Source organism: Polypterus senegalus, chromosome 10 (genome assembly GCF_016835505.1).
Source record: "Polypterus senegalus isolate Bchr_013 chromosome 10, ASM1683550v1, whole genome shotgun sequence".
Taxonomy (NCBI): domain Eukaryota; kingdom Metazoa; phylum Chordata; class Cladistia; order Polypteriformes; family Polypteridae; genus Polypterus; species Polypterus senegalus.
Window position 1 is genome coordinate 436,890 of NC_053163.1, and position 60,948 is coordinate 497,837.

At 45.3% G+C, this 60,948-nt stretch overlaps 1 protein-coding gene across 2 annotated transcripts; it reads left to right on the forward strand.

Annotated features, from left to right (window-relative positions):
* Window positions 1-12,442: 12,442 nt before the first annotated feature.
* On the forward strand, window positions 12,443-59,115 carry LOC120536420. Of its 2 annotated transcripts, XM_039764758.1 has the most exons (15): window positions 12,444-12,752; window positions 13,974-14,312; window positions 14,436-14,714; window positions 15,540-15,632; window positions 16,868-17,233; window positions 17,323-17,631; window positions 31,055-31,417; window positions 31,685-32,035; window positions 32,127-32,462; window positions 44,360-44,719; window positions 46,695-47,024; window positions 47,101-47,451; window positions 53,646-53,735; window positions 55,041-55,126; window positions 58,057-59,115. In XM_039764758.1, exons 1-14 carry the CDS (start codon window positions 12,698-12,700, stop codon window positions 55,091-55,093), a joined length of 3,675 nt encoding a protein of 1,224 aa, XP_039620692.1. In that variant the 5' UTR covers window positions 12,444-12,697; the 3' UTR covers window positions 55,094-55,126; window positions 58,057-59,115. The 2 variants fall into 2 exon arrangements, with proteins under 2 accessions (XP_039620693.1, XP_039620692.1); XM_039764759.1 differs by lacking the exon at window positions 44,360-44,719 and having other exon boundaries at window positions 12,443-12,752.
* Window positions 59,116-60,948: the final 1,833 nt, after the last annotated feature.

A 60,948-nucleotide genomic window follows, 5' to 3' on the forward strand; every position in this document is an offset into this window, starting at 1 on the left:
TCAAACCCTTTGATTCCAACTCAGGGTGGACTGCTGGGACAGGCACAGACTCCTTGTGTGGGATTGTAACTTATGCAAGAGAAGGTCATGCAGATGAGGGGTCCTTTAATTATCAAATTGAAGGTCATGTGGACAAGTGGTCAGTGGTGCCAAGAGGTTTTAATGATCTCTCCTTTTTGATGGTAACACCATTTGTAACTGGTCTTCTAAAGTCCACGGCCTTATCCACCATGGTCAAAGTACTGAGGTCTGATCTGATCCACCAGCGTCTCATCCTCATGTGTGATCAGGCTGGCCACAGTGGTGTCTTCAGAAACTCGAGCAGAGTGTCAACCAGAGGAGAGGAGAGTTGGCAGAACACGGCCCTCAGGGAATGCCATGCTCAAGGTCAGGGGTCAGGACTGGTCACAGTCACACAAGCATGCGGCACAACACAAGTTCATATCAAGGAGTCGCAGGTGGAGAAGCTCTGATTGTCTAATTGTGTGAAATTGAAAAGTAAAATCCACACGTGAGTTTCTGACATAAGGACCTGCTGTGAGGAGGAGTGGAGAGCCCAGTTAATGACATCTTCCACTGGCGTGAGGGCACAGCAAGCACACTGGAGGAGGTCACCATGAGCATCTGTGACAGATGTGCCACTGGTCTAAAATTAGGAAGACTGGAAATGTTAGCTGACTGGGATCATTGAGGAGACTTGGAAAATGACAAGGACTGTGAACACGAGGGACAAACGTCTAGCACAGTGTGTGGTACAGAGGGAGAGACGTCATCAGGGCCTGCTGCTTGACCACAGTCCTATGTCCAGAAGAGCAAATGGACATCAAGGTCAGAGATAAATCAAAAGAGAAATAAGTCAAGCGGAGCAGAGCCATGAACTGGTCAGCTGATTGGGCAGAGAGTGGTCAGTTGGTGACCCTATGGGTTGGTGTTTGGAGGTGGTCATCATGTGTAGTCCAAATGAGGATCAACCAGAGGTGTAAATGTGCCGCTCAGGCCTGACCTCATGCCCAACACCAGCTGATATTCTGTTTTCGACCCTTTTCTAAAACTCTGTGCCCATCCCCAGCAGGTCTTTATTCAATTTATTTATTAACGTGTACTGTTGGCATTCAGACCCTGATGTACTGTAAGATGTCGCTGGGTCCGTATCCTCGTGTGAAGCACCACAGGCTCCTCCAGGCAGGAGCACCAGTGACCTCACAAAGTTCAGAACATCAGTCCGTTTAGAAAAGACTGAGAAGAGAGAGGCGGCCATGATGGGCTGAAGCCACTGAAGTGACAGACAAGTCAGTCCTGAGCTGACAGATGTGAGGGCTTGTGGGCCCCTGAGGACATCAAGAAACAAAACTGATGAGGCTTTGAAACAGAAAATGCTGACAGGCACCACAGAGGAAAACACCAAAGAGCGGGCACAACGCATGAGGTGGAGAGGGAGACAGATCTGCAAGATACCAAGCGGTGGTTCACAGCCAAAAGTCCCAACCTCAGCAGAAGGGCCGCTCTCACAAAATGGAGGCTGATACCGAGGTCTTCATGTGACTGCCTGAGCGGAGGCCTTAGTGCTTAACAAGACATCAAGCAAACCAAACCCCTCTAAGGACACCAAATTCATGGCAGGTGCTTAGCAATCCTTTCTGAGCCCACCCTGGAGTCTCCCTCGTCAGAGGATATCAGGATGACGTCCACCACGCAGGTCATGGCCTAACCTGTACTGTGACTGCTGTGGAGGCCCAGCTTTAATTTCTCAGGTAGGTCCTCATGTGTGAGGTGAGGCTGAAGCTGCGTTATGAAACTGTTTTATTAAGTTACGTTAGAAAGGAAAGGTAAATTTGAAACGGGTCCATAATTATTGAGCGTGTGTGGGTAGCTCTGACGTTTTAACTTACAGTCTGATAAACGGACACTTTAAGTGCATCAGGAATGGACTTCTGATGATGAGGCTGGGAACGTCAGGTGTGACGTGTTGTTTAGGAGCATTTCTAAGCTAAAAGGCATATATAGCGTCTTTCATGAGACAGTCACACAGTTTGAAGGTGATTCACAATCCAGAACTTTCACGATAAAAGAGAATGCCAGCTTGATGGTTCCTCCCCTCACAGTGCCAGCATAACTTTGGATTTCTTCTGTCTCTCTGTTAGTCTCACAGGACCTCCAGCTCTGGGCTTGGCTCTCTGCCACTGCCCTGCATGCTCTCTCAATGGCAACACAAAGTGTGTGCAGCTTGTGGCATTGACTGTGTTTTTGCATTTGAATTTAATACCACCTGGGAATGGTCGCCATGTTGAGATGTGGCAGCTCTGCCCACCACTGACTTCATTGCCTTGTGAGATCCAGTGGTGGCTCCTCATCCCAGCTCTGTCCACTTTCCCACAATTCCTGACAGAAATAATTTAACTCTAACTTTAAAAGTGTGAGGAGCACCAATTGATCAAACTTGTGAGTAGAGCACCTCAGCACACACACAGCTTTATGTTCTCTTTAGCTTATGAGACGTCCAGGAACTGTTTAAGGTCCAACTCAACCTCACCCCTCATTGACCTCCATACCAAGCCCCTTCAGTCCGCCCTGTGGGCTTCAGAGTCCTTCGAGTGTTCAATGAGGCCTTCATCTCCCCTCACGTCCTGCCTGTGAAGTTACTTACAGAGGTTCATGCCAGCGTTTGGACAAACAGTCAGAGCAGGCCTCTGCCACGTCATGTGAACCTGTGCTGAAATTGCCCACAGACGCCTTAACGATGTTTACGATGCTTTTTGATAGAAGCTGCTAACACAAATGGACCTGGAGACACTCCTCATGCTAGTCGAGTCGTTCTTAGGATACGCAATTCATCCTCTGTGTCTTTAGCCAGAAGAATCTGACAGCATCTCACCCTTTATCTGCCAAGGGAATCTGCAAGAAGGCCTTCGTGATGTCTGCCTCATGTAATCTGAATTGAATGAGGGCACTGAGCAGATCTGGACTGAGAGGTGGACCCCGTCAGCACACTGGGACTGAGAGGTGGGCAGCCAACCTCGAGATTCAGCATCAGCACAGCTGTCAGCTTTGAGCTTGTCTTCTCTGCCCTGACTGTTGCATGGTGAGGCACTTAGTACTTTGGTGGGCACTACCCCTTTGTTTCCTCACAGATGCCCTGGTGCAGAAAGTCCTGGATTTCATCATCATGTCTGTTGTAAAGTTTTACATCAGTCTTTAGTTTAGGTTGTAGCCTTTTCTTGGTGACCCTAAAACTCTCCGATACTCCCAGACCACCTGGTCACCATGGCATCTCCACTTGACTAGCAGTCTCTCCAGATCTCTGAGGGGTTGCACTTTCTCCTGGACTTTCTGCCCTGCCAGGATGCATGGAGCTGTTTGGAGATTTCAGCCTCTTGGTGCAGACTGATGGGCATGCATGTGATGTCTGTCATGGTGGACAATGCCTTGTAACACCCAACCTAATGTACATTTCAGAGACACTCTGGTATTGGTCAGCCTTTCCTTCCTGCCACTACATACTTGGTACTAACTCAGCCAAATTAATGCTTTAAAGAAGGCCGGTATGATGAACTGACAGGTCAGCCTGTGTCCATTGTGAGCTCACCTAATGAACACCTGGTGGTGACCAGGTCACTGTATTACTACAGTCACGGTGCCAATGGTGTGTCTGTCTCACTGATGGGCCATCATCTGTGAATTCAGTCTCATCTATATCTTATTTCAAACATCAGAAGGTCACAAAGCACAAAGACTGAGGTGGAGGGCCTGGACAGTAAGGAGACCCTGGACCCCATGACACAGTACAGTACACTTATTGAATACAAGTTGGCATCAGATGTTCATCTTGTCACAAGCATTCCCACCGCTCTGTTCACCAGTCCTCTTCTATCCATCATGTTTTTTCCTCAAGTTTCTTATTTTGTGTTCAGCTGTGGAGATCAGGTCATCTTTAGTCTCGTGTCCACCCACAATTAAGATCAACTCCTTCAGCAAATTGACACCTTGTGGCTTACTTGTGTTGTACAGAGATGTCCACTCTTGGTCACTTTTTGTGGTCCTGTGGTCAGCAAAATGGTCTAGCGGAGCCCTGGTCCACTGTGAATGTCCTGCTGCCTTCTGTTTTAGTTACAGAGGCTGATCTCACAGTTTGGACACCACAAGCTTATCAAGTGGCTCACTCAAAGTCAGAGGTTCTACTTCAGGGTGACACCTGGTCTCCTTGATCCAAGCAGGGTAATGACCAAGTGGACAAGACGTGGACAGACTACAGTGACATATGACCGAGGGGAGATAACATAAGATGGAGGCTCAATAGGGCTGATGAGACAGTGAGGAATGGAAATGCATCTCTGGTCATCAGTGGAATATGAAGGAGAAAAATGAGAAGTGGACATTGATGTGACTGTCAGAGGTGAGCCAAATACTGAAAAACCTGAGTGATCTTGTCCAGCTAAGAGTGACCATTAATCTTAAATCAATTAGTGATGATGGTCCGGTCTGATGGAAAGGTGATAAAATGTCACCTTTGGGGACACACTAAGTCACATGACTGTTTTGAAGTGTCTTTACAACGGTCAGCCCCTGGGCGGAGTGACCACTCCTTGGCCATTCATTTGTCCAGTTTTTCTTTTAATGTCACTGGCTGCCTTTCCTTTTGTTTTTAAGCTGCTCCTTGGATGTTCTTGATGCTGGCCTCAGACCATCAAAGCTCTCAAACTAAACTAACTTGTGTTTCCATGTGCTTCATCCCAAAAGTCATCAGCTTTACCTTCAAGAGGAAGGGCGAGACTTTAAAGAAGAAGAGGCTGGCATCAAGAGGGTCAAAGTCCATCCAGGTGGCTTCTAGAGGATGGGACTGTCATTGCAAGGAGCATCTACACCTTTGGCCTGAAAGCCATCAGGAACAGGAGAGAACCTGTGAGGTGACACATTCATCTGTGAATCAGCCAATCAGGAGATGTTCTGAGAATGGCAGCAGGAGAAACGTCCTTTGGTTGAGGTTTGTCATCAACACCCAGCTGTTCCTTCCCTCCTTTGTCAACGTGGATGCACTGGAGCTGACAGAACCACTTATGGACCTCGTGAGAGACTCCAGAGCTTCATAACGGGTCTGTGAGTTGGTTTATGGTTAGTTTTATTTATATTTTATTTGTTTTTGCACTTTGTTTGTTAATTTGTCAAATCCATCCATCCATCTATTATCCAACCCGCTATATCCTAACTACAGGGTCACGGGGGTCTGCTGGAGCCAATCCCAGCCAACACAGGGAGCAAGGCAGGAAACAAACCCTGGGCAGGGTGCCATCTCACCGCAGGGTGCACACACACACACACACACACCAAGCACACTCTAAGGACAATTTAGGATCGCCAATGCATCTAACCTGCATGTCTTTGGACTGTGGGAGGAAACCCACCCAGACACGGGGAGAACATGCAAATTCCACACAGGGAGGACCCGGGAAGTGAACCCTTAAGGGTCTCCTTACTGCGAGGCAGCAGCACTACCACTGCGCCACCGTGCCTCCCAATTTGTCAAATTGTCTTGCTAATCCTAACATTAATCTTCTCTAAGAACTTCACAAATCTCTCTGTGACGGTCAGTTACTGTCACGTTGACGTTTTGTCCTGTGAAGTGTTGGGCTCAGGACCTCACAGTTTCTGTGGTCCCTCGGATTGTCCTGCTATTCCAGGATTTAAAGATATTTGATATTTTTGGGGTGCAGTAGACAGTTGAGGGTCACAGACCACGTCCATATCTTAGTGCCTTTCTAGCAGGTCTGTCAGTCTTTCCTTCCTCTTGGTGGTCTGGATGGTCATTAAGTGGTGGGTCAGTTACTTTTTTAGGAGGGTCAGTCTGTCCTTATCTGGTACTGGACTAAGTGGCCAAATTCCAGTCTCAGCTGGTTAAACAGAAGTCACCTGATGTCACTGACATGTCAGAAGTCTATGAGGAGTGTCAGGCAGACAGTGCCACCCTCTGGAGAATGACAGTATGACACTTGGTACATGTGAAGTCACCCGAGTCCTGATGGGGTGTTTGCTCTCAGCTCACAAGTGATGTTTTTCTTCACCTTCTCCTTCTCCATTTTCTCTCACTGCAGTGCTGCTCAAAGAGAGTCAAGTGGTCTTCACATGGAGAAGAAACGAGAAGGTTGTGAAGACAGAAACCCGGAAAGCATCGCAGTCATCTAATGTCACTTATGCTGCAGAGTGTCAGACCTGTGAGGTGTGGCATGTGACTGGGGTGTCCGAGAGGAAATGCGTCACATGTGATAACATCTCAAGTGAGTTGGGAGAGGGGAGCTCAGTGTGACTGACCAGTCAGAGTGGATGAAGGATGGTTCATGACCTCTGACCCTTCACAGGGTGTTTGGTCTGAGTGGTCAGGCCTTGTTGATGTCCTCCTTTCACTTGTGGTCAGCACTCACAGCGTTCACAGGCTGACCTCCAGGTCTGGTCTGATGACCTGTCCAGTGTCCAGGTGATGACATTTAATTTAGTGACGTTCTAACAGTCCTAAATCAAAAAGCATTCTGTGTGACATGACAATGGGGAGAACAAGATGGTCGCTGTTTGAGTGCACACGTGGACAACGAGAGGAGCACTTCAGGATGAGCTGTAAGTATGTGAACGCAGAAGAGAAGAAATGACAAGAATCAGATGAGGTGGAAATCTGCACTTCAAATGGGAGGATGGACAGGGATGGCTAGAGACCTTCATACAAAAAAGGACAATGCAGTTCAGGTCATTCCTATATAGCGCCCTTCACACACCTACAACTATTAAACTGAGATGAGAACGTCCAAAACCTGTGAACCCGTGAACACGTCCATCAATTCTGACCAAATCCGTGGAGCCAACGGGCACAAGGCAGGAACAAACCCAAGGGTCTCAGCCCATTTGAGAGCCACTCAATGACACGGTCAGTATGGTCCGAGTGTCAGTGTGGACAAATAAAAAGAGCGAGAGCAGCAATGGGGTCCAGACGTCAGTCATGTCACTTGTGTCACTCGTGTGCTCTGTGTGCAGTCTGAATGTTTGCCGTCACTAACTCAGTCCGGAATTGTGGGGCTGAATGCCATCTTGTTGTTTATTCAGCAGACCCTCACACCTGAGCTCGTCGCCTTCTTCTCCTTCCATTTCTTATTTGGTCACCACCTCTGCTCCTCTTGTCACCATCCCTTCTGTGGCTGTCCCCCTGACCTGTGGCTTTAATTTAAGGACCACATTTTCAAATACGTAGTAGAGGTGCAGGCTCCAGGTGTGGGAGTTCAAGGGTCTGCTGAAGGCCACTGTTGTTCTTACTGGGCATTTGTAGATTTCCAGCTCATAAAACCGACATCAATGTCACCTGCTTGAAAATAAAAGAGAGAATGAAATGGAATGAAGCACAAGGATCAAGTAGCTATGTCTGAGTCGATGGAGTGAAGGAGGCGTCCTCACATCAACCAGCAGTACTCTTCACCCACTAACTCTTCTCCGTCTTCTTCAGTCCTTCCAGGTCAAGACTTCCAGTGGATTACAGCAACACTGACTGGGTGAGGAGGAACCTGCAGCGAGGGGTGGCTAAGGTGGCTCAAGCCCCCTCATTGACTTAAATGCCCTTCTTCTGCCATCAGGAGTGCACACCTCCTTTATAAAGTAAGAAATGAAGGAAAGAAGCAGGAAGCACCAGGCCTTGTGAGAGCAACATGGCTACTGTTTTTGGTTCAAACACCAGACCACCTTGGCCTAATAATGGACTCCCCTTATTAAAGCAACTTTCTTCCACAGTTGATGTGAATTTCCTTCTTATGGCTGCTAATGGGGAGCTTTGTCTTGTTCCTCTGTCCATACTGAATACCCGTCCTCAGTCCCCCTGACAGGATTGTCCACCCCCTAAGACCCTAACTGGTTCTCCTCTTGAATTCTGTCCATAATGAGACAAGCAGTGACCACCTCACTCATGACAGACCACCAAGCTTTGAATTACAACTGTGCTTTTGAACTTCCCATTCAGGCCCAACTTGTCCACCATTTTCAGCTGTGGCCAGACTCCCCCCTAGTGGCATCTCTTGGTACAAAGTCACTTCAAGTGCCATCGCAGGTCTTACTAAGGTCTGCCTGTCTGCTGAAGTTACAGGAAGGCCAGCCTGACGCTGAGTAGGCTTCTCCTTTCCTGACAGTCACACATGACGAGGGTTTCATCTGCCATTCTGACAGGCTTGGGCTCTCAGTGATCACATCCATTGGACAGCAGGAGGTCCTGGTCCTGCTCCTCATCCTCACTCCGTTTTAGCTCAGCTCCTTCCCTCCTTCGTGTTTTATTTGTTATTTCACTCCAGATGTCTCCTTAAAAAATTAATGATATTAGAAATAACATCGTATACCCCTCCGACACTAAGGATCCTCCTAAACCCCAGCATCCTGTTATAAACAAATTCAACTCTTTCACTAGGATAGATTTACCTGATTTAAAGAAAATAATCTCTCAATTAAAACCCTCCACCTGCGTCCTTGACCCGATACCAACAAGGTTTTTCAAAGAAGTATCAGGCGTGCTAATTGATAATGTTCTTGACATAGTAAATTCATCACTAGATACGGGGGTCTTCCCAGACTGTCTTAAGACTGCTGTAGTTAAACCCCTACTTAAGAAACATAATCTCGACCCCTCAGCTCTTGAACATTTTAGACCCATCTCTAACCTGCCTTTCTTAAGTAAAGTTCTGGAGAAGGCAGCCATTATGCAGTTAAATGACCACCTCAATAAACCTGCTATTCTTGATAAATTTCAGTCGGGTTTCAGAACAAATCACAGCACAGAAACTGCACTCGTTAAAGTAGTAAATGACTTGCGAGTGAATGCAGACAGAGGCCATTTATCTGTTCTCATCCTCTTTGATCTGAGTGCTGCATTTGACACCACTGATCACAATATTCTTGGAAATCGCCTTAGTCAATGGGTGGGCCTCTCTGGCAGGGTCTTAAATTGGTTTGAATCCTACCTGGCAGGGAGAAAATTCTTTGTGAGTTGTGGGAATTACAACTCGAAGACCTCTGATATCCGATATGGTGGTCCACAAGGCTCTATCCTGGTCCGCTGCTCTTCTCAATCTACATGCTTCTGTTAGGTCAGATTATCTCAGGGCACAACGTGAGCTACCACAGCTACACTGATGACACACAGCTGTACTTATCAATAGCTCCTGATGACCCTGATTCTATTGATTCACTAACACAATGTCTGACTTGTATCTCAGAATGGATGAATAGTAATTTTCTCAAGTTCTAAAGAGAAAACTGAAATCTTAGTGATCAGCAATAATGGATACAATGAGGCTATTAGAAATAAACTGGATACATTAGGATTAAAAGTCAAGACGGAGGTAAAAAGCTTAGGGGTGATTGTTGACTGTAATCTGAATTTTAAATCACATATTAATCAGACCACTAGGACAGCATTTTTTCACTTAAGAAACATAAGTAAAGTTAGACCTCTTATATCACTGAAAGATGCTGAGAAATTAGTTCACGCGTTTGTTTTCAGTCGACTAGATTACTGTAACGCACTCCTCTCAGGACCACCCAAAAAAGACATAAATCAGTGACAACGAGTGCAGAATGGAGCTGCTAGAATCCTAACTAGGAAAAGAAAATCCGAACACATTTCTCCAGTTTTAATGTCACTACACTGGTTACCTGTGTCATTCAGAATTGACTTTAAAATTCTGCTTATGGTTTATAAAGCCTTAAATAATCTCGCCCCATCTTATATATGGGAATGTCTGACACCTTATATTCCAAATCGTAACCTCAGATCCTCAAATGAGTGTCTCCTTAGAATTCCAAGAACAAAACTTAAAAGAAGTGGTGAGGCGGGCAGGCGGCCTTCTGCTGCTATGCACCTAAAATCTGGAATAGCCTGCCAATAGGAATTTGCCAGGCTGATACAGTAGAGCACTTTAAAACACTGCTGAAAACACATTACTTTAACATGGCCTTTTTATAACTTCATTTTAATCATAATTTAACTTAATCCTGATACTCTGTATGTTCAGTTCATCATAATAACTATTCATGGTGGCTCTAAAATCCGTACTGACCCCTACTCTCTTTTCTGTTTCTTTTTCCTGTGCCACCTCCACCTACTCAAAGCTTCATGATGCACCAACAATGATGGACTGATTAAAAGGAAGAAGTCTACGTGACCATCATCATCATCAAGCCCTTCCGTGAGAATCCTAAATCCAAAGAGGACTGTTTCATTTATGTTAGGTTGAATGTCCAGAGGGGACTGGGTGGTCTCATGGTCTGGACCCCCTACAGATTTTATTTTTTCTCCAGCTGTCTGGAGTTTTTTTTGTTTTTTCTGTCCCCCCTGGCCATTGGACCACCTTACTCTTATTCGATGTTAATGTTGATTTATTTTGTTTTATAATTGTGTCTTTCATTTTTCTATTCTTTAATATGTAAAGCACTTTGAGCTACTGTTTGTATGAAAATGTGCGACAGAAATAAATGTTGTTGGTGTTGTAGCTCGTCTTCTCTTTCCTTCTTTTTTAGGCAGTCTTTTCCCACTTGCCCCCTTGATGAAGGTTGATGCCCCGGACCCTGCAGTGCACCTTCACAGGCTGGGCACTCAATATGGTCACTGTGGACTGGTCTAGAAATGACCAGCAGATCTGTGTGGACAAGGAGCTTACAGACGTGGTGGACCCTCATGAATACTCCATGAAGAGAGTCTCCATGAAAGACCTCTGTTGAGGGGAAGGGATAACAGACTGGAGAGCTCGAGGGGGACAAATTCAAGTGACAGACCACCCACAGACTGACCAGGAGGACCCTGGAGTGCAGCTTTGAGAAGTAAGAAGAGGGCAGTAAGTGGCCACCAGTGTGACCAGTCTAGACTGGACCTGAGTGTGTGGTGGGGTCACATTGGTGAGGCCTGGGATTGACTTGAAAGGCTTCACCGTGTGAACAGACAGAGCTGCCCTTGTGTTGTGTAGAGGATGCCCACCAGGTTAGAGGGTCCTGTGGGGTCAGTTCTGTATCACCTTAGCTGGCCACTGGACTCATTAGTCCTAAATGGTCACCTGGTCTCTGTAGACCCTCTGCAGGTGCTCTCTGATACCTGTGGCGGTGCCAGTTAAGAACAAGAAATGCCAGGCATCAGGTTAGTGATGAGGGTCTCAACCTGGGAGCACAAACAGACATGTGTTTTATTCTTGTGTCACACGGGGTCTTCACAAACTCCTGGATGTCACTCACACCCAGCGATCACCAGTCCCCCCTGTGCACGTTTGTGTTTAGCTGACATTTAGCACTGTGCTCCATTTAGAGGGTCCTAACGCTCTCTCAGTCTGACCAGTTCATTAGATGATACCTGAGGGGGCTTCACATCGAGTAATGCTTTCAAAAGTCAAGGGTGCAAATCATTTCAAGTCTCATGTGATGGTGGGCTGAGCTGTTTGCAAGTTGCTGTCCCATGTGTCCTCTGCTGCTCTTTACTTATTCACTCGTGTCACCGTCATGTGAAAAAACAATGCAAAGGGGGTCTTCTGTCCTCTTTTCTGTCAAACTTCACCCAAGTCCTTCACACTTCTGGAATATTGAGTGCCGTCCAGCCGGTCAGCCCAGCCACCATTTAGTGACTCGGTTATTAATTACAAAATGGAAATCATCTCCTGTAGAGAACATCTGAGAGCTCAGCGAGGTCAGCGTGTGTTCTGATGAAACGTTCAAAGCTGTCCAAGTCAGCGGTGGAGGGACATTTCAATGACAACTCAACACACACAGCTGGCTGGTCCTTTGTCCTGTAAGTGAAGTGGCTGATCGGCTGGGGGCTTCAGTTGACAAAGCAGCCATTGGAGTCTTTACTTCTTTTTCTGTTGAATCTTTTCAGATTTCTATCTTCGCCCGCTTTTGTTCAAATAAATGAAACCTCCTGAGCTTTACGGAAGTCTCCTGATTTGTTAGATTTTGGACATTTGAACTCTGCAGTTACTGTATAAACACACACACACACACACACATATACAGTATATTCTATTTGATGTCCCCGTTTTTATTGAGCATTTTTGTTCACATTTTCTTAGGTTGCTGCTTTATCATTACAAGGGAGTTGTCCAGACTGCATGTTTTATTGGAACTCAATCAAGCCATAAAGAATAAAAAATAAAATGCCAGGGCCACTAAATGTGTGTCTGCCTGGAAGACCACCAAAGATCGCGATTCCCCGCGGTGACGGATCAGGTCTCGGGGGTCGGGCTCTGCTTTGAATTCTGTCGGATTTAACTGTTCAGGTGTGCAGCAAATTATACTTCGTGTGCCGGTATGGGGGGCACCGGCGGTAAGGGGGCGCCATAAAGTCTCAGTCAGCGCAGAAGTTAAGAAGGAGCCAGGAATGAGGTGGAGTGGGCAGGCCAGAGGTCCTTTATTAGGGTGGTCTCCGTCACGTGTTTGACCGCAGAAGTGACTCGTGCTTGTGGCCCACGGGCGGCAGGGAGAGGACGAGTCACCGTCACGCACTCGAGCATCCCCGATGTCGCGCACACGCGTGTGAGGTCACAGAGAAAGGGGTGGCACTTGATTATTTTTTATTCTTAGCCGCCCCTCTTTCGGTGCCCCCTTTTGTTAAGGCGGGATCGCCGACGCCTTCTTCTTGTTTTTCTTAATCTAAAAATGAAAGTGAAAGTCACTTGGCAGCGCTGGGCTCCTCTCGGCTCGACTCGACATGGCTCTCCTGCAATGTCCGCTGTTGCTGCTGCTGCTGCTGCTTGGGGCTTCAGGTGGGTTTACCGTCCGGGGTGCACTCGACCACCCTGTCGGAGGGACGATAAAGGCTTTGTGTGTGGGGGGAATGAGACGCTGGACTGGAGGACGCATGACGCTCGTGAAGTGACAACAGGCGGCCGCGGTATCAGGGATACGATCGGCTGGGGTGGCATGGACCCCCGAATCCCCCTGACTGATGACATCACATGTCCGCCGTTCGATCCCGGTGATACCCAACTGCCTCCCGCGGCTCGCCCGGCCCAGAACTCCGTAAGATGTCGCCTGAATGTCACTGCGGCCCGTCAGCTGAAGCACGAGAGGGAAACTGAAAGGAGTTCGCGAATGAGAAGGAGCCGCGGGCAGAGGCGAGGCGAGGCGGCAGTTAAAACGGGATGGGCGACGTTCTTTAACGTGACACAGATAAGCCAGACTGGGGGTCCTACTGCCCCAGACAAGTGGCACTTTACTCTGCCCTGATAAAGTTTATTGTCCGATGAGTAACCTGCTCAATTGTCCATAAATGCCAAAAGGAACTCTGCTCTGCTGGGCTCTTAACCTGCAATTGCTGAGCGCTTTGAGTGGTGAGAACAGCGCTATAGAAGTGCAAAGAAATATTATTATTATTATTATTATTATTATTATTATTATTATGATGGTCAGATGATCAAGGTGCCAGTGTGGACCTGATTATAACTCGTCACCACCGCTGCCCCCTGCCATATCAGTGAGTCCCTGGCTGTGACTGGTCCTGCCACCTGAGTGCTTTTCCCCGCCTGCCATCCTCAGTGTTTGTGCTGATAACTCCAGACGTGCCACTCTTTCTGATTTATCGCTTCATAACTTCACTTTGTTTTTTATATTCACACCACGTTAAGTTTTGGTTTGCCACATCACTTTTGGGTCTCCCAACGGGGCTTTTGTGTGGTGGTCCAGTGTATTGTTTTGGTGGTAGAGTATTCACCATATACCTGAGATGGCGTTTTGCCAGTCAGCATGGCGTGTTAGGTGCCACCCACTAAACTGTGCCCAGAGCCCCTCGTAGGCCCACCAGCTTTAAACTGACCATTTATGACGGAGGGCCGATGGCCCAAATTAACTGGACATTCTGGTTTTGCCCACTCAATGTTTCCGTCAGGGTCTCTAACCTTTCTCTTTACAGTCAGTGACCCACCTACGTCACCGAGCCACCCTGCTTGTTCTCACCGTTTCTCTGGGGTCCCTCTTTGTGTTTTCAGGGTCGCAGGCCAAAGTCAGCGTCTTCTCATCACAGCCAAATGTGGTTGCCCTGCGGCACACAGACGTTGTGCTTCCTTGTAGCTTCTCTGTGTCACCGGGCCCCATAGACCTCAGGCGAGTGACCGTCACCTGGAATCAGTATGGCTTCTTGGTGGCCAAGTTTGAGAATGGAGACACCACATCGAGACATGAGACCACTCTGTTTGAGGAGAACCTCGGAGAAGGAAACGCCTCGCTGCTCCTGAGATCCATCGTGAAGCGAGATGAGGGGCAGTACGAGTGTGAAGTCAGCTATGCGGGTGAGAAAGGGTCAGCCAGCCTGGCTCTGACCATCCAAGGTGAGTGACCAATGACATGAGGGCTCTGTAATGTCATCCCACTGATTTCCACAGATGTCCCCTTCCCAAAGTCCTCGTGCCCCCCATGGTTTCACTTAACTCTCCTTCTCCGTGTCTCCCAAGTTCCCCCTGAAGTCGTCTTACACCCTGAGTCGGTTCATCTTCTCACTCAGCACTGTGTGACCTGCTCTGCCCAGAACTTCTACCCCAAACAAATCAATTTCATTTGGACGATGAGCGACGTGACAAAGATGCCATTTAATACCACAGAGCCGCACTTGAACCCCGATGGCACCTACAACTCGGAGAGCGTCTACTGCTTCACCCCGACCAGCCGGGACGGCCTAACCTGTGAGGTGCAGCACGAGGCGCTGAAGGAGCCACTGAGGAGGTCCGTCACGTGTGAGTAGGGTCAGGGGGACAAGATGGCTGTCTGAGGCCTCAGGTGACACGCGTTTAAGTGAAGCGGGTGACATGCTGGTGGGGGTGAAGCCGTTGTCAGCTGGGGCTTCAGGTGATTCATGGCAGTGGTCTGTTAGACTTAATAAAAAAAAAATAAAAAGGGTCCACCCCACCTTTGAACGGGCAAACCACAGGACAGTGCAGAAGGTGATGTGTCACAATGTCACCATCAGGGGACATTTGAGCCTGAATGTGAGTCCCCACCTGCCACTGTCTATTTGCCGTTTGCGTGTTCCTCCCATGTGTTTGTGATGTCCTGTAAGCCATCTGCTTTTCCAGCTGTTTCTTTGATGTGCAGGTGTCATCATAAGTGACAACGTGAGCCTCAGGGTGACATGAAGTTAAAGCCACAGGGCTTACTGGGATGAGCTTCACTTGCAGGATTGGAGTCCTCAGAGTTGTGTTCTACATATAAAGTGCCCTGGGGTGACAGTCACTTTCATAGGTGCCACGAAGTGACAAATACAGGGTGGGTCAGCGTCCCCTCCACTTGTGTACAGCCCAGTGCATTCTAGGGGGCCGTAACATAGGACCAGAGGTTAAGGTGTTGAGTGTACCTGTGTGGCTACTGGTGTCTAAGTATGAAGAGCCCACCTGTGACACACGCCACCTCACCACATCAGTGACAACAGCGTGGGGACTACAAGTCTTGGGTTGTTGGGGGTCACAGGGGGGTGAGAGACAGTGAAGCTTAACAGGACAGGCTGGTGACAAGTTGATGGCCGTGTCTGTGACTCCTGACTTGTCTTCTTGTCTTTCACACAGACGTGGGACTGACTGGTGGAGAGATGGCCCTCATTGTGATCGCAGTCATCCTCGTCCTCCTCCTCCTCCTTGCTGTCTTCTGGTTCTTCTCAGGTGAGTCTGCGGTGACCCTCCGTGTCCAGGTGAGTGTGTGATGGCTGAGTGTTAACTCTTGTCCTGGCACTCTGCTCTGCTCCTGTTGCACTTTTACAAATCCATTAAGGACCCATCAGGATGACAGGAGAGGAGGACCACTTCACTTTGTGCTCCTTGTGGCCAGCAGCCTGGTGGGCTCCGTTCTTTTCACTCCTAAGGACTTTCCAGGTCGGGTCCTGATTGTCCTCACAGGGTCACAGGGCACGGCATCTGGAGTCTGTCCCAGCAAACAGCGGGTGTAAGACGGGAACAATCCCTGGATGGGATGCCAGGCCATGGGGTGTTTGGCTTCACCAAGTTTCACAAGCTGACATTACATGACATTAGTGAATGACAAGTGACATTAGCCAAGGGTGACATAGGACAAACTAAACTGTCACCAAACAAGTTTTAATGATTGATTACCTTGTGCTGTCCCACTTTTGTAAAATGGACCCCTGCTCAGACTGCTTTAGGGTGAATGTTGGCCAGTGATGGGTTTACTTAAAGAAACAGAAACAGCAGAACTTCACGCACAGCCATGTTGGCATGAGTGCCCTTAGTGTCAAATATGTTATTTAATGTCAGTTGTCTTTTAGTTGAGTTTTTATTTTAGTGAGTGCCATACATCTGTAGTCATTTTAATTAGAGTTTTCATTATAATAGTAACCTTAGCGTAACCACATCTACATACCAAGTGATGAAGATCTGAAGGCGTTGTAGGTTGAAAGGCACTATATAAGGTAAACACTGACTGGAGGGGGGCACAGGACTGGTTTACTCCACTGGCAGACCCCACAAGGTCATTTATTGTCACTCCTGTCTGTGCTCCTGTAGTCCTCTGCGGTGCTCACTGTGTATGATGTGGAGTGACCGCTGCGGACTGACCAGATGTTAGTGTCCCAAGGTGAGGCACCACATCAGCAGTAGACCCTGTGGTCAGCTTTGGATGGAGAAACTAAAGTGAAGTGAAGACAAAAGAAACTGAGAGGTGGAAAAGGAAAGGAAAGAAGAAAAAAGTAACAGAGAAATGATGGTAAAGGCAGACAGACAGGCAGGCAGAGGAGCCCCCCAAACTCTCACTGCAGGGTCTCCAAACTGACTTGACATCCTTGTGAACCCCTCATGACATCCTGTAGGTGCCGCTGACCTCATCACTCAGTTCAAGTAGTCATTTCTGTCACCTGCTCTCTCTCTCTTTTTCTCTGTTTCAGTGTCCCTGTCACCTCTTGTCCCCCTCAAGCTGGTCCAGGGTGACCTCGGGTCAGTGAAGTGCACCCTCACAGGCTGGAGACTTGGACTGGTCACTCAGCAGTGGTTTATCAATGACCAGGAGGTCAAACTGGACAATCAGCAGAGAGACTGTGAGGACGTTGCCTCAGTGCCCCTAAATAGCCCCTCTGGTTGCCATCTGAAGACAGACCCCCCTAAGGAAGGCTTCTTTAGGACAGAGACCCCCGTGACCCTGCAGTTTCTACCAACCCGAGCTGACCACGAGGGGGCAGTGTGCAGGTGTCGTGTCCGTCATCGACTCACCCGGAGGAGCGTTGAGCGCACTGTCACATTACGGCCGATATTCAGTAAGTGACCTCCTGCTTGGCCAGTCCAGCTCACTGTCCCTGACTCCATTTTGTCACTCACTGTTGTCTCTCCTGTCCCTGATCTCCAGTTCGTCCTCAACTCTCAGACATCGAGAACGTCTCTCAGGACTCGGACACCGACGTGAAGCTGCAGGTCAGAGCTGATGAGTTTCACCCCAAAGATATCAACTTCACGTGGTCAGTGGGAGGCGGAGAAGTCACCTCAGAGTCAGTGAATCCTCCAGAAATCACAGAAAACAACAATGGGACCTCCAGTGCAGTGAGTGTCTGCTCTGTCCCTCTGTCTGATGTCCAGGAGCCTGGGTTCAAGGCCTCAGTGGTCATTGAGCACGAATCTGTGGGAAAAATGGAGAAGACGGTCACCGGTGACACCCCAGGTAAGCCCACCACTCCAGTGGTTTAAAGTGCACAACATGGCCGCTCTGTTTTATTGTCTCTCTTTGAAGTTGGAATTTAGAATGTTGTTGGCAAAGCAGAGGTGACAGAACAGTGAAGTGACAGAGCAGTGAGATGGCAGGGCAGTGAAATGACAGAGCAGTGGGGTGACAGAGTAGTGAAGTGACAAAGCATTGAAGTGACAGGACAGTGAGGTGACAGGGCAGTGAGGTGACAGGACAGTGAGGTGACAGAGCAGTGAGGTGACAGGGCAGTGAGGTGACAGGACAGTGAGGTGACAGAGCAGTGAGGTGACAGGGAAGTGAGGTGACAGAGCAGTGAGGTGACAGGGAAGTGAGGTGACAGAGCAGTGAGGTGATAGAGCAGTGAAGTGACAGGACAGTGAGGTGACAGAGCAGTGAGGTGACAGGACAGTGAGGTGACAGAGCAGTGAGGTGACAGGACAGTGAGGTGACAGAGTAGTGAAGTGACAGAGCAGTGAAGTGACAGGGCAGTGAGGTGACAGGGAAGTGAGGTGACAGAGCAGTGAAGTGACAGAGCAGTGACGTGACAGGGCAGTGAAGTGACAGAGCAGTGAGGTGACAGAGCAGTGAGGTGACAGGGAAGTGAGGTGATAGAGCAGTGAGGTGACAGGACAGTGAGGTGACAGGGCAGTGAGGTGACAGGACAGTGAGGTGACAGAGCAGTGAAGTGACAGAGCAGTGAGGTGACAGGGCAGTGAGGTGACAGAGCAGTGAAGTGACAGAGCAGTGAAGTGACATAGCAGTGAGGTGACAGAGCAGTGAGGTGACAGGACAGTGAGGTGACAGAGTAGTGAAGTGACAAGGCAGTGAGGTGACAGAGCAGTGAGGTGACAGGACTGTGAGGTGACAGAGTAGTGAAGTGACAGGACAGTGAGGTGACAGAGCAGTGAGGTGACAGAGCAGTGAGGTGACAGGGCAGTGAGGTGACAGAACAGTGAAGTGACAGAGCAGTGAAGTGACAGGGCAGTGAGGTGACAGGACAGTGAGGTGACAGAGTAGTGAAGTGACAAAGCAGTGAGATGACACAGCAGTGAAGTGACAGGACAGTGAAGTGACACAGAAGTGAGGTGACAGAGCAATGAGGTGACAGAACAGTGAGGTGACAGAGTAGTGAAGTGACAGAGTAGTGAAGTGACAGGGCAGTGAGGTGACAAGGCAGTGAGGTGACAGAGCAGTGAGGTGACCATGAAATAAATGATCAGCAGGGTAGTCAGAGGGTCTGAGGGGGAAACAATCAGCAGAAAGGCAGTCTGGTGACGTGACAGTGATGTGAGGTCAGCGGCCATACTGTCCATTAAAATAAGGTCACAGTGCGGTCAGGCCATCGAGGTCACAGTCCAGTCTGATCTAAAGATCTGTAGGAGGAAACTGTGGAGACTCTACGAGCCAAACGAGCGCCGACCATCCATTGAGTGACTGCTGACAGGGTCAGGCCTATTCAGGGTGTAATGTGGGACCAACACAGGGCAGAATGCCAGCCCATCAGTGGGCACAACAGCAGACAATGTCACTCTGACCCAATTTACAGTCACTGATTGACCGAATGTGCAGGTCTGTGGAATGAAGGGTAGGATTAGAGCACCAGGGGGGATAAAAAAGCAGGCGGACACTGGGAGGACTGGGAAACTCAACACTGGAATTTGAACCTTGGACTGTGAAGCTGTGAGGCAGCTGTGCCAATGACTGTGCCACTGTTGGGACAAACAGAACACTGAGGTTTATATTCTGTTGACTGATGGGCACCAGGGTCAGGTGGTTAGTAGTTATAGGCGGGCGGCTACTGTCAAAATCGCAATTAGAGCTGTCAATCAAAATGATTAATGACTTTTAAGCCCCGGCCCCTCTGACGTCACACCGGAAGTGCCGCCCGCTGGCAAGACCGGAAGTCCCGCCCGTCGCCTCCTGATGACGTCCGCCGGAATTCCCCGCCGTCCGCGTGACCTCTCTCGCCCGTTGCGCCGCCCCGGCGTCGGATTGGTGTATGGCTTCCCGTCCCCTCCCCGACTCCTCCTTGAACCCTCCCCTGGCCCCTGATTGGTTCCATAAACTGTCAAGGGTCCGTTTGACGGAGGCCTGACCGCTGTTTGAACCCGGATTGCACCTGCCGGGCGAAATAAACTGTCAACGGACTGTGTGATGGATGTCTGCCCCCTGTTTGAACCCGCTCCCATCCTACACCCACCTGCCTGCCCAGGAAACTGTCAAGGGCAGTTTGATGGATGTCTACCCCCCCCTTGAACTCCCCACCGCCCCCCTCTCCCGAAAGACAAGCCCGGGCGTGTTACAGCCTTTACCTCGACAAGCTCGGGCATGCCCGGGGCCTGTCCTGACCGGCTCAGACCAGCCTAAAGTCGCCCCAGCACCGACCCGAGGATGATGGATGGCCTCCCCACACTGCCGGTCCCCAGAATTCCCAGTCCCCCATACTTACCGGCCAGTTCTGAAAGGCCATATAAAAAGCTAAGCATTTTGTTCTATCTACGATTTTAAGACATGAAAATATCTCATCTTGGCTTCAAAAACCTGCATTTTTCCAGCTGACACACACAGATAACAAACTGTCAGATCAAAGACACGGTCTGAGTCAGTCAGCGTGATCGCACCCTGTTTCTGGGCCCCCCGGGGTCAGGCCGCACCTAGCGTAGGGTCTCCCCACCACGTCCCAGCCACTTCTGAAAGTGCTGTATAAAAAAGCTAAGCATTTTGTTCTCGGTTCTATCTATGATTTTAATATGAACACGCCATTAAAATATCTATCTCATCTTTGCTTTATCACTTACAGGTCCATCCTTTTCCATCTCACAGAAATTCCTCAACCAACATTGAGTCAGGTTCCCAGTGACAGACTCCCAGCAATGGAGCGGTTTCTCAAAAAGAAATCAAGCAGCCCCGCTTTTAGCAGACCCCCCTTGCAATCAGGCCTGTGTGCTCTGTCTCTCTCTCTCTCTCTCTCTCTGAGCGCAGACACGGGCTCGAGACCGCGCAGACCCTCTGCCCATGACGGATGGATCTTTTAAAGTTAAGGGATTTTTAAAGATTAGCTTGTAAAGCTTGAGATAACTGCTAGTTCAGCCCTTTAAAAATCACACCTAGTTAAATAATATGCCGCAGTTCCCTTTTTAATCACGTTTGAGACGTCTAGCCTGGGCTGATTGGTGGCTGATATCAAAAATGTTCTCTTATATACAGAGCTTAACCTTAGGGACCCTCTCCATTGAGAATATTCAGGAGTGGCTTTAAAGCGCAGGCCGGTGGTGCAGTAACTCTGACCTAATAAAAGTATTCTGAACTACTTGCAGAAGGGACCCGCTTGTGAAATGCCTACTCTTTCGAAACGGCCTCTCTCTGTACGGAGCCGCCTGTTTTTAAAAGGTTGAGATAACAAAACATTTTTGCTTTATAAACTCTCATTTGGACAGCCGGTTAGAGACAGACTCCAGGAAATTACTGTAACGGTGTTTTCATTCATTCATTTCGCTAAATGTAATTATTTTAATACAGGATAGTAACCCAAAATCCGGGTGATTTTAGACGTGTGAGTAATATAATGAAGTTATTTTTAAAAGTAACCCCACACCGCACAAGAGAGACAGATTCCACGTGTGTTTTAGGATTTGCTGCGGTCAGTGATGAATTTTATTTATTTTTTGCTCAGCTCATTTCTATCACCTAGGAGCCTTTTGACAAAAGAAACCTCTCTAAATACACTTGTGCATTTCAACGGAGGTTTATAAGGAAGCAGGTTTTCTACCTTATCCCAGTTTTGTACGTGCATGTAAAAGCACAGAATTTTGATATTTTCTGTCTACTCAAAAAACTGAAAATATTTCTATTAACACAGATGATAATTAGAAATCATTTTACTATTTTTAATTAAAAGTTAAAACAGAAAAGCCCAATTATGATTTTTGTTTTGTCATGAGAGGGCCCTAGGGTGACACTTTTCCCCTTTATACTCTTACTTATGTAGACCTTAAAACATATTCTTACCAAAATAGTTCATCACTTCCCAATTCCTGTAACTTCAGGTAATTAGACAGAGCTCCATGACAGGCACGAGAAGATTATAGGTCAAATACACAGTGTCATAAAATAAAATAAAGTGTGAACACCGCGCAGACCTCTGCCCATGACGAATGGATCTTTTAAAGTTAAGGGATTTTTAAAGATTAGCTTGTAAAGCTTGAGATAACTACTAGTTCAGCCCTTTAAAAATCACACATAGTTAAATAATATACAGTAGTTCCCTTTTAAATCACGTTTGAGACGTCTAAAAAATCTAGCCTGGGCTGTATAATTTGTAATTATATTACTTAATATAATTTGTATAACAATCGATCTAAAACAAGCCCTTTTTCTCTTCAAACTCACCCCACATTTTAAATACAGGTATCTTCAGCTGACCCTAAGGAAACATCTTGTGGAAGCAAGCGGCCCGCATGGCTCAGGGAGGGGCTGATGGTTCCAGCAGGGGCCGAATTCACACTTCAGCTAAATCAGGTTTCCCAGTGACGGACTCTGCAGTAAAAAACAGTTTTAGCAATGAAGCTGATTTCCCAGAGAGAAAGACCAAGCGGCAGACCCTGTCAGCTTTTAGCCGACCCCCCTGCTCTCTCTCTCTCTACACACAGAAAGTAAAGTCAGGCTCTGCAAGCACCTCAATCGGAGGAAGGACTCTGTGAATTCGCTTGCAAACAACTGAGGCCGCCCGTTTCGATCACCCACTCCCCACTGGGTGACCCTCGGAGAGCTCACCGGCTGCTAGTCTCAGGAATTTGTTAGGATTATGTCATGTACAAACCTAAACTTTGATTTATATCATGTTTTTAAAATCAGCAGCTTTAGCTCGTGCTAGTGACCTCGTAAATGGGAGCCAACCGCTCAGCACGCGTGTATAGCTCACAAAATAGCAGAGCTAATTACTCTTTCTTCTTAAACTAATGATCAGATATTGGGGTAATTCTTAATGAAACACTAAAGCGCTAGTGAACAAAATACATGTTCAGTATCCAAGTAAAACGACCGGTTGCTTTAACATGAAAATTAAGCATCTTTAGAAAATAAAGCGTCTAAAAGCATCTTTGTAAAGGTCCGATTGTACAACGTTATAAGAAAAAGCCTTGTTTCCCAAAGAGTTCTTTGGAACCATCAGTGCCTTTCTGATCACATCCACCCCAAACATAGCACAGAACTTAATTTCTGTACTCCTTTTAAATGAGAATAGCCAGTATAAAGTCTCTAAAGGAACCGGAGACATCTGATATCTTTTACCCTATATGTTTTCTTGCCGGCCCAAGTCATTCAGATTCTGCTTACAACACAAATGTGCGATTATTTTTTCTCAAATGGCCAGTTCTTTGGCCTGCTAATCATGAAAAAAATCATATTTTATTCTCCTGACAGTTTATTTGCATATTTTATTATACCTACTTGTATCGACAATCTATCTCTAGATTTATTTTTCTGTATCAGAGGGTAGTTTAAGTCAATTTGTTTTGGGTTCAATAGATGTATTTTTCATATTTTCGATTCTTGTTTTCTTTTTTTTCACATCTTCGAGTCCCCTTTTTGTTACTTTGCGCCCCCCTAGGGGTGTCTGCCCCCAGTTTGAGAGCCACTGTTGTAGGGTTTTATTGGTAAAACACTCTGCGGCATTTCAAGCTAAGTTAGATTCCCTTGTTTATTCAGCCGTCCGTCGGTGTTCCATTTTATATGTTTATATATTTTATATGATGATTAGAAAACAGTTATCTTGTTCAGGCTTTACTTTAAATCAGCACTTTCATCAACAGGTTATAAACACTTTGGTACTCAGGGGTCTTTGTATAATACAGCGTTTTAGAAATTCTGTGAAGGCTTGGTAATAGCCTTCCATTTTACAGCAGTTATGAGACCCTGAAAATAAGAACGGTTATAGGAGGTTATAGGAGCAGATACACTACAGGGCTGAGGAGGATTAGGCTTTGGACACGTGAGGCCAATCAGGATGGAAGATGTTTTTTAGTGAATAGTTACATTATATCTATTATAGGCATTAGCACAAGGATTTAAATTTAAAAAAAAGAAGAAAGGAAAAAACAAAAAAAAAAAAAAATAAAAAATAAAAAAATTTTAAAAAAATTTTTTTTTAAAAAAAAAAAAAAAAAAATTTTTTTTTTTAAAATTTTTTTTTTTTAAAAAGGGGTTTAAAAAAAATTTTTTTTTTTTAAAAAAAAATTTTTAAAATTTTTTTTTTAAAAAGAAAAACCGAAAACCTTTAAAAAAAAAAAATTTTTAAAAATAACAAAATTTTTTTTTAAATTTTAAAATTTTTTTTAAACCCTTTTTAAAAAAAACCCTTTTGGAAAAAACCAAAAAGTTAAAAAAAGGGGGAAAAAAAATTTTTTCCCCCCGGTTTTTAAAAAATTTTTCCCCCTTTTCCCCCTTTTTTTTTTTTTTAATTCCCCCCTTTTTTTTTAAAAAAAAGGGGGGAAAAACCCCAATTTTTTAAGGGGGAAAAAAATTTAAAAATTTTAATTTTAAAAAGGGGGGGGGGTTTTGGGGTTTCCCCCCCTTTTTTTTTAAAAAAGGGGAATTCCCTTTAAATTTTGGGTTTTTTTTTTTTTTTGGGGCCGGGGGGGGCCCCCCCCCCCCGGGGGGGGGCCCCCGGGGCCCCCGAAAAGGGGGCCCCCCCCCCGGGGGGCCCCAAAAAAGGGGTTTTGGGGGGGGGGAAAAAAAAAACCCCGGGTGGGGTTTAAAAAAAAAGGGGGGGGGTTTTTTGGGGGGGGGGAAAAAAAAGGGGGGGGGGTTTTTGGGGGCCCCCCCCCAATTTTTTTAAAAAAACCCCCCCCCAAAGGGCCCATTTTTTTTCCCCCTTTTTCCCCCCTTTAAAAAAAATTTCCGGAAAAAAAAATTTTTTTTTTTTCCCCGGGGGGGGAAAAAAATTTTTTGGGTTTTTTAAAGCCTTTTTAAAGGGTTTTTTTACCAAAAATTTGGGGGGGTTTCTTAAAAAATTTTGGGAAAGGTTTTGGGGTTTTTTGGGCCCCAAAGGGAAATTTTAAAAAATTTTTTTTTAAAAGGGGGGTTTTTTGGGGGTTTTTCCCAATTTTTAATTTTTTTTAAAAAAAAAAAAAAATTTTTTTTAATTTTTTTTGGGGGTTTTGGAAATTTTTTTTTTTTCCCCCCCCCCTTTTTTTTTAAAATTTTTAAAATTTTTCCTTTCCCCCCGGGGGGGGGAAAAAAAAAAAAAACACTTTTTTTTTTTGGGGGGGAAAAAAAAAACCCCCTTTCCCCCCTTTTTTTGGGGTTTTTTTAAAAAAAAACCCCCTTTTTGGCCCTTTTTAAAAAAAGGGTTTTTAAAAAAAAAAAAACCCCAAGGGCCCGGTTTTAAAAAAACCCCAAAAGTTGGAAAGGGAAAAAAAATTAAAAAAAGGAAAACAAAAAAAATTTTTTTTTTAAAAAGGGGTTTTCATTTTTCCTTTTTAATTTTTTTTTTTAAAATTAAAAAGGGGTTTTTTTTTAAAATTTTTGGAAAATTTTAAAAAGGGGGGGGGTTTTTTAAATTTTTTTAAAAAAAAAAAATTTCCCATTTTCCGGAAAAAAAAAAAACAAATTTTTTTTTTCCCCAAAAAAAAAACCCCAAAACTAAATTTTTAAAAAAACCAAAAATTTTTTTTTAAAAAATTTTTTTAAAAAAAAGATTTAAAAATTTTTTTTTTTTAATTTTTTTTTAAAATTAAAATTTTAAAAATTTTTTTTTTTAAAAAAAAATTTTCCCCCAAATTTTTAAAAAATTTTTTTTTTCCCGGGTTTTTTTTTTTTTTAAAAATTTAAAATGGTTTTTTTTTTTTTTCCCTTTTTTTTTGGGGGTTTTCCCCCCCCTTTTAAATTTTTTTTTTTAAAAAAAAAAAAAACTTTCCCCAAAAAAAAATTAAAAAACCCCCGGTTTTTTCCCCCCCCCCAAAAAATTTTTTTTGGGCCCCCAAAGGAAAGGGGGGGTTTTAAAAAATTCCCCCTTGGGAAAACCCCCCTTTTTTTTTAAATTTTGGAAAAAAAAATTTTTTTTTCCAAATTTTTTTTTGGGGGCCCTTTTTTTTTAAAAAGGGGGTTTTTTTTTTTAAAAAAAAATTATTAAAGGGGCCGGGGTCCCGGGGGGAAAAAAAAAAAAGGGGGGGGGAAAAAAAATTTTTTGGGGTCCTTTCCCAAAAAAACCTTTTAAAAAAAAAAAATTTTTAAAAAAAAATTTTTTTTTTTCCAAAAAATTTTTTTCCCCCCAAAAAGGAAAAGGGGGGGTTTAAAAAGGAAAAAATTTTTTTTTAAAAAAATTTTAAAAACCCCCCAAAAAAAACACCCCCAAAAAAAAAAAAAAAAATGAAAAAAGGAAAAAAAGGGGGGGAAAACCTTAAAAAAAAAAAATTTTTGCCCGGGGGGGCCCCCCCGGGGAAAAAAGTAAAAAAAGGGGGAAAAAAAAAAAAAAAAACCCTTTAAAAAAAAAAAAAAAAGGGGGGAAAAAAAATTTAAAAAACCGGTTTTTTTTTTAAAGGGGCCCCCCCCTTTTTAAAAACCCTTTTGGGGGGGGCCCCCAAAAACCGGGGAAAAAAGAAAAGGGGTATTTTAAAAGGGGGGGGGGGTTTTGGGGGAAGGTAAAAAATTTTTTTTTTTTTGGGGGGGGAAAACCCCTTTTTTTAAAAAAAAAAAAAATTTTTTTTTTTTTTCCCCCAAAAAAAGGGGGGCCCAAAAAAAAAAGGGGGGGGCCCTTTTTTAAAAACCCTTTCGGGGAAAAAAAAAAAAAAATTTTCTGGGGGGGCCCTTTTTAATTTTTTTGGGGGGGAAAAAACCCCCAAAAAATTTTTAAAAAAAAAAAAAAATTTGGGTTTCCCCCCCTTTTTTTTGGGGGGGAAAAACCAAATGGGGTTTCCCCCCGGGGGGGTTTTTAAAACCCCCAAATTTTCCCGGAAAAAAAAATTTTCCCCGGGAAAAAACCCCAAAAACCCTTTTTTTAAAAAAAAAAACCCTTTTTGGGGGTTTTTTTTAAAAAAGGGGGGTTGGGGAAATTTTTAATTTTAAAACCCCGGGAAAAGGGGGGCCGGGGGTTTTTTTAAAAGGGGGGTTTGGGGGGGGAAAAAAAAAAGGGGTTTTGGATAAAGGGAAAAAGGGAAAAAGGGGGGTTCCCCCGGGGGTTTAAAAGGGGTTTTTAAAAAACTTTGGGGGGCCCAAAAAAAAAAGGGGGGGAAAAAAAAAAGAGGGGTTTTCGGGAAAAAAAATTAAACCCCCTTTTTTTTTGGGGGTTTTTTTTAAGGGGGGGAAAAATCCCCCCCCGGGGAAAAAATTTTTAAAAAAAATTTTTTTAAAAAATTTTTAAAAAAAAAAATTTTTTTTTTTTTAAAAAAAAAAAATTTTTTTGTTAAAAAAATTTGGGGAAAAAAGGGGGGGTTTTTTTGGGGGGGTTTTTTTTTAAAAAACCCCCCCCTTTTTTTTTTTTTTTTTTAAAAAAAAAAAAAAAAAAAGGGCAACCCCTTTTTGCGCGGAACCCCCTTTTTTTAAAAACCTTTTTTTTTTTTTCCCCAAAAAAAAAATTTTTAAAAAAAAGGGGCCCAAAAAAAAAATTTTTTTTTTTTTGGAAAAAAAAAGGGAAAAAAAATTACAAAACCCGGGGTTTTTTTTTTTTTAAAGGGGGCCCAAAATTTTGGAAAAAATTTTTTTTAAAAAATTTTTTTTTTAAAAAAAGGGGTTTTAAAAAAAAGGGTGCAACCTTTTAAAAAAAAAAAGGGGGGGGGAAAAAAATTTTTTAAAAAAGGAATTTTAAAAAAAAAAAATTAAAATTTACCAAAAAAAACCCCCCCCGGGGAAAAAAACAAAACCCCCAAAAAAGCCCCCCCCCGGGGGGGGGAAAATTTTTTTTAAAAAAAAAAAAAAATGGGCCCAACCCTTTTTAAAAAATTTTCCCCGGGGTTTTTTTTTAAAAATTTTTTTCCCAAAAAAAAAAAAAGGGGGGGGGGGGGGGGGGAACCGGGTTGGGGAGGGGAAAAAGGGGGGGGGGGGGCCCTTTAAAGGAAATTTGGGGAAAATTTTTTTTCCCCCGGGGGTTTTTAAAAAAAAAAAATATTTTCCCCCCCGGGGGGGGAAAAATTCCGGGACCCCCGGGGAAAAATTTAAAAAATTTTTGGGGGGGGGGGCCGGGGGGGGGGGCCCCGGGGCCCCCGGGGGGGAAAAGGGGAAAAAAGGGGGGGGGTTTTTTTAAAAAAAAAGGGGGGGGGGGAGTTTTTTGGGGGAAAAAAAAGGGGAAAAAAAATAAGGGAAAAAAAAAAAATTTTTTTTTTAAAAAAAAAAAAACCCAAAAGGGAAAAAAAAAAACACGGGACTTCCGGTCTTGCGTCAGCGGGGCGGCACTTCCGGTGTGACGTCAGAGGGGCCGGGGCTTAAAAGTCATTAATCATTTTGATTGACAGCTCTAATTGCGATTTTGACAGTAGCCGCCCGCCTATAACTACTGTGGTCTTTGCCTCGCATGTCCATCTCGGTCTTTCAGTGTCTTTCTTTCAGATTTAAGTTGTGATTTCAGACACTGAAGAAGTGGCCTCACTGGAGTGTAGGTGGCACAGCAGTTAGTGCTGCGGCCTCACAGCTGACTGGCTCTGCTCTTTGATGTTCTCCTCACGTCTGCCTGTCTTTCTGTGATCAGATCAGAGACTTTGGCCGAGTGCAGGGGTCTCCCATTTGAGGACTGGTGTCCCATTCAGGGCTGACTGCGTCATTCACTGGGATTGTCTCTGGCCCTTAAGACCCTGAACTCCAGTAACTGATATTGAAAGTGGCTGGCTGGCTGTTTGGTGTCCTCTAGTGACACGTCTGAGAGCTTTGACAGTTTGGAGACGTCCCTGCCTCACATGACATCAGACTGGCATTGACGTGGACCCTCATAGAAACTTGTTAGGCTAAATTGACACAAATGTGAGAAAGTTTGTCATCACAGAGGACCTCAGACACCTGGTGGAGGTGACAAGTAGTGTGGTGACCAGAAGGACTTCAGGACCCTCAGCTTTGGACTTGAGGTTATGTTGGAGAAATGAAGTGAAATGGGGTCTGAATGAGGGTGAAAGGGTGACAGGCTGAGAGGCCCGTTGTCATCAAAGTCAAGTCATTGTAGTGACAACATGAGCTGAGGATCTGACCAGAGGAAGGCCAGCCATGAAGGTTATGATTCTGAAATACGACTCAAGTTATAAAGAGACGTACTGGGGTGATGAAGGAGGATGGCAGGTTATATAGCGCCCCCCAGTGTCCAGGGCTGTGTAACACACTAGTGAGGACTCACCTGGAGGACGTTGTACAGGTTTGGTGTTCATATTAAAAAAGACACAGCAGAGCTAGAAGACGTCCAGAGGAGGGCGACTGTGAAGACTACGGAGAGCAAGTGAAGAAGATGAAGACGTTGGGCTGAAGATCTGAAAAGTGTGAAAGGAGTCAGTGCAGTGGATTTGGGCTTTTACTGTAAAATGAGATGTTCATCAAACACAGAATGGACGTTTCTTACAGAAATCCTGGAGTGTTTTATTCACAGCGGACCCCTTGAAATAAACAAACAAGTAATACGGCAGAACGTTAGGGACCTCCACGTCTGGACTGGCTGATATTTCACAGACGTTAAATAAACAGACGATGATGAACGAGAAGACTTGCTGTGTCTGCTGAGATGTTTGACTGTCGAGGCTCAGGCTGTGATTTCTGTGATCCTCTTCATTCACACCAAGCGCTGAGTCGATGACTGAAGACACCAAACTGAAATCCAAGTCACGTGTCATTAGCGCCGTCAGCGAGGGCACAGAGAGAGAAACGCGGGTCAGAAAGAGGCTGAGATTGAGACCACCGAGTGGTCTAAATACAAGAAACAGGAGACGAAAGGACAAAGTGAAATAGCAGGAGATCAGAAATGAAATAAATCACAAGGAAGAAGGCCGAGGAAGAGTCATGGGGTCCTGAAGTCACATATCATGGCGTCACTTTAAGTGGCATCTCAGCTCATTGCCAGTTCTGACGTCACCAGCGCTGTGTCTCCTGCTGAATGCTGGGATGTCCCTGTGGATACGAGAGACGAGAGTAACACAAAGTAATGACTGTCATCGGGGTCTAAAATGGGGTCAAGGTAAAGAAATAAAAAATAAAATAAATAAAGAAATAAATAATGAGCTTTAAAATGAGGCGTTAATATAGAAAGTGATGGAACATCCAGAATCCTGAATCTAGAAGACCCCCAAACCAAGTAAAGGTCGAGGTTACAATCAAATGACAAAGGCCAGGAAGAATAAACCAAAGTATCAGCCAGGAGGCGCTAATCCGCTTCACAGGACGTTTGATTTCACTGAAGTCGGAGGAGTCGCCTCACTTGGGCTCTCATTACACTCAGCTGAGCTTCATCATCTCGCGCTTAGGAGTTTCATCCTGGTACCCTCAAGTCCTCCGTTACCCTAACAGATGAGCCGAGATGGCCTGGTGTGTGTGTGTGTGTGTGTCTGTCTGTCTGTGTGTGAGTGTGTGTTTGTCTGTGTGTGTGTGTTTGTGCTCTGCACTCGACTGGTCATCTCCCTGGTGTTTGCCCCGCTCTCTGGTGTTTAAGGTCAGAGGTCCTTTTGTCTCTGGACTTTCTCTTCTTCTCTTCTCTTAAATTAAATCTTTAGTCTTCCTGTCTGATCCTCATTCATCTTCTGTGTTCTCATCAAAGACCCTCTGAGGAGATGATGGAGGATCACATTGGTGACAGCAGAGATGAAACATACCAGACTAGTTGATGATCATCAGCTGTGTTGGCCATGTGGACCTGCAGAAGGTTTAAACAATCAGATTGATGGCTTCATTGGAGTTGTTCAGAGTCAGACTTGAACTTGAACTTGAACCTACGACTTTCTGACAAACGAGAGAATCAGCAGAGTGAGGACAGCTGAAGGGTCTCTTTACTGATGAGAAGTCTTTTGGTTCCTCAGTTTCTGTATTGACCTCCTTAGCGTTAGACTTGAGTTTCACATGGACAACTGTATAGTCGTGTCTCATGTCAGCGTCAGACCAGAGGATTACTTGGGCTGTGAAAGTGCTAACAGCGTCAGTCCTGAGTGTCACTCGGTCAATGGTGTAGTGGCATCTTAATTAAGTGTTAGGACCAAGAGTGACCTTGGCAATGGTGTGGGCACATCTTCATAACAACATAATGGCGTCTGGTTAGAAACATTGTTCATCAGCCCAGGTGCTGCACACTCTTGATGGTGATGGGGGGCCATGATGTGGAGGACCCTCTCATCAGCAGTGATGACAAAGTGAATGTGTCTTTGGGTAGTGAAATTGAAACTGATAATGAAACTGAAAGCCATTGTGATGAATCTGAAAGTGACTGACCAGTCCTGTCTGTTTTCAGGTATCGATGGGCGCCCCCTGCTGTCCGACATTGAAATGCTCAGGTTCACTAAGGTAGGTGAGCCCTGCACCCTGAGCTGCACCATCTCCAGGTTTTTCCCCAAAGCTCTCACAGTGACGTGGCTGAGGGTCCGAGCAGAGGGTGGACATCAGCCTGTCACTGCAGGGTCACCAGAGTGGAAAGCCACAGTGACCACCAGCCACCCAGAGAGGAGGAATAACACGTATGAGGTGACCTCTGAGGTGCAGTTCACTCCTAACAGTCTAAGTGAAGTGGAGGAGATGACGTACATCTGTAGGGTGGGACACGGGACCCTCATGGGGAAGACCAAAGAGAAGAAGTCTAGCAAACTGGAATTAGCAGGTGAGACTGGTTTACTCAGTGGCTGGTCCCAGTTAGACTGGCCGATTCTGGTAGAACTTCTTGTTTCAAGTTTTCTTTCTATTTCTGAATTGTTTTTAGATTTTTCATTTTATTCTCTTTAAATATCACAAATGCCAAAGTGTCTTCTGCTGCCCTAACTGAGACTGTGAAGTCAAATTCAATCCTTTATTTCGTAGTCTGAAGCAAAGCCTCAATGTTGGTGTCCATCTCTGCCACTTCTCACAATCTCGTCTTCTGCTCTTCCAGCTGATAGCAGGCGTCCTCGAGTCTCTGATGTGCAGATTCACTTCACTGAGTTTCGTCAGCCCTGCACCCTCACCTGCACCGTCTGGGACTTTTACCCCAAAGAGATCAACGTGACCTGGATGAGGAGACACAAGGGAACACAGAGGACTGTGAAGGCGGAGACACGGGAGTGGGGGGCTGCAGTGAGTCATTATGGGCCAGTATTGAGGGGAAACAAATACTCACTGGTGTCTCAGGCCACATTCACCCCTCAGACCCTGATTGACCTGGAGGACATGGAGTTCATCTGCAGAGTGGACCATGAGACTGTGATGGGGAGACACATTGAGAAGATCTGCTCAGAGATTCCTGGTATGATCAGTCATGTGACTCCTCACCCCCTGCCCGTGTGGTCACTTAGTCACATGACCTGCCCTGTCACCTTCTTTGTTTGTCTCCTCAGGTCTGCACCATCGACCCGTCATGTCAGACATTCAGGTGACTGAGTTTAAAGGACTCGGCCAGGAATGCACCCTGAGCTGCTCCATCCAGGACTTCTACCCTAAAGACATCAGAGTGACCTGGCACTGCCACACGGCAAGACTGAGGGGATCAGACATCAGGACTTTACCATGTGACCCTCAGAGAGGAGAACAGAGTTACCAGCTGGAGTCTAAGGCCATCTTCACCCCCAGAACTCTGAGTGACCTGGAGGATGTGAAGTACATCTGTGTGGTGAAACACGAGACTCTGAGAGAGGACACCATGGAGAGGAGCAGTGAGAAGCTGAACATACCTGGTGAGTCTGTCTGTCTGTCAGCGCTACGTGTCGGTGGAGCCGCAGTTTGAGGTCCATTCCTACCAGTATGGGGTCTGCACTCAAGACGCTCTTCACACTTGACTTTTGTTGGATTTCACTACTGTGACATTCTGTCTTGACGTCTCTACAACATGCTGTGTGTTTCAGCGTTCAAACTAAACCACCAGTTAGCAGCTCTTTTCTCTAATCTGCACCATTCATTCATCTTACGGTTATGAGTTCAGGTTTGTTTACAGGTTTATAAAGTAGGTGGTAGAACTTGACAAGCTGAGGCCACGTCCAGCCATGGAGCAGCTCCTTCACTGCCAGTAATATCTGAGCCTGATGCTGCACTTTACCAGCTTGTAAGGGCATTTTGTAAAGAAGTCAAAGTGATCACAAGAGAAACCAGTGAGGGCAGACCAGGACCATAATGACCCGCTGCTGGTGTTGTGTGTGAATCTTCCAGTGGTCAGCGTGTTAGAGACGTGTGGCCGTCCATTGTGTGCTAAAGGTGTGTGTTCAGCGTCTGCTCTTCCCTTATTTTTTCCTCTTTTATTTGCTCTTTAGACTCATCAGATATTTTTCTCGTCTATCAGCAGAGCAGATGCCCTTAATGGTGTCAAAGTTAATCACTTTTAAAGTATTCATCACCACCTCTTACCGCTGATGTGCTGCTCCACTGCCTAAGTAAATGAAGAGTGAAATGTTTAATGATTAGACTTGGAGCCACTAGGGGGTGCAGCAGCAGGAGGCCAGGCCAGGAGTGACCTTTACTGTGATTGGACAGCAGGGTCAGTGAAGTGTGGTCATAATGTCAACAGGCCGGGCACTGCCACTCACTTTATAAATGAAGCTCAAGCTGATTTTTTGTCAGATGAAATTATTTACTGCGGTGGGCTGGCATCCTGCCCGGGTTTGTTTCCTGCCTTGTGCCCTGTGCTGGCTGAGACTGACTGCGGCGGACCCCCATGACCCTGTGTTAGGATATAGCGGGTTGGATAATTACTGACTGACTGACTGAAATTATTTAAGACTTGTTGACTGTGCCCGCCATGTTGCTGAGTGAGCTCTCTGCGCAGGGACCTTACACGTCAGGTTCCTTTGTCTCCTATAGTGTGACCCAGCGTTTCTCAACCTTTAAGTATTTGTGACCCGAGTGTTCATAACAGTTTTAATCGCCCCCCCCCAACATTTTTTTGAAATGTAGATGCATATTTTATTATACCTACTTAACTTTTATCGCCATTTATCTAACTCTATATTTATTGTTCTACTATCAGAATGTAGTTTAAGTTCATTTGTTTTGGTTTCAACAGATGCTTTTTTTTATATTTTTGATTCTTGTTTTCTTTTTTTCATATCTTCGTGCCCCCCTTTTTGTTACTTTGCACCCCCCTAGGGGGCCCACCCCACAGGTTGAGAACCACTGGTGTGACCAATGACAGGTGAGGTGACTAACTCTGCCTTGCCTAGGGTGACAGAGCAGTTTTACTGTCAGTGTCATTCCCTTCAGTTGACGTCTTTTCTGTTATTTCTGTATTTGGAGAGAAGTCATAATAAACTATCCTGAAGAAAACATGAAGTTTGGCTTCTCAATTACATCCAATAGCACACAGACGTGAAATAAAACAATCAAATAGAGGACTTTATTTGTGCCTTAATCAGCTTTCTTTTTGGGGGGCTACTGTCCCCAAGGCCTCTTTCAGAGTCTCGTTATAATTAGATGTCTGTGTGATGCCCAGGTTGCCTGTTGCTGGCATCACCTAATTGAACCCGCATCATTGATGGGTTTAGACCGACGTGGAGCAGGTGAATGAGGACACAGAGAAACAAGAGGTTGGTGTAAACAGGGCATCGTGCAGTTTAACTAAAACAATAAAGTGCAGTGCAGTTCATCTTCATTAAATAAATAAATAAATCTCTACTAATAAAAGGCAAAGCCCTCACTGACTCACTCACTCACTCACTCACTCACTCATCACTAATTCTCCAACTTCCTGTGTAGGTAGAAGGCTGAAATTTGGCAGCTCATTCTTTACTTACAAAAGTTAGGCAAGTTTCATTTTGAAACTCTACTCGTAATGGTCATAACTGGAACCTACTTATGTACATATATACGGCCATAGCCTGCAGCTCGGTCAGCGTGTGAGGCGGAGTTGCGTCCCTCATCGTCACGCCTCCCACGTAATTAAGTGCCTGCCCATATAAGGTCGTCCGTCAGCAGCAATCCAATAGACACGCTGCCGCTAAATATTGGCGGGTGAAGGACTGTGCTTATGCAAACGAAGATGAGATGGTCAGGGATAGACTAGTGTTTGGCACAAACTCAGTGATAGCGCGAGAGAAACTTTTAAGTGCCGGGTCTGTGCTAACATTAATAAAGTTGTGGACATCGCGAGATCGCACGAGATATCACAAGCACAGCTGAGAACCTTCGATGCATGTACTCCAAGCGACTCACGTGAACTGACTGTGAACGCAGTGCGCAGAGAAAGCAAGACCTCCAGAGAGCGCGGAGAGTTTTGATCACGTGAACGTGTCTGCAAAGAGTGGCATCTCCTGCTCTGCAAAAATACTACAAAAGTCGAGCAGCCGGCGTGCGCGTGTGTGTAGCTGTACCGGCCTTTGAGACGCTGACTGCGCTTCTGCCTTAAGTCAAAGTAAACACTTTTAATTTTTTTCCTCCTTCCCCTGAGCTATAGCCCAGACAAGTGCAAACACGGGACCCCATTTCTAGACTGCGGCAAACTAATATTAAGGAGCTTCGCACTTTCTTTTGCACATATACAATTATGAGGTCGCGGAAGACACGCAGAGGAGTGGAGGACTGACAGTGCCATCGCGGCCGGTTAATGGCAGGGACGTCTCACCAGTCTAAAAGAGAGACCCGCCGCGACGGTCCCCAAAAGGCGCTCATATCGTCAGCGAAGACGTCTCTCTATACTATATTAAAGAAAAAGACAAGTTTCCTTTCTTTACACCTTTTTTCCTTTTATCCCAAACCAAAGCCTTTCTCGCTTAACACTGCAGAGGACACAAAACTAATTTTCTTTAATGGCTGGTAAGGCACATTACCAGAGGCACACATTTGAACGTTCACATAGAAAATGTAATTTCTATACCACAGCCGTCGTGTAGCGCCTTTCAAAAGGGATTTACTACCGAGAGATGATCCATATACATTTTAGCTGCTGTTAGTTACTTACCTGTTGTGTTACACCGTCTTTAAAATGTAGTTTACCTGAAACCACTCCAGTAGTGCTCAGTGTATCTTTACTTCTTAGAACGTTAATGTTTTACTGTTTAATAACTTATAGACTACAGTTTATTTTTTTGCCTTGCACTCAGTGAGCGAAGCCGGTGGGTAATCAGCTATATATATATATATATGTGTGTATATGTGTGTGTGTGTATATAGACATATATATATATATATATATATATATATATATATATATATATATATATATACAGTGGTGTGAAAACTATTTGCCCCTTCCTGATTTCTTGTTCTTTTGCATGTTTGTCACACAAAATGTTTCTGATCATCAAACACATTTAACCATTAGTCAAATATAACACAAATAAACACAAAATGCAGTTTTTAAATGATGGTTTTATTATTTAGGGAGAAAAAATCCAAACCTACATGGCCCTGTGTGAAAGTAATTGCCCCCTTGTTAAAAAATCACCTAACTGTGGTGTATCACACCTGAGTTCAATTTCCTGATTACTGCCACACCTGTTTCAATCAAGAAATCACTTCAATAGGAGCTGCCTGACACAGAGAAGTAGACCAAAAGCACCTCAAAAGCTAGACATCATGCCAAGATCCAAAGAAATTCAGGAACAAATGAGAACAGAAGTAATTGAGATCTATCAGTCTGGTAAAGGTTATAAAGCCATTTCTAAAGCTTTGGGACTCCAGCGAACCACAGTGAGAGCCATTATACACAAATGGCAAAAACATGGAACAGTGGTGAACCTTCCCAGGAGTGGCCGGCCGACCAAAATTACCCCAAGCGCAGAGACGACTCATCCGAGAGGTCACAAAAGACCCCAGGACGACGTCTAAAGAACTGCAGGCCTCACTTGCCTCAATTAAGGTCAGTGTTCACGACTCCACCATAAGAAAGAGACTGGGCAAAACGGCCTGCATGGCAGATTTCAAGGCGCAAACCACTGTTAAGCAAAAAGAACATTAGGGCTCGTCTCAATTTTGCTAAGAAACATCTCAATGATTGCCAAGACTTTTGGGAAAATACCTTGTGGACTGATGAGACAAAAGTTGAACTTTTTGGAAGGCAAATGTCCCGTTACATCTGGCGTAAAAGGAACACAGCATTTCAGAAAAAGAACATCATACCAACAGTAAAATATGGTGGTGGTAGTGTGATGGTCTGGCGTTGTTTTGCTGCTTCAGGACCTGGAAGGCTTGCTGTGATAGATGGAACCATGAATTCTACTGTCTACTAAAAAATCCTGAAGGAGAATGTCCGGCCATCTGTTCGTCAACTCAAGCTGAAGCGATCTTGGGTGCTGCAACAGGACAATGACCCAAAACACACCAGCAAATCCACCTCTGAATGGCTGAAGAAAAACAAAATGAAGACTTTGGAGTGGCCTAGTCAAAGTCCTGACCTGAATCCAATTGAGATGCTATGACCTGCATGACCTTAAAAAGGCGGTTCATGCTAGAAAACCCTCAAATAAAGCTGAATTACAACAATTCTGCAAAGATGAGTGGGCCAAAATTCCTCCAGAGCGCCGTAAAAGACTCATTGCAAGTTATCACAAACGCTTGATTGCAGTTATTGCTGCTAAGGGTGGCCCAACCAGTTATTAGGTTCAGGGGGCAATTACTTTTCACACAGGGCCATGTAGGTTTGGATTTTTTTTTCTCCCTAAATAATAAAAACCATCATTTAAAAACTGCATTTTGTGTTTACTTGTGTTATATTTGACTAATGGTTAAATGTGTTTGATGATCAGAAACATTTTGTGTGACAAACATGCAAAAGAATAAGAAATCTGGAAGGGGGCAAATAATTTTTCACACCACTGTATATAGACTAGCAAAATACCTGCGTTTCGCAGCGGAGAAGTATTGTGTTAAAGAAGTAACGAAAAAGAAAAGGAAACATTTTAATAATAACGTAACATGATTGACAATGTAATTGTTTTGTCATTGTCATGAGTGTTGCTGGCATAAATATAGATATAGATATTGTAAAAGAGACAACAACAAGCAGTTTGGGGTTATCCGGCCCCTTATATTGTAGACAATCCACAATGAAAAATGAAAAACTCAGGTCAAAACGTAAACACAAATATGTTCATACGCGTGACGCCATTCTAGGCATCGGCGGCCATTTTATAGGGGAAGAGCCAGAAGTGGAGGAATGCTGGGTAGGAACTGTGAGGGAGGATGGGACTGATGACGTCAGGAAAGATGGCGGAGGAAGGGCGGAAGTAGACGTACTGCAGGAAGGCTTATGATGGCGGAGCGTCTTTTTTCCTGGAAGAAATTAAAGGAGAAAGATTAGTACCCGCCACTCCCTGCCGGCGAACGTCTTCCGAAGCGGTTTAAGGTCCGTCCGAGGTCTCCTATTCGCGCGTGCGTGACAATATATATATATATATATATATATATATACACACACACACACACATATAAACACATATATACACACACACACACATATAAACACATATATACACACACACACATATATGTACATATATATGCATATACATATCTACATATATACTGTATATACATATATATATATACATATCTACACATATATATATATATATATATATATATATATATATATTAGGGTGGACTTGATTAAAAAAATTAATCCAATTAATTAGAGGCTGTGTAATAATTAATCTTGATTAATCGTATGTAATCACACATTAAAATTTGCCCCAAATCGCAACATTTTTTTTTTTTATTTAAAAGGGTTTTAGTGGGCGACAGAATCAAATAATAGACATGGACATGAATATTGTATACTCAAGCTCTTTTAATTTCTAAAAAAAAAATGCTTTTAAACTGCATTTGAATTCAAAACAGAAACAAAAATATCATCCGTGGCTAAAATTGGGCAGACTTAAAAATAAAGTGCTATTTGAATTACTTTAAGTACATGTTCAGAATGGTATTGTCTTTAAATAATAAGAACTAAAATTTCAACATAAAGTGCAGTTTTTCTTCTTAAAAAAATAAGTCAGAAACATAAAAGGTAATTTGACGAGCTTCATCCTTAAACTCTGAGTAACCTCAGCCAACATTATTTTGTACATTCGTCTAAGACAGTGTGATGATTGAACATTTTGTAATTAGATGTAATTAGAATTACTGACGGTCACGGAAGTCCAATGATCCCCAGTAAGAGCCACAAAGTCCGCTTTCTGTAATTCATCTAATTTTGCTTGTTTTTCAGTGTGCACCAAACCACACTTTTATCAAGGCTTCTGTCAGGTAGTCTTTTGAAATTAAATTTGCCTCCGATCAGTGCTAGCAACGCGCTTTCTTCCGATTGTTACATTTTTGTAGCTCTGATGTGTACATCAATGTCATCGATGTACCAGGAAATCATGCATTGACAGAAGTTCCCCTTTCCTTGGAATGCAAAGTGTGATTAAATGCGTTATTTTTTAACGCATTATGGAGTACATGCATTGAAGCTTCTCAGCTGTGCTTGTGCTAAGAAAAGGAAACATTTTAAAAATAATGTAACACGATTGTCAATGTTTTGTGAGTGTTATGAGTGTTGCTGTCATCAAGGATTTGATTATCTTTATTTTTTTCAATCAGGTTCATATTTGGAGGACGTGTTGTGTTCAAGTTACATTCCATGTTTGTCACCCGTTGTAAAGATAACAGGTTTCATTCATCGAAGTGTTCACCACCCAAATCGGAACTCGTGAATGTAAGATGTTCAACAGGGATTCCTGGTAGTAAGTTGTGGAAATTGCTTGTGAATGTTTAGCGGTAGCGTGTGTATGAACTTAATTTAATCTTTTCCAGTCCTGCAAAGTCAGTTGACGCGATCCGCTCAGAGTACATGCATCGAAGCTTCTCAGCTGTGCTTGTGCGATCTCGCGATGTCCACGACTTTATTTAATGTTAGCTAAGACCCGGCACTTCAAGTTTCTTGCTACAGCAATTTTAACTCCGCAACAAAGTGATCCAAAGTCTCGTTTATACCTCGTGTCTTCTCATTAAACTTGTATCTCGCGAATAAAATACTCGTCGTAGGCTTAACAAACGGCAGTGGAAGTGTGTCTATAAACTTACGGTTCACACCGTGCTTTGTTTCTGCAGTAGCTGCACATATGAATATGCTTGTATGTGTCACTCACTTCATAATCTTTTGCTGCCTTCTCAATTGTGAAATGGCATTTTTTCTTCAGCGCTCTTTGGAGCTCTTCCTTGTTTTCTACGTACTGCGTTCACAGTCAGTTCACGTGATTAAGTGGGAGGCGTGATGATGTGACACAACTCCACCTCCCACGGCCATCGACAAGCAGTCTATTACAGTATACGGGTGACAAAATAGGTTCCAGTTATGACCATTACATGAACCTGCTTAACTTTTGTAAGTAAGCTGTAAGGAATGAGCCTGCCAAATTTCAGCCTTCCACCTACACGAAAAGTTGGAGAATTAGTGACATTGGAAAGTTCAATATAGCGGCCAACAGTGGTGTCATACCAACGAAATAAGTACGGACATTGGTTTCCGTTAAAAGTTCAAAATGGCAGCTGACAGTGGCATCATACCACCAAAATAAATACCAAATTTCAGCCTTCTACCTACACGGGAAGTTGGAGAATTAGTGACGTTGGAAAGTTCAATATGGTATCTGACAGTGGCGTCATACCATCGAAATAAGTACGTACAACGGTTTCCGTTACCGCAGGGAAGCCGCCTACCAAATTTCGTGAAGATGGGGCCATAAATAAGAAAGTTCAACATGGTGGACGTTGTCGACCGTTATCGACCGTTATGACCGTTACGTGTAGAATTTCGAAATGAAACCTGCTTAACTTTTGTAAGTAAGCTGTAAGGAATGAGCCTGCGAAATTTCAGCCTTCTACCTACACGGGAAGTTGGAGAATTAGTGATGAGTGAGTGAGTCAGTCAGTGAGTCAGTGAGTCAGTGAGGGCTTTGCCTTTTATTAGTATAGAGATATATATTGTAATAGATTAAGATGTTTTCTCGCACCCTTGCACCCTCAGACACCACATCAGACACCAGGTAAAAGTCCAATAATGAAATTTATTATAACACTAATGTGCACAAAGCACCCTCCACTCCCAAATACTCCAATAACAATAATAACAAATCCTCCAAACTCCCAGACGCTTAGCCACCCTGCCTCCCAACTCAGCTCGTCTGTCTGGGATCACCCAGAGTCCTTTATACTCCTTGACCCGGAAGTGTTTGTCCCTCAGTCCATGTGACTTTCTATCCCTTCCCGGGTCAGGTAAAACTTCTCTTTTCTTCATCCCGGAAGCACGTCATTTCTTCTGTCCATGTGAGTGGGACGTACTTCCGGAGTGTAGGGAAAATAGTCCCTGGGCCTCCCTGAAGCGACTCCTGGTGGCCCCCATGGTATCCAGCAGGGCTGTGCATTTAAAGACCACTGTCCATAATTCCCTGCTGGCATTTGGGGCACCTCTACGTTGCAAGGATGGCTCCATCTGGCGGCTTGGGGGTATTGGCCGGGGTACATGGCCGGCCATATCTTACAATATATACAGTCGACCCTTGACATACGACCGGCCTGACATGCGAACAACTTGATTTACAACCAAAATTTTTGTTTTGATTTACGACCAACATCTTGTGTTACAACCTGTATGCGGTCACGTGTATCCTCTTGTGCGATTGTAAACAAACAGCCAAGTGCGTTTGTAAGTGTCAGTCAGAGCCCAGATACATGTGTTTGTGGACGTAATTTCGGTCAGTGCAGTGATTTATTTAATTCACTAAGACCATGGCAAGCAAGACGCATAATTGCTAAGGAAGGAAGAGAAGGTAACAAAGGTAAAGAAAGTGATTGTTAAGGGATGTTCGCTAGCGGGCTGGCGCGGCACATGATGATGTCATCAGGCTGAGTCAGCATCGGCTTGCTTTGGAGTGGATTATTACAGCAGTTCACAACACAACCAGCTTTGAACTGCGTGCTCGACTACTGTCGTTATTAACTTGAGAAACGGCGATCACAATCGAAACGAAGAAGGAAATTGTGCGGAAATATGAGAGTGCTGTTCGTGTGACCGATCTCGCTAATATGTACAGCATGTCGAAATCCACCATCTCGACAATTTTACAAAGATAAGATTTGCATAAGTGGGCTCCTTCTAAACAATAACCACCTTCCATTTCATCCTCCTCCTCCTCCTCCCTTCCTGTAGACCAAAGATGTCAAATTAAATGGTGAGTACAGTATGAAATTGTTGTTTCTGGTAGGATACGCACTTTTTATAACTTTTTGGTTAGTATATTAGAAAAAATATTGGTGTTTTGGTAAATTATGCACATTATACAACCCTTTTTTATTATGAAAAAGTTAAGTAAGTGTTGCTGTGGGAGGTTTGGAGCGCATTATGGGTATTTCCATTTTTTCTTTTGGGAAAAATAGTCTTGACTTACAACCAACTTGAGTTACAACGAGCCCTCGCGAACGAATTGAGTTTGTAACTCAAGGGTCCGCTGTATATATGACAGCAACACTCATAACAGTCACAAAACAAATACATTGACAATCATGTTACGTTATTTTTAAAATGTTTCCTTTTCTTTTTCATAACTTCTTCAACAAACTACTTCTCCGCTGCGAAGCGCGGGTATTCTGCTAGTCATCCAATAAACATGAGGGCTCATTTTGACCAGGAATGCAGTGCAGCTGACAATGAGTGAAAAAGGGCTGCTGTCCCGCACAAGAAAAAGAGACAAGATGGCTGACCTTCTTCACTCACTGCCAGCCCCGTTTCATTCCTGGCCAACAAAGTGCTCAGCAGTAAAGAGAAGCTTCACATTATTACTTATTGAGTTGAGATTTCATTTAGGACTGTCTTCTTGAAATTCTGTATATAAGTTGATAAATATTTTGTAGGTCTTTATTTGTAACTCAGACAGTAGTGTTATATCACTGATAAGAACAGCAGTGGTTTGATGGTTAAGACCCCCCACTCACCCCCCTTAAGACAGTCTTTGTAATTTTACGACAGGGTTGGGGGAAACCCCCTCAGACCAGTTTGGCCAGTGATTCTCTGCAGGGCTCACTCAGCCAACTACCCAGCTAGCCAGCATCCCCTTAACAAATGGCATGGGGGGACAGGTGTGAACCCCACTGTGTGGCAGCAGAATTCTATTGGTCTAAAGCTGCCTGAAGCCTTTAAGTACCACGACACCTGATTGGCTGTAGGGTTTGGTCAGAGAGTCTAGACATGAGTTTGCTTTACTCCTCCATCTCTCTTACAACATCACCATGAAGAAGCCTCTCTCTGTCACACCACAGCCATGAGGAGCACAACTCGGCAGCCATATTGAGACGGGCATGCGGCCTGTTCTGACTAAAAAGGAGGACTAAACTGGAGACATTAAAGTAACTACAAGTGTGTGTGTGTCTCCTGAAACTCCACGTCAGCATTGATCAGGGTGTATGGTGGCCAGTGTTCATTTGTACTTTGCTTATTGTTATTATTGTTTAGGAATATTCTCAATAATTCATTATTTAAAGTATAATTTAACTCCTGCCTGTCTTTTAGTCTTTGTAATTACCTGAGGTTATAAATCTAGATGGGAAGGTGAGGAGAAGTTCTAAAGTACAACACCTGATAAAGTGAGGTGAGTCTGTGAGATGTGATCTATTCTGATAAAGACAGCATATTAAAAATACAAAAGGGGAGGTCAAGTAAAATATGATTCTACCAACACAAAACAGATGCCCTGAAAAAACAAGACAGAACAGCAATCTATGTGGACATCTTAGAAAGTTCTTCACAGTCTGCTGTGATACGGAGACCCAAACCTGGTCAATAAGGGGTGTAAGACCACCAAACAGCATCACTCAGGACCTTACTGACCAGGCCAGGCCTCCTTTGTCTTCCTTGAACAGCCTCACTCACTCCAATGGCCTTCATCCCAACTACGACTGGCCTGCCTCAGGCCTAGCAGGCCCAAAGGGGACCAAAGCCTTCAAGAGAAACTTAAGGGTCCTAAAAATAAATCATAGACCCCCACAAGTAGGAGGGTCACCGTAAACCTTGGCATGAGAATAAAGAAAAACATAAAAATGATTTTATAAAAAGAAAGATTTATTAACATAAAAACAGAAAAGTGAAAAGCGAGTCTTCACAGAGCCAAAGACCCAGCAAGTCCCCCTAAACAAGTCCAGCAAGTCCAAGAGATCATCGAGAAAAGACAACACAAGAGGGACAATCAGCTGGACATCCAACAGAACTGAAGGCTTGGCTGATGAGTGTGAAGACAGAAGGGGGGCACAGCAGCCGTGACATTAGGGTGGTCTCGGCTCTTGGGGGTCCTCTCACAGAGCACAAGGAACACAAACAAACTTAGCAAACAGACAGAGCAACATTAATCAATAATAAAACTAAATCAACATTAATAACATAAAAATAAAACAAATAAGGATTGAAAATTAAAAATATGAACAGAAAATACTAAAAGACATGTAAAGACACAACAGGAGCAGACAAATGAATTTGGGGGTCACCGGTGTGTAATAATGACACGCAGAAGTCCTGCAGAAATGACTGCTGTGCCACACGTTATGCCCTCTTGGCCCTGAAGTGGTGGTCTTTGTCACTGTGGTCACCTGCTCTTATCTTTTGTCTTTTTTTTTTTAGGTCTGTTGAGTCCCCCCACTTTGTCAGACATGCAGATGTCCAGGTGGGACGGTCTCGGCCAGACCTGCATGCTGAGCTGCTCCATCCTGAACTTCTACCCTAAAGAGATTGAGGTGACCTGGCTGAGGAGGGACACGATGAAGGGCAGTGAGGTCACTGTGGGGGCTAAAGACTGGCAGGCTGATGTTAGGACATCAAAACTAAAACTGGAAGATCTGAACTACAGAGTGGACAGTGCGGTCGCATTCAACCCCAAGACACTGGGTGACGTAGACGATGTGGAGTACGTCTGCAGGGTGACACACAAGAACCAGCAGGTGACGATCATCGAGAAGACTTCTGAGAAGCTGCTGTCCACAGGTTGGCACCTTGGTGGTTTCTCTCATTGCAGGTCCACACTTTACACTGAAATGTGAGGAAACGATTGACGTGAACGGCCAGGAAAGCAAAAATTTAAAGTGTGTGAGCTGACAGACAGCCACCATGACACTCGAGGGGACACTAAAGGGGACAGTCAAGGGGACAAGGGTCTTTATAGTTTTAGATATTTCTTAATTTTTAGTTTCTATTAAGTTTTTAATTGTATTTTTTAGTTTTTCTTTAGTTTTATATTTTTAGTGTTTTCTAATGTTAGTTTTTATGTTGTTGTGTTTCTTTGTATTTTCTTGTTCAGTTTGTCAGCAGTTAGTTTTTGTCACATTTTAGTTGTTTTGTCCTCCACACCACAATACTGAGGTGGCTGCTGTTGAGCGAGTCTGAATTAAGGATTAAGGAACACCTAAGGTGACACTCTGTGACAGACCTCCATAGTGTCCTGATGATGTGACACCACAGGCTCATATCGCTGTATACATTCGCTCTTATTCTCTATTTATCTTTTTATATTTCCTAAAGCTCACTATACGTCGTCTCCTCATTTATTCCTCACTGATTTCTTACTTTGGTTATTTTTGAAATTCTGTTGAAGTCGCTGCTTCTTAACGTTCAGCCCTGCGTAGAGTGCGTTGGCACCAGCGTCTTTATGTCACCTACTGCTCAGAGTGACACCTCAGGCCATTCACTCCCTGCTGAGTCTCTTTTCTACTTTGTTATGTGTCTGTGATTGAGCCCCCCAAAGGCCTGGCATGCAGCCCACCTGAAGACGTCACTTACACCACAAAACACGTAGGAACAAACGTATTGTGGCAGTGTCAATACTTAATGACATGCCAGTGTCATCCAATGGTAAGGCAGGTCACCTCTGTCAGTCACACACTCAGCCCACATACACACGAGGAGAACACGCAGACTCCACGACCAGACTGGCAGTCACCCGGTGAGCTGATGGCACTGAGTGACAGGAACACAAGCTGGGCCACCACACTGCCCACGTTAAAACAAGTAAGTGACACAACTAACAGTAACTGAGTAATGTCAGCTCAATCGATGTCACACGTCTATACATTTGTGTTGATAGCCACAGCAAGCAGGTGACACCGCGGTGAGATGATTTACTTGATGCCAAATGACAATGTGACAGGAGATGAGTGACATGATGGCACCTGGGACACCTCTGTTGATGTGGGGGCTCAGTTTCAATGCTGACGATGGCGGAGCAGACAGCGAGAGTCACACAGACGCACAACTCGACATTCACGTCTGAGCCAACGTGACAGCCACAGAGACTCGCGTCACGTTAGGAACAAAGACAAGTGGGGTGAACATCAGAATTAGACGCGAGTTTAACGTTTGTGTTTACTTTGTCATTGTCATTTAATTCTAATGTTCAGAGTTTTTCTTCTATTCTTTTTAAATTTTCGTTAACAACATAAATATTAGGCAGCACGGTGGCGCAGTGGGTAGCGCTGCTGCCTCGCAGTTAAGAGACCTGTGGGTTCACTTCCAGGGTCCTCCCTTTGTGGAGTCTGCATGTTCTCCCCGTGTCTGCATGGGTTTCCTCCCACAGTCCAAAGACATGCACGTTAGGTGCATTGGTGGTCCTAAATTGTCCCTGGTGTGTGGATGTTTGTGTGCCCTGTGGTGGGTTGGCATCCTGCCTGGGGTTTGTGTCCTGCCTTGCGCCCTGTGTTGGCTGGGATTGGCCAGCAGACCCCCGTGACCCTGTAGTTAGGATATAGCGGGTTGGATAATGACTGTCTGACATATTTATTTATTCCTTAGTGACGTTTCATTGTAGTTTTTATTAACAAGTAGAACGCTGTGACCAGAGAGACCCAAGACCTCCCTCCTCAAGTGGCCCACCAGTCCTGAGGCAGACGTACGAGTCTGTCATGTGTGTCCTTGTCACGGAGGTCCACTGCTCCACATGACCCCCCCTCTCTCTTCTGTTTTCCAGCTCTGCGGGGCCCCCCGACTGTGTCAGACATACAGGCGTCTGAGTTCAAAGGCCTTGGTAAGCCCTGCACCCTGAGCTGCTCCATCCAGAACTTCTACCCCAAGGACATCAAGGTGACTTGGCTACGGGTCAGTGGGGAAGGACAGAAAGAAATCCAAGCCCACCCAGTGACCTCAGTGAGAGGGGACAGGGACTACGGAGTGGAGGCTGTGGCTGAATTCACCCCGCGGACTCTGAGTGACCTGCTGGACTCGGACTGTGTGTGTGTCGTGCATCACGAGGCCTCAGATAAACCTGTGGAGAGAAGTCTTGGCAAAGGGTTTTTAAAAGGTAAGAGCAGAGGTCAGCCTGTGGGGGGCGCTGTGCACTCTCTGAGGACCCTCACTGTCTCTGCTTTCTCTTTCAGGTGTTACTTGTGAGCCCACCGTCTCAGATGTGCAGGTCCACTTCACTGAATTTGGTCAGCGCTGTACCCTCACCTGCGTCATCTCAGGGTTTTACCCCAAAGAGATCAAAGTCACCTGGATGAGGAGACAGAAGGGAAGACAAAGGACAGTTGAGGCTGGGAAGGGGGACTGGAAACCCACCATAAGTCAGTATGGGCCGTCAGTGACAGATACTGGGTACCTACTGGTGTGTCAGGCTGAGTTTACCCCTCAGACCCTCAGTGACGTGGAGGACATGGAGTTCATCTGCAGAGTGGAGCACAAGGCTACGATGAAGACGCCTGTTGAGAGGAGCTGCTCAGTCATTGCAGGTGAGAGACGTGATGAGCCTCCTCATCCTCAGGCCCCCTGACTGCTGAGCTTAATGTCCACCTTCACTGTTTGCCCCCTGGTGTCAGACATACAGGTGACTTTACCCCCACCTGACATGTCCCCTGTCATGTTCTCTCTTCTTCATGACTCCTCACCTTCTTCTTTCTCTGATTGTGCTTTAAATCCACCCTCACTTGTTGCCTGTGGTGGTCATCACTAGTGACCCAAGTGACCTCATGCCCGTCTTGCCCATCCTGCTGTGTTCTTCTCTCCATCTGTCACTGAGCTTCTGAATCTCACGATGGACTTCATTAGAGAAATTCATACGGGAATCACAGAGCTGATGTGAGGGGAACACAAAACTAGAAAGGCGTTGGATTAGTAAAAAATAAAAATGGAGCCGAGACCACCTGAGACCTCAAAGAGCTCACCTGGCTGGTGTCACATGACCACCATGCTTAATGATGGCACTTTATTGAAGTTTGTTTGTCCAGCTATTATTTTATGTCACCTGAGCAGACAATCAGCTGACTTGATGTCAAGGTCTCTCAGTGGTGAATGTCACGTTTGTGTCACTCGGTCACTCAAGTTGTACTCTGCTGTGCCTGGCTGGCACTTGGTGGCTGATGAGAAGGACAGCACAACTGACTGTACACATTATTGTCATATTCAGGTCTGCTTTTTACTAATGTCTGTATTTAAATGACCTTCTGAAAGTGACCGTGCCATGTGGACTGACCCCTGGTGCCCCCCATGCCACCGCATTTCCTCTTTGGTGTTTTCTCAGCCAAATGTCCAGCAGGTCTGTGAGTTTAGTAGGACATTTGGTGTCACACGTTGTCTCACTTCAGACCCTCAAGTCCAGCAGATCAGTGACACACCTGCTACTGGTTGGTCACAAAGGTCCCCTGAGGGGCTGGGTGACTAAACTGGCAGGGACATTTGCACACAGACACACACACACGTGAGCAGACACACAAGTCATCTGAGGAATGAAGAACAGCAGACAGACAGCAGACGTCACCATCTTTTGTTTTATTTGGTCTCTTAATTTTATTGTCAATCAGAGCCACACAATGCAGGACACGTTAAACATTAGAGGACACGTGTGACACACAGGCCAGCACAGCCATGTAAGTCCCACCACACACTTATAACACGTTGTGACAGATAGGGGGCACTATCGCTCCCTTGAACCCTTGTCCACGAGGCCAGACACCAGATAAAAGTCCAAAAGATGACTTTTTCATAAGCCACAGTGCACAAAGCACCCTCTCCTCCACAATACTCATTCAATAAACCAATACAATAATCAATAATCACAATCCTCCACTCCCAGACGCATTGCCACCCTTCCACCCAGCTCAGCTCGCCGTCTGGGAGCTCCCACAATCCTTTTATAGTCCCTGACCCCGAAGTGTTCCAATCCCCAGTCCATGTGATCCTTTATCACTTCCAGGTCAGGTAAAAAGTCCTTTTCTTCACCCCGGAAGCACGTCGCTCTTCCTTTGGCGTACTTCCAGGTCATAGGTCACAAACGAATCTTCGGTCCTCCCTGCAGCTCCTTCTTGCAGCCCCTGTGGTATCCAGCAGGGTCGTATTTAAAAACTATAGTCCATGACTCCCTGCTGGTCTTCGGGGCACCTCCATAATGCAGGGAGGGCTCCATCTGGCGGCCTGGGGGTATTGGCTGGGATGACAAGCCGGCCAAAGATCACAACGTCCATTGGCAGAGCGTAAGAGAAGTGCCAGGTGTGCCAGCTGAGTGAAGGGCAGCATAACACAAAGTCAGAGGGGCTCACGTCAGAGCAGATTACGAGGATTAGTTTGAGAAGAAGTCACAAGTGTGAAACTGGGTGGGCAGCAGTGAGTGGTCAGGACTTGAACTCGGGACCCTTGGGCTGTGAGGCAGACATGGCACCCGCTGTGCTGTCCTGACTAAGAAATGAAACTTAAATAGAGACTGGCAGAGAATGACGAGCTGTGACACATGACAGCTGTTAAGACAAACACACAAACACAGTAAAGTGACGCTGATGACCTCCGACTGTCCAGCTGAGGTTGACATCAGTCTGTAAGGAGGGGACAGTCAGCACAGACAGGGTGACAGATTGAGGGGACACTTTGAGTTTTAGTGACAGGTGAAATGTGACAGACACTGAGACCACTAGGCAGGCCTGGCTCAGCTGGTCAGGGGTCCGAGTACTCAAAGGTGTGTGTTTGTAAATCTGAGACCGAATGAACTGTCCACTCTGCACTGACCTGTAAGTCACTGACTCCTCTGACCAGCAGTTTCTGTGCTTTGTACTAAAATCTGAGCACAACTTGTCAAAAACAGAACGTTTAGTCAAGAAGTCATTCTGCTGCTTTCTAGAACTTGACTTTATGTTTTCACACAAATATTGTCACGAGGTCAAACCCTCAAATCCAATTCAAAGACTGTGACAATGGGATGAAGATACCAAGGACACAGAGTGGCCGATCAGAGGCGTGTCGGGCCATCGAGAGTGACTTTGCGGATTTCAATGGCTAGTGTCTTTCATAAATCAAGCAAATCTGTTTTTAGAGTAAGTGCAGGGTGCTACAGCCGTCCACAGACCTGCGATGGACGAGTGGAGTTACTAATGAGTTGTCCTCTAATGTCCATGGACGCTCAGTCTGGACCTCCACACGTCAGACATGGATTGGCCGGCTGCATTTCACAAACAGCTGAATCATCACATGAGCTCCTTATATGGTGGAGGTGACCGATTCGTCGTCATCTTTATGGACTTATGACTTTTGTCACTCGTGTGTTGTTTTTCTCTGTGCTGTGCACTTTTTGTGACTTTAGCAGACTTTGAGCTCCTCAGGGTTTATGGCTGAAGGTGCTTTTTAATGAATTCACACCTGGTCATCTGCAGGAATGGCCGTCCACTCAGTAAGATGTGCCTGTCTAGTAAAAGGCTTCAGCACTGAGCTACATGCTCGCTGTCCTTTGAAGCCAGCCAGGGAGATGGACAATAGAGGAGAACATCAAGCGGATGATGACAGTCAGCCTAATGACTCAGGTACACTGGCAGCATACCACTCGCCTGTCTGTCTTGTATCAGTGTGGCCAGTAGCCCACCAGCCCCTCCACTCCAGTGTACTCCACTGTCCAGAGTTCACGTCTCTTTGTACACCAACTCTGTAATCCTCTTCATCACCTCTCCTTGTCCTTTTGTCCTTGTCCTTTACTGTCCACAATCAAAGATGAGTCACAGTGGTGCTCCATGGGACTAAACTAGCAGTGTGTGGACCCCATGAGCCCACCTTGCTGAGTCCACTCTGTGACTGCACTCTTGGCTTCTGGTGAACTCTGGACAAGTCTGGATGAGGCCCTGAGTTTGGTGGTGCCATAGTGACCTTTAGGGTGTTTCAGGTTCTCGTCACGGCCCCTTAGGATGGCATTGCAACATCATTTGAATGAACAAGGCAGAGCCTGGCACACCAGGTGATCCTAAGCCGTCTGTCCGCTGCCTGATTTTATTTCCAAATTGGTATTTTGATGCATGTTTAGCACACAGACTTCATGCCAGGCAGGATGAATGCCCGTGTGTAATTTATCCAGTGATTTTTGTCCACTAAGTTCTTGTTGTCTATGAGCTCAGGTGCCCGTTTGAGGTAACACTCTGGTGACACGTGAGCAGATACCACCTGTCTGATGGGTGAACTTTTAGGCTTTAGAACTTAATTTGTTTTGAAGTTGAAGCAGAAAAAAATACATGAAATGAAATGAGTGTTTGATGGCGTGAGTCACTTTACACTGATTTCTAGTTTATTATCCTTTGATGGCTGCTTGAAATTTAATAATCTGGAGCAGTTTTCAGAAAATCGACTTCTGAAGTATTTTAGTGAAGTCCTGTGCACCAGCAGACAAAGGTTTATGTCAGATGTGATGAAGGACAGACCCACAAGTGTGACGACAGCACAGACGGTGACGTCACCTGAGCCCTCCTCGCCCACACTAGATGTCACTCCTGCCCGATCACCCAGTGTCACAAGGTGTGGGCAAAAATGAGTGCCACTGTTAATATTGAGAACGAAGCCAGTAAAGCCGCAGTCCATAATACATCCTGTAGGAGAAATAAAAGTGGAGATAAAACTTTAAGAAATTTGTTCTCAGTAATCAGACTTGAGGAAGCTTGTTGGTCTGCGGTGGGCTGGCGCTCTGCCCGGGGTTTGTGTCCTGCCTTGTGCCCTGTGTTGGCTGGGATTGGCTCCACTAGACCCCCGTGACCCTGTAGTTAGGATATAGCGGGTTGGATAATAGATGATAGAAGCTTGTTGGTGCGTCTTTAACGATCTCTTCATGAAGTCGGAGCCTTCATCACATCAGTCTGTTAGGAATGGGCACAGAGCTGAGACAGAGCCTCACATTTACAGACAATTGTGTTACGTAACTGAGCTGAATTAGGGCTTGAGTAACACCGGGCATTGACTCTGATTGGTTCATTAACTCACACACCCGCACTCTGATTCGTTCAAAGGTGACATTATTTTAGCTGAGAACATACTGTAGTTAGCTTACACACCCAAAATAAAAGTCTCATTTCGCTACACTTTTGTCCTTCCCCGTATTTCTCAAATTCAGTTCTTAGTCTTTAATAGAAATGTGTGTATGTGAGAGCTGCCAGGACTGAGAGGCAGTTTATACTTCACGCTAAGATCACGTGAGCACACGCATCATGGCTGGCAGGCGTTCACAGAGTTCATTTGACGCGTCCTCTGAAATTATTGTAATGATTGCACGAATTGCAATAACAGATAAAAATCAGGGACGCAGTGTGTTCAAGTTGGACCGTGACGTCAGAGTCTGTGTTTACTATCAGCCTGTGACAGCAAGTCGCTCTGCTGAGGGGTCAATGTGTGCACTTCGGTGTTTGATGAATGAGAGATGTGGTGAAGACAATCCTCAGACTGAAGTGCTGACATGACAATGTATTCATGGTGATTTCTTCATCGAGTTCTCACTTAGGCAATGCAAGTATCGCATATTCCACATCCTAATGACGCGGCACATTTTAAACGTCTCACATGCCATCTTCTGTGCTGTCTTTTTTTTTTCACCTTCCCAACAGCATCAGAATGTACAGAAGTGTGTGTGAGCCACAGAGAAATAATCTTGAAATGTCCGCTTTAACCTCGTAGTTTATTTTGAATGATTATTTCCCAAGATTTTGAAATGGAGAAAAAGCTGGCACATGAGGTAGAATACGTCCAGTATGTGGTAATGGTGTGAATGTCATCCGTGGTGAACCACAATGTGTTTACAAATCATTTTGCAAATCAGAACCCCAAGTTTTGCAGAAGACTGAATTCCACACCAATTGTTTTGCTGGTCTCTAACTTGAACTTTCATTACAGTTAACTAAATCTCCAGACACACCTGAACCAGGAGGATATTTTCTAACCTGTTAAAATCAAACCAAGTGTCATGTAGGTGGACTTCTCACTTTTTCATAACCACTACATCACCTTCTCTCACAGACAGTAGAAGTTAATTTCATTTTAACGTAATACAGTATTAGAAATGAAATGAGTGCCTTTGGTGGACGTGGGGGCCTCTCTAAGTTCTGCTCATCTGTTTCAGCAGTTAATGTTTGGCAGACACCTGAAGCTCTTCTAGAAACTGCCATTGTATTTCAGTGAAGTCCAGTGAGCCATGAGGGCCGTCGTGTTCATTTTGATTGACACGGACATGCGACAGGCAGATGGACTCAGGCCTTATCTGTGGGTAGACATACCTTCTCCTCAGTCCTTCAGACGTCATTTCTTCAAACACAAATGCAACAAACATGAGTACCACAGTTCACTTTCACAGCCCAGCACCTTGATTTGGGGTGTCATGGAGAACCTGCTCCAGATTAGACCTTAAAAGAAAATGGCAGACAGAACGTCACATCAGCGTATCTCAGCAGATGACATTGGTGAAAGTGTCTTAGACAACAGTGGCGGTCAGCAGTTGCCACACAGTAGCTGAGTTACTGTGCCTTCCATCCAACATCCTGTCCTGGTGGAGCGATTCTGCCTTCATCTTGAATATTCACGTAGTCTTCAGCACTTGAAGCGTTATCTCCAAACCCAGAGTCGCTGGCAGATGGTTTTATACAACTGGGCATGTGGGCGACATGCAGGCTTCTCTCACCCTGCCTTTCATGTTTTTTGACAGACAAATCTGAAGAACAACCAGAAGATGAGAAACCTTCAGCCCCAGAGGAAGAGGCCAGAGTAGATGGGAGAGACACACAACTGAATACAAGTAAGTCAGAATTATTTATTAATATGTGGAGTGTCTTTACCAAACAGAGAAGAACTCAAAGTGCATCTCAGATTACAAGATGCAATCTAAAAATTTCAACTGTGCATCTTCAAACATTGATTAGGGTTAGGGTTAGTGTGATATCCCACAATTCCCATGGTGTTTCAAGTGAAGAACTGTAATATGTTGAGCCCCAAGTGCAAAAACTCCATTCTCATTAAAGTTCTCTGGCCTCCTGGCCATCCTCTGTGCCATCTCCACAGTATTCTCTATAAAAGCCAGCCTGGTCCTTCACCTTCACTGGAGGAGCTCTCCAGTGCCCCCTAGCTCGTTGGAGGTCTTATGGCCTTTAACTACTCTCCATAGCCGGACTCTCTCTCTTAAATTACTTCCAAGGTGCTCACTACATCTGCAGCGTTTGCTGAAACATGGCAGTGCCAGCTTTTCCAGTCTGGTGAGATGAGCTGCTCTCCTGTACTTTCATCTGCAGCTTTACGGCTGGTGGTGACCCTGAATTGGGCCATCTTACTGTTTCTCCTGTCCTTGATGACCCTGTGCCAGCCTGATAACCCACTCTTAATACAGGCCTAAATGACTTTCCCAGCATCCATCCATCCATCATCCAACCCGCTATATCCTAACCACAGGGTCACGGGGGTCTGCCAGAGCCAATCCCAGCCAATACAGGGCGCAGGAAACAAACACCGGGCAGGGTGCCAGCCCACCGCAGGGCACACACACACAAACCAAGCACACACTATGGACAACTTAGAATTGCCAATGCACCTCACCTGCATGTCTTTGGACTGTGGGAGGAAACCCACGCAGACACGGGGAGGACATGCAAACTCCTCGCAGGGAGGACCCGGGAAGTGAATCCAGGTCTCCTAACTACGAGGCAGCAGCGCTACCCACTGCGCCACCATGCCGCCGCTACTTTCCCAGCACCTGTGGTAAAAAATAAAACTCAAAACATCTACAATTACCTTTTGAGCCACCTGATTTTTACAAAGAGACCTTAAAAGATGAGGTGATGCCAAGGCAATGACAGAAAACAGGGTACAGCTCAGGGCACTTCTGGAGGTGCAGAGTTCAGTGTCCCACCGGTCAGTGCTTCTTGATTATAGTTCCAGAACCTCAGGTTCAACTGCCACACTTTGATTTGGACTTTCCACACACGTTTGACTTTAAAGAGATTGTGTGTCTCCCTGTTCAGACAGCATGAAGTTAGGTTGGTGTTGCTCAGTTACACAGCAGGGTGTCCATCTGTCTGTTCATTTTCTGAACCTGCACATTCTGTTGAAGGGAGTCAAGTAGCCATGGAGTATCCTGGCAGAAGAACCTGGAACCAACCCTGATAGCACGTTCTTCTGGTCTACCACAGTCACAAGGTAATGTCTTCTTTCTCTGTGGTGAATTGTATTTAATTCTGCTTTAAGGCTGTGAAACTCAAAGTAGGCCACTTCACCATAAATGACGTTTTCTTGTTACTGAGATGCTTTAATGGTGGATGAGCCAATGGACTTCAGTGGGGCGGAGGGGCTTTTGAACTAAAGACACGCCTCTCCTCATTCATTGGTCCAAAGTCCTGTCTTCAGTTGAAAAGCTCCATCCCATTTGATCTGACTTCCTGTTCGATTTTCTCGAGGTATTTATTCAACGATATTTCTAGCAGAAACTCATAACCTTTGGACGTTGTGCTCATTCATCCAGATAACTGACTTGTGGATTTTATGAGACAAGTGAGTTTTTTTTTTAATGGATGTTTTTGTATTGTTTGTTGTTGTCCATTATTAGCCTCAGTTTGCAGCCCCCCCGCCCCCCCACACTGAAGCCTAATTTCGTAATCCCCATTAAAACGTATGACTAACAATTGTTTCTCAGTCATCACTACAAACATCAGAGGGTAAGTAAAAAATACAAATAAACGCATTTTATGTGGAGGACTCGTCTACGAGACAGCAGGGCATTGTGGGTACTGAATCCGTGCAGAGTGTTTGTGGTGTTGGACAGCAGCAGAGGGAGCTCCATTTGTCCATTTTGATGACAGGAGTGTAAGTTAGGCAGGAGGTTTGTGGCCCCATCAAGTTAGGCCTGAGCGCCCCCTGCTGGTGTCAGGGACTCACTGTCATGTCTTCCATCTCACGTTTACCTGAGTTCCTTAACGACGCTGGCCACCCTTGTTTTAAGATCAGGTTGATTTTCGTCGTCTTTTTCAATCGGCCCTAAACCTGACTTGAGAAAAGACACACACAGCAGAAGTGCTGAAGATCAGCAAACAAACAAATAAAACGACAGCATTTGAACGAATAAAGGAAAGAAGTGCCATTGACGTCCAACAGAGTAATTTAAAACTCGTCCTAAACATCACACTGTGTGTCACGTCCATCAGTAAACTGAGGAGGACTTCTCTTCGTCTTGTGTCACATTGTGCAGTGACATGAAGCTCACCTTTTGGTCTGAATGAGAAGATTCGCGGAGTCCTCACTTTCACGTCTTCATGCGCCTGTAGCCTGTAGCTGTTGTGAGACTTACCTGGACACCACCAGTCGGAGACCACATCTTTATAAAAGACACACGTTTATTTGACACTACTAAATACAGGAATCACAGTCCCGGACACCACACAATGCACTCGGCCAATAAATCACCACAATACTGTTCTCGATATCTCAGTCCGTAGCCACCTTCGTCCCGCTCCCACTCCCGACTCAAGCTCTCCGACGGTTAGGAGGCGGCGCCTTTTACTCCCGCCCAGATGTGCTACAGGTGGCTGGTGACAATCTTCTGGCAGCACTTTCTGGTGTGGCGGAAGTGCTGCCCTTTGCACCAGAAGCACTCTGGGCGTCCCTGGCAGGTTCATCCACCATCTTGCCTGGTGTGGTGGAAGTGACACTTCCCCAGGTCCAATGAGGCTTAAGGTGCCCCCTGGCGGTGGCCACGGTCCCCAAGATGCCAGGACCTCTTTGTCCTTTTCCCGTGGTCCTCTCTTTCTCCAGGGCAGTTGCCCCCTTGTGACCCGGAAGCTATAAATGTCTCTTTCTGGTCCCTCCAGGCATCCCGGCCAGGTAATGACCCCGGCAATCTGTCACACTGTGAAGTTATCAGTTGATGGTCAGTGGAAGTTTAGTTCTGTGAAACATTTGAGTCTTTTGTAACATGACAGTTATTATTATGAACATTAATATTATGATTATTCGTAATTTAACATCAGCTTTTATACAAGCAGCATTAAAAGCACAAAGTCTGAATGACACAAAAGCAGCAACAGAGAACTAAGATGCCCAGGAGAGCACAAACGTGAGGCCCATCTTTGATTCCTCAGACTTGATGAAACTCAAACAGATCTGAATGTGATTAGACGTTCATCGGGTCAGAGAGCAGCAGACTGGGACAGAAAGCCAAATGGACCCTAAGATTCCCTGAAAAGCGGCGAGTCAGCGGGCGTCACGAGCAGCAGGGTGCAGTTGCAGCACATCAGGCGAGAGGAGGAGCAGTCAGTAGACGAGACACCGAAGGACCAACACCTGTTGAGTGGACGTGTGGAGACACCGGAGGAGTGGAGGACAAACTGCAGTGGGCCTCGTGTTGTAGTCTGACGATTCAGCAGGCGTCGTACTCTGAATCGTGAAATCAGTAAACTGGGCCCTCCTAAGGTAACATGAGTCAAACTGGGAGGCACTGGTGCCTTTCAGGTCTCGGTTTGTTTTATCAGTCTGACCAGCGAGTGCTGCAGGCCACTAATCTGTCACAATGGCAGTTCAAGGACAATCGTGAGAAAGTGTAGGCCGGCCTGCTGCAGAACTCGCCGAGCACAAGGCGATGTGGGTTTGTCTTCACGTTTCAAGTATGGCAGAAATCTGAGTCACGCTGTTTGTGCGAGGAAATCAAACGACATCAACAAAAAGGAGTTAAAGTATAAAAATGAAAAATGACAGCAAGAAGACCAGAGAGAGCAGCAGGTGAACATCTCAGACAGCACATCAGTCCATCGATGGACTCAGACATGCAGTTAGTGCTGACCTGACAAACCAAAGAGCAGAACGCTGAGTGGCCAAACGTGCTGAGCTCCAGCGTTAGAGAGAGCGTAGAGATGACAAGGTGAGATGTTAGCACCACAGAGACCTCCTTAGCTTCCATCTCAAGTACCCAGCAGCCCCCTGCCAGTCACCGCAGTTTTCAGTGCATTGATGGAGTGGTGAGGATGACGAGTCACAGGCAGGTACAGTATGTGGGCACTTGGACCTCCTTTATGCTGTGAGAAGACAGAGCTGGCCTGTCATCTTGTCTGACTTCTCTCTTTGTCATTTTCATTTCACAGCTCCACGTGACTACATTTCAAACTACCACCGATATTGATGGAGACCATAATCAGTGCCACAGTGAGGACAACGGCACAAAGCGGTCAGAAATCTAAACCTACTGTCCAGTGAATGAGACGCGGGGCACCGAGAGAATCAAAAGACCACTGGCTTGCAGTTCCTCTTCTCTCCACCGTGTGTCACTCATCCTCTTCAGGTCTCCTCACATCCACCTGATGTTCTGCAGTTGCTCAGAGTTATCATTCACACCGAGTTACTGGTCCGGCCGTGTCACATCTTCTTCATCATCTCCTCCTCATCCTTACCTCTGCTTGGGCTTACATCCTAATAAAGATGGAGACTTCAGACTCGGTCAGACTTCCTGCATAACAAAGCCAATAGGAGTGACGTTAACTGACCTGCACAGGTGTGTCCAGCTGCACTCCTCATTGGTCAACTAAGAAAAGAAAACCAGAAAGCAGTGACACCGCCGTGACCACTAGGGGGCAGCCTGAACTGCTGTCACTGAAGTCCTCTGAACGGACTACTGAAGATGACCGAGGACATGATGACCACAGTGCCACTGTCCACCTGACACAACAAGGACAGAGACTCTGGTCAGTAAGTCCACACCATTATAGTGACTGGGGAATCACTAGGGTGAGTGGGGGGTGTGAAGCAGCAGGCTGGTGGTGTCAACTACGATTCACAGCATCGCCTAACTGCCTTGTGACGTGTGTGTCACTCTGATCTGATGGCTCTGTGATGTCACTGCTGTGGTCAGAACTGGGAGGAGTTATGACGTCGATGAGCAGTTTATTAACAATGGGAATGTGGCACTCATTTGGGTTAGCGGCGTTTATGTGACTGTCACTGTTTGTCTTCCAGAATGTTTGATCATTTTAGGTTCACTTTCTTCATTTCTTCAATATCTGCACTCAAGGTCTCGCCACTTGCTTGGTGCTTCTTTTTTATAAAACACTCAATGGACACGTCAGGCCGTACAGTAGGAGGACATTCCTGTCTTGTGATGTGCCTTTGTGACCTTAAACATGTCAATAAACTGCCAGTTGTCTTCCTTCTCGTCTGCGGTGGTTCGTACAACGCAGCACACCGTGAATCACAACACGGGCTTCACGTAAAGTGAGTCCAGTGACGTCCACTTCTAGAACCTTCATAATCAGGGACGAGCTCCATGGAAAAGTTCAGATCGGCAGACGGGTGCCTTGGTGTCCAACCTATGAGGCTGGCATGGATGGGGTCTCAGAAAATGAGCTGCCCAGTCACTCATCCCACCTGCTGCCATGTTAAGTGTCATGATGTCCTCTCAATGGCCATCACTGTCCTTTAGGATGGGACCAGACTGAGTGCTCCAGAAATCTGAACAATGAGTGGTGGAGTTCAGCGGTGGGTGACCTGATTACACATTTGGACATCAGTGAGGAAGAGTCCACCTTACTGACTGACGTCAAGCTCAGGGCGCCCTGGACGAGACTCGGCTTTAACTTTAAAATATCACTGCCATGTGCCGGTGGACATTGAAAAGAGCCTCAAAGTAGAATTTGGTTTACTGGCCTCCAAATCAAGATGACAACTAAAATAGTAATAATAATCAGTGCTGTTTATATAGCGCCTTTACTTTGATCAAAGATCTTCACAAAGATTCAAATCAGAATACGATCAAATAATTAACATGGACTCACACGAACATGAAACATCCATCCCACTACAGCCTAAAACAGGGTCTGCTGGAGCCAATGCCAGGGTGCCAGGCAGGGTGCCAGCCCACCACAGGGCACACACACACCAAACACAATTTAGGATCACCAATGCACCTGACCTGCATGTCTCTGGACTGTCAGAGGAAACCCACGCAGACACGGGGAGGACATGCAACTCAGGTCTCCTAATTGTGAGGTGGCAGTGTTACCCACTGCACCACCGTGCCACCCAACATGAAACATTACACAGCAAATTAAAGTTCCGTACAATTTGAAACAACAAACAAATACAAATAGAACAAAAGTCAACATGGCAGAGCAAACACAGAAACAAATATCATCATTAGTGAGATGGCATCTTGACCACCTGCACAGAGAAGGTGAACTGAAGGGACAGAAGTGAATGTCACTGTGAGTGGAATGTCACTGAGAGGTGACAGGGGTTCACGTGTGACTGGCTGTGCCTGGCGAGACAACTGAAGAGCCGCGTCACAAAGTCCCCTGTGTGACAGACAGGACCACTTTACTGTGACCAAAGGCAAAGGAGGGTACCAATGAACTAAATAAACGTTTACAGGTGTGTGAGTCCTTTACTGAAGTGTTCAGCTGTCAAAAAGAAGTCGAAGAAATATAAAAGTTTAAACATCACACACCAAATGTAGATTTTTATTTTACAGAATATTAACATAAACAATGAATACAAATAACTTAAATAAAACTAAGAAGAACATAAAGAATGAAAGTGCAGGGTGACTGAGGAGAGAAAGACAAGAAGGTGGCACAGGAACGAGAAAACCCAACAAAGACACTTGTGAGAGCGGAGCTGACGAGACGCCATGGCGGACTGCAGGACACTCAAGCGCACCTCCTCCTTGAGTTCACGGCCATGTAACCGGATGGTAATCTGTGGCTATGGTTTATGTGTTCATCGTCCTCCTTTTGAGAGTGCAGGGCGGCATCGCATCTTCTGACCGCGCAGTTAACGACCACCCTTTAAACGTCTCTGGAAGGACAGCGCCACCTTGCGGTAAAAGATGACCTGCACGGAGCATTTCACGTTCGGATATTCGCACCACGTAAAATAAAAGACCGTCTTCACTTGGGTTTGGCGTCGTGTGGAGGGTCTTCTCATCTGCAGGGTCCTCGTCGTCCTCCACGCTGTTCTTCATGTCAATGTCGGTGTCACTCAAC

What these genes read in the sequence shown, in the direction of transcription:
- LOC120536420 (XM_039764758.1), top strand. Translation starts at nt 12,698, where the DNA reads ATGGCTCTCCTGCAATGTCCGCTGTTGCTGCTGCTGCTGCTGCTTGGG. An exon ending in TGTCTTCTGGTTCTTCTCAG is followed by an intron (nt 15,633 to 16,867) that starts GTGAGTCTGCGG and finishes TCTCTGTTTCAG; the next exon opens with TGTCCCTGTCACCTCTTGTC. An exon ending in GAGCTGCTCAGTCATTGCAG is followed by an intron (nt 47,452 to 53,645) that starts GTGAGAGACGTG and finishes GTTTTTTGACAG; the next exon opens with ACAAATCTGAAGAACAACCA.